Source organism: Pan paniscus, chromosome 11 (genome assembly GCF_029289425.2).
Source record: "Pan paniscus chromosome 11, NHGRI_mPanPan1-v2.0_pri, whole genome shotgun sequence".
Taxonomy (NCBI): Eukaryota; Metazoa; Chordata; class Mammalia; order Primates; family Hominidae; genus Pan; species Pan paniscus.
The window spans coordinates 7,514,724-7,570,470 of NC_073260.2; the positions used below are offsets into that span (position 1 = coordinate 7,514,724).

At 52.5% G+C, this 55,747-nt stretch overlaps 2 long non-coding RNA genes across 2 annotated transcripts; one reads left to right on the forward strand and one right to left on the reverse strand.

Moving 5' to 3' along the window:
- Positions 1–13,772: 13,772 nt before the first annotated feature.
- On the reverse strand, positions 13,773–30,430 carry LOC129398726 (uncharacterized). Its single transcript, XR_008626639.1, has 3 exons — positions 29,806–30,430; positions 20,523–20,779; positions 13,773–19,989 (listed from the first exon to the last, which is right to left on the reverse strand). It is a non-coding gene; the product is annotated as an uncharacterized LOC129398726 (long non-coding RNA).
- Positions 30,431–31,915: 1,485 nt separating this feature from the next.
- Positions 31,916–52,956, forward strand: LOC106635140 (uncharacterized). Its single transcript, XR_004664388.2, has 3 exons — positions 31,916–32,958; positions 33,142–33,264; positions 38,549–52,956. It is a non-coding gene; the product is annotated as an uncharacterized LOC106635140 (long non-coding RNA).
- Positions 52,957–55,747: the final 2,791 nt, after the last annotated feature.

Consider the following 55,747-nt stretch of genomic DNA (forward strand, 5'->3'; position numbering starts at 1 on the left):
GAGGCGGTGTCACATAAAACATTGTCCAACTTGGCCTGGTGGCCTGGCCCGCGGTGAGCTCAGTAAATGGGGAGGAAAAGGGTGGCTGTGGTGGTTGCCTGGGGTCCCATCTTACCCTGCTGGAGGCAGTCCTGGCCCTTCCTTTCCCCTTCCTCTCCTCCCCTTCCCGCCTCCTCTACCCTTAGCAGCCAGGGCGGGGCCTGTGCCTGGCTCAGCCAATCAAATGCTTCCTTCTGGTTTCGAATTTTGGGCAAATGGAGATCATTGAGAGTGCGCATTTAGCTTGACTCTGGGCTGTGGTTCCAGCTGCCCCACTGGCTGTGGCTTCCACCATTCCCTGCCTCCCCGTGGATTCCAATAGCTTCAGCTCTCCCTCCAGTTCCTCTGCTGTGTAAGACGCCAGAGCCAGTTTAGGCTGTTGCAGCCCAAGGTCCTGGCTGTCTGAAAGCAAAAGGGGCACATTGGGGGCCAGCGCCCCCAGCAGGACACTGGACACACGCCTGGGGGACACACATAGCTGCTTGAGGTAGTGAGGTCCCCATCAGGAGAAGCAAACAAGCACAGGCTGGAAGCCTCCTTGACAGGAATGATACCTTGACTTAGTGCAGATGCAACAAGCCTGTTAGAGAAAAATGAGCTGCTGCTGCTGCTGCTGCTGTTTTTGTTGTTGTTACAATTGGTCACAGCTATGACGATGATTCAGCCTAAACCGCAGCACCCGCCCAGCCCCACCTTTGGTTTCCAGGCTGAGACTGAGTGTCCCTCAGGTGGAAAGAGAAGGCTGAGTCTGTTCCTGGAAGAATCTTCGTCATTTCTGTGGGACAAGTCTCCCTGTGAGTTCAGGGTTGGCTCTATCCTGAACCCACCATAGGGGCCCAGCTTTCAAAATGTGTGGGTGGTTTTGTTTTCAAAGAGAGAGAAGGCGGTGGGCAGGAAGCACCATCCCAGATCTGCTGTCACCACCAGATAATCTGTTGTCATAAACCCCAGAACTTTCCATGAGGCTGCTCAAATGTGCTCGGCCTTCCCAGGCCGGTGTTACGGCCAGGCCGCCTCCTGCTTGCAGCTGGTGAGGATGGACAGGGCACGCTGTGGCCTCTGTGAGGTCGCAGGCCCAGGCGTGTGAAGGAAGAGAAGACACAGGGTCCCCATGACCTCCAGAGAGGCCTCCTCGCCCTGTCCTGGCCAAGCCTGCCCCGGAAGCACCCCTTGCGGGCAGTTAGAGCAGCGACGTCCCCGAGCGGCACCTGGTTTCCTCTCCAAGCTCAGCTGCAGCTGGGGTGGCGGCAGGACCTCGGCTGGGTCCTCACCAGCCCTGGGCCTCCCTGGCAAAGTGGGCTGTGGACGCTGGGCAGGCCAGACCCCAGACTCCTGGCTCCCTCACCCAGGCCTGGGAGTGGTTCTCAGTTTGCTCAGTGCCCCCCAGCCCCACCTGAGATCAGGTCCTTATGGCCTGGAGCCAGGGGATCTGCAGCTCCCCTCCCCTCTCCCTGCCCTCTCGAAGCCCATGGCAGAAGCACCCCCTGGGTCGGACCATGACAGGGTGCCCTCTGGATCGGACCAGGTTCCAGCTCCTCAGACAGCGGGAGACGCCTGCTCACCTCTCCCCAGCCCCCTCTCCCTCTCCACACCCTGTCCCCTCCCTGGGAAGGCTGCACCCCTCTGTTCCCAGCCACTCACTCCCTCGAGGCCCGCTCAGTCCTCCCTGCAGTGGCCTCCCTGCCTGGGGGCTTCACTGACGGCAGCAAACGTTGCTCAGGCTCGGTGGGTGGCGCTGTGTGTTCAGCCCAGGGCCTCCGGCGTGCTGGTGTCAGCCAGCGTGGGACCTGCTCAAGGTAAGCCCTCAGGCAGTGGTGCTGAACGACTGAATGAATGAATGAATTCTGGCCTAGAAGGTGGGACGGGCATGGAGCTGCACAGCAGTGCTCCCAGGAAGACGCTAAGATGGGAGGGGCTCTGGAAGGCTGAGCAGGGGCATCTGCTGAGAGCAGAACCAGAAGCTGAGGAGTGGGGAAGGGTCAGGCCGGGAGAGAGGGTGAGGTGGGCGGGGCTGAGGCCACCGGCGGATCCTTGGGGGAGCTTGGAAAAGGGGCCGTGGCTGCCCCCTCAGGACGAGCTGGGCCCCTTGGGGATGGGGGTCTGCCTGACGCCCCCCCGCCCCAGGTCCAGCCCCGGAAGCCTGTCATCTGCACGGTGAGCTCTGATGACTGGGTCTCACTTTCCAAAGAGGCTTCCTCACCACAAGGCTCTCCTGTCCTCCCTGAAGGGACCTCTGCAGCCAGGTGTTGGCAGTGTCACCCCACGCGTCACTCAGGGCAGCTCGTAAGCCAGCAGTCCACGAATAAAACAGCGACCACCAGGAACCCCATTTATGGTCCTGATAAGTCCAGAGCCAGGCGCTGACCCAGGGCCTGCCTTGCTCCTCCCATTCCATCTGCACAGCAGCCCTGCATGGGGGCGGGACTGCCATGAGCCCACTTCCCAGAGGAGGAAACGGAGATGTCCAGGGGCAAACTCGGGTCACACTGCTGAGAAGTGCAGGTCCCACGCCCTTCGAAGCAACACGGAGTGTTTAGAGAAGCTCAGGACAGTGATTGATCTAAGGTGAGGGTGGGGGATGGCAGAAGCAGAGGGGACACCCAGAGCTGAGAACAGAGCAGAGGGCTGTGTGTTTTGGGGGAGACAGCAGGAGCTGGGAACAGAGCAGAGACTTGTACATTCTGGGGGTGTCCAGGGCTTGCTTGGGAATCTTTCTCCCAGAAAAAGCTGACAGACACTCAAGATGTGCAGGCTGTTCCCGGGCTAACAGTCCGCAAGCCCAGGCACAGACTGGCAAGGTCACGATCAGCCCCAGCCCAGTCTCCCCTGGCCGGGCCAGGAAGGCAGGAGGGCGATAGAGACATGGAGCCCAGGCCCCCGCTCCCATCCCTTCCCCAGACCCCACATGTCACGAGCAGTCTGGCTCCTTGTACTCTCCAGAATCCCTTGCCTGTCTCCAGCCCTCTGTTGTAACTCCAGAGAGGGCTGCTGCCATGTTTCACCTGAGCACCCCTGCGCTGCCTCCCAGTGGCCACTCGAGTCCCACTGCCTCTTCCCGCCATCAGCCTGCAGCAGCCACAATGCAGACAGGGGCACCGCCCAGCCTGACCTGGTCTCCGTCCTGCCAATCCCTGCCCCTGCCCCTGCTCCTGGCTATGCCCTGACGGGTCCTAGGCTGGACCTCAAATGCTCAAAGATGCCAGGCTGCTCCAGCTCCTGCTTCTCCCCAACAGGGCTCAGATCATCCAGCCCATCCCACTTTCCCACTAACTGCACATGTGTCAGACTCAAATGCACCTTCCTCTGGGAAGCAGTCCATGATTAGACACCCGCCCCCCATGGCCATCAGAGCCCGTACCCCCCCATAGTAGAATTTCTACCTGTTCATCTGCACCCCCACCCCAGAACAGTGAGCACCAGGACAGGGCCTATGCCTGCCCAGCTCACTGCAGGCCCAGCTCCTCCCAAGTAAACTAACGAGGGCCTTTTTTTTGGTGGTGGAGACAGGGTCTTGCTCTGTCGCCCGGGCTGGAGTGCAGTGGTGCGATCATGGCTCACTGCAGCCTTGACCTCCCAGGCTCAAGTGATCCTCCCGCCCCAGCCTCCCGAGTAGCTGGGACTACAGGCATACATCACCATGCCCGGCTAATTTTTTAATTTTTTTGTAGAGATGGGGTCTCACTATGTTGCCCAGGCCAGAGGGTCCTTCCCTCTGCAGCCCAGGGACGTGAAATGAGAGAAAGGGGGTCTGTGGGTGCCAGCGCTCGCCTGCTGTGTCCTGGGTCCTCCAAAACATCCAGCCAGCTCCGGGCAGGTGCGGTGATCCTCAGGGCATGTGCAGGTGGCCCTGTGACACCGGCCGCCACTCTCGTTTCCCCAGAGTTACCTCCAAAGGGAACCTCACGCCTCATCTCAGAGCAGTTGGTGGTGCAGGCTGAGCTGATGTGGTCACGTTGTTTTTGCAGGCGAGGTCTGAATCCAGAGACTAGGCGTCAGGGTCTTCTACGGGGGCCAGAGCAGAGCCAGGTGCCCGAGTCTCAGCCACAGGGCCTCGCCGGGCTCCTCCCAGGAGGACGAGCACCACACTACCGAGGACGGGGTTAGGGCTTCCCACGTGTAGATCACTCTCGCTTCACTGAATCCTCACAGGAACCCAGGAGGGAAGACTGTGTTATTTTTTCCTTTCACTGATGGAGAAACTGACGCTTGGAGTGGATAAGAAACTTGCCCCAGATCACAAGCTAAGAAGTAGAGGAGGCGTAGGCCGGGCGCTGTGGCTCACGCCTATAGTCCCAGCGCTTTGGGAGGCTGAGGCACGCGGGTTGCTTTAGCCCAGGAGGCCGACTGCAGTAAGCCGTGATCGCGCCACTGCACTTCAGTCTGGGCGACAGAGCGACTCCCTGTCTCAAAAAAAAAAAAAAAAGTAGAGGAGGCGGATTCCACCCCAGGGTTGCGTGCTCCAGAGCTGCGTTGCTTCTTCCTTCAGGACACATCCTGTCAGGTGGGGTCAGGAGGGTACCAGGAAGGAAGAGACAAAAGGCCATAGGGAATTCAGAAGGGGGAGCGTGTGCCCTTGTCTGGACATCCAAGAGGGCTTCTTGGAGGTTGTGGCATTTGAAATGAGCCTGGAAACATAAGTAGGGTTTGACCAAGAGAAGTCAGAGTTGGGAAAATCCGTGGGAAACTATCAGGGGGGTCCCAGAAGCTGTGGACACCCGAGGGCCCCACGTGCCTGGCACACCCGGCACCTCCTTCAGCAGAGGAGGTGGAATTCCAACACCGTGCAGCTGGCCTGCGCCTTCCCAGAGGCTGGGTGTGCAGGGAGGAGAGAGGACAGGGAAGTCCCAAGTCCCCGGGCCGGAGTTGGGGAGATCGCGTGAGTCTGAATCTGGCTTGCACAAACCCCAGGCCCTCTCCCGGCTCCCAGCATCACTGGCAAAGTTGTGTGGCTGTGGAGGGAGGGTCTGGAGCCCCCATTAAAGGCCCAGGATCCCGCAGGCTCCACAGCCTGCAGAAGGCCTAAGGCTGAGCGTCTGGGGGAGGGGGAGAGAGGAGGGCCCCGGACAGCCTCCGAACTTTGCATCCGCTCCAAGTAAAGGGAAAACACAGCTGTTCAAGGCAGAAAGGCTCCGTTTACACTTGGAAAAGCTGAAGGTGGGGCTGCACAGCCCTGAGCCGCAATGACTTTCGCACATCCCCCGGCAGCCCGGGAGGCGCCCGCCCACGTGGAAGGACGGCTTTTCAAGCCTTTCTGGGGTTTCTTCCCCACTTTCCGAGGCCGGCCTGTGACGGATGACGGGTCCGCTTGGGCCTGACGCAGCCTTTCTTCTGCTAAACTTTCCAGCTAAAAATACCTTTACTTTTAAGGACTGCGTCTCCCTCTGGAGCCTGATTTTCTCTCCGAAGCTTCCTCTGACAAGTCTTCCGGCTCCGTGGATAGAAAGTTTTTAATTGATCCTGCTTTTGTGCAGGAGGAGCGAGGTGGGCGACACCTTTCATCTTCCCCGAGGCTGCTGGGCCTGCGATGGCTGAGTGGCAGTGGGCAGGACTGGAAATCCTTAGGTGATCAAAGGCTGCGAGGAAGGCAGTAGCTAGAACGTGCCCCGGGGGGTGTGGAGGGCCCAGCTCATGGCCTCGGAGAAAGGCAGCTCCACCTCCCAGGAGGGGAGCTGAGCTCTGAGCCACGACGCTCAGGGGTCCCAGGGCCTCCTGGGACCAGGCAGAGGGCCACAGCTCACTGCCCCTGTGTGATGAGAACTCAGCCACGTCAAAGAAGGAGAAGGGACAAAATACCCATGGTGGGAACTAACGTATTAGTGACCATCACACAGGAACTAAAGTATTAGTCAGAGTAGAGCCTCACAGGAGCCCCACGGGATTTCTCCTTTAGCCTGAAGCCACCTTCCTGGTCAGTGGTGACCGAGCCTCCTGAGAGGCACCGAATTATTGGTCCTGATTCCTCCCCACCCAGCAAGGTGGTCAGACTCTTCATATGGCAGCTCAGACCTCCAAGTGTGCTCCAAGAGACAGGAGGCAGAAGTGGGCCCAGAAATGGAGAGAGTCAGTTCCACCATATCCTATTGCTTGAAGCAGTAACAGGCCCACCCAGATTTAAAGGGAGGAGATATAGACCTCCTCATTTCAATGGGAGAAGTTCACAGAATTTGTGACCATCTTTACCACACTTATGAAAAGTACAATCAGCAGTCAGGAAGGGCTCCACACAGTGACTCAGAGACCCAGTCCAGGAGGGGCTCTGCTCCACACAGTGACTCAGACACCCATGCCACAAGAGGCTCAACCCCATACAGTGACCCAGAGACCCAGGCCATGAGGGGCTCAGCTCCACACAGTGACTCAGACACCCAGGCCATGAGGGGTTCTGCTTCACACAATGACTCAGAGACCCAGGCCATGAGGGGCTCTGCTCCACACAGTGACTCAGAGACCCAGGTCAGGATGGGCTCTGCTCCACACAGTGACTCAGACACCCATGCCACAAGAGGCTCGACTCCATACAGTGACCCAGAGACCCAGGCCAGGAGGGGTTCTGCTTCACACAATGACTCAGAGACCCAGGCCAAGAAGGGCCCTGCTCCATACAGTGATTCAGAGACCTAGGCCAGGAAGGGCTCAGCTCCACATAGTGACTCAGAGACCCAGGTGTATTTCACTTCCATGCACACTTCATGGCCAGAATTCAGCACATGGCTCCACCGAACTGCAAAGGATGCTAGGAAATGCCATCCAGCTGTGTGCCTGGAGGGAAGGGAGATAGGCTTGGACAGTTCATGGGTCTCCCTCCCAAGGTTGAGGCGAGGAGTACATGAAAAGGATGCTTGACACACCACTGGCAGCCCTGAATGGCCATCCTCCCCTCCTCTTAAGTACCTCTGAGCATGTGGGCAGCGGGCATGGCTGGTCTGCATCACTGGGTGGTTTGCTACTGGTACCTGCCAGTCCCGTAGCACCTGCAAAAGGAAACATCCCCCACGTATGGGTAGCCCCAGGTGCCCATGCCATGCATCCCATGGCTCCCCTGTTGTCCACAGCTGAGGGAACAAAAAGAGGCTGGTCACTGGCCCACAAAGGTACCTGGCATGAGAAGCTTTGCCTGGGGAGACTGGTCCAACCAGAGTCTACGCCAGCCAGAGATGAGCTGAAAAGAGGCAGAGAGCAATCACAGTGTGCAGTGTGGGTTGCGTGGGGCTGGGGCAAGCAAGAGCTCACAGCCTTCGGGTGCAGAGCTGGAAGCTGACACAGAAAGCTCTAGAGAACAGGGGCAGGAAGCGGGTGGGTGCAAGAGTTCTGATAAGGTGATGAAGGAGAAGCAGAGACCATGAGACTTAGCTGAGATGTGCTGGTGAAGATCTTTCTCTGGACTCTGAGAAGCCATCTTACACCACACAGGGGAAGACCAAGTCCTTTCCTCCTACCCTTCCAGGCTCTCAGCAGGGGCTCCATCAAAAAAAAAAAAAAAAACAGATTAACAAGAGAAAAACATACATATTGCTTTCATGTATGTTTTACAGGACCTAGTGCCCTCATAAGGAAATGAACACATAAAGCAGCAGGCAGAGTGGAATATTTATGAACTAAACTGGACAACATAGTAAATTAGGAAAATGTGACAAGACAAAGGGGCTTGGGCTAAGGTAGTTTATGGTGGAAAAGTAGGAAGATAAGGATCAGTTTAACCACGTGTGTTTGCACAGATCTTTCTCTGCCTCGACTCCCCATCTCTGGTGATAAGAATGTTACTTCCTGTCTGGTATAGACAGGACATCTTCTATGCAGGGGTTTTATCTCCTACTTTTAGGAAGAAAAAGCAGAAGTCAGAGTACTTTAGTCACTGCTGCTATTTCTTTTTTTCGGTTTTTTCTTTCTTTCTTTCTTTCTTTCTTTCTTTCTTTCTTTCTTTCTTTTTTTTTGAGATGTAGTCTCGCTCTGTCACCCAGGCTGGAGTGCAGTGGTGCGATCTCAGCTCACTGCAACCACTGTCTCCCGGGTTCAAGTGATTCTCCTGCCTCAGTCTGCTGCGTAGCTGGGATTACAGGTGCACACCACCACACCCAGCTAATTTTTGTATTTTTAGTAGAGAGGGGGTTTCACCGTATTGGCCAGGCTGGTCTCAAACTTCTGACCTCAAGCAATCTGCCCACCTCAGCCTCCCACCCCCTGGGATCACAGATGTGAGCCACTGCGCCCGATGCACCTGCTATTTCTTTAAGTGCCTTTAGCTCAAAATAACCCTTATGTCAAAGAGGCATATTTGAGGGTGGCATATTCTACCACCCTTTAGTCTCATCCTGAGCAGGAGACTCACAAGATATCCCGGGTCCTTATGAACCAAGAGCAACCAACAGAGTGCAGACACAGCTAGAGAGAATCATCACTCTCAGTCATGGGTCCACAGACTTTCTGCAGGGAGCCCACTGGTCAGGATTTGTGGCTTTGCAGGTCTCTGTCACAATCGCTCAACTCTGCCCTCATGGTGCAAAAGCAACCATAGACAATAGATACACAGTGAATGGGGCTATGTGCCAATAAAACTTTATAGACACTGAAATGTTAATTACATAAAATTTTCACATTTCAAGACATACCATTCTTCGTTTGATTGTTATCAAATGTAAAACCCATTGTTAGCTTGTGGGCTGTACAGAAAGCAGGCAGCGGGCTGGATCGGGCCCATAAGCTGTAGTTCGCCAACGCTAGTCTTAGTCCAGAAGGGCCAAGGGTGTCCTGTGGTTTTGGTCATTCAGCTCCTGAACCTACTTCCGGGCCTGCGGAGACCTCTCCTTCTGAGGCAGAGCCCGCCTTCTGCTGTCACAGCCAAACATGGCCAATGTGCACATGTATCCCAGACGGCCATTGGCAGCCGCTGCCCCCGCCTCCACCAAGGCACGTGCTGGGAACCAGGGACCGAGGGGAACCGTTCTGGGATGGGTGGTGACCCCGGACACCAAGGCGCGTGGCGGTGCCCGAGGGGTGGTGCTGCCTGGTGGCAGCGGAGGGGAGAAACCCCCACACAGCTCAGGCCGGGCAGCGATGGCAGTGGTGTCTTCACCAACCACTTCCGCTGGAGCCCATTCTTCCCTCCCAGCCTCACGGGCTCCGAGCTGGGTCCTCTGGCCTCCAGAGTTTCTGGGAGTCCCAGTGCCCTTGGAATGAATTCATTTTCTGCTTAAATCAGCTGGAAACTATTTCCGTGGCCTACAAATAAGAGCCCTGTCAGTTGTTGGAATTTCTCTTCGTGCTTTTCTCTAGTGAATTTCCAGGGCAGAAAAATGGGCTATAACGTTCTTCTTTTAATAAGTTGTTTTTAAAAAATTATTACATAAATAATACATGTTCACTATTTTAAAAAGCAAGAAATAAAGAATAATACAAAGAAGAAATAAAAATCTTTCATAATCACAGCACCCAGAGATAATAAGCACAATTACTATTTTGAGGCAAACCCTTTCAGAGACAGATACAGATTTTTTTTATTACAAGAAAATGGGATGATATTATATGCCATCTTCTGACTGGCTCTTTTACTTGCTGGCATATCATGAGCTTCTTTTAATGTCAATAAGCATATGTTTACATCTTTTTTTGGGGGGGTGGGACACAGTCTTACTCTGTCGCCCAGGCTGGAGTGCAGTGGCACAATCTTGGCTCACTGCAACCTCCACCTCCTGGGTTCAAGCAATTCTCCTGCCTCAGCCTCCAGAGTAACTGGGATTACAGGCATCCTCCACCACGCTCGGCTAATTTTTGTATTTTTAGTAGAGATGGGGTTTCACCGTGTTGGCCAGGCTGGTCTTAAACTCCTGACCTCAGGTGATCCGCCCGCCTCGGCCTCCCAAACTGTTGGGATTACAGGCGTGAGCCACTGCGCCTGGCCTACATCTTTTTAAATAAATGCCTACGCCATCAAATAATTTTTCTGCATCGATAAAGATGATCATATGATTTTTCTTTTTTTTAATTTTTTATATAGAGACAAGATCTCACTATGTTGCCCAAACTGGCCTTAAACTCCTGGCCTCAACTGATCCTCCCACTTCAGCCTCCCAAAGTTCTGGGGTTACAGGAGTGAACCACTGCACCTAGCCAATTTTTCTTTTTATTATGTTTTTTGTTTTTTATTTTTTTATTGAGACAAGGTCTCACTGTCACCCAGACTAGAGTGCAGTGGCATGAACACAGCTTACTGCAGCCTCAAACTCCTGGGCTCAAGTGATTCTCCTGCCTCAGCCTCCCAAGTAACTAGGACTATGGGTGTGCACCACCATGTCCAGCTAAGTTTTTTTTATTTTTAGTAAAGGCGGGGTCTCACTATGTTTCCCAGGCTGCTCTCCAACTCCTGGGTTCAAGCAATCCTCCCACCTCGGCCTCCCAAAGTGCTAGGATTATAGGCGTGAGCCTCTGAGCCTGGCCTGTGATTTTTTTTTCTTTCTTTTTTGAGACAAAGTCTCATTCTGTCACCCAGGCTGAAGTGCAGAGGTGCAATCTTGGGTCACTACAACCTCCGCCTCCCAGGTTCCAGTGATTCTCCTGCCTCAGCCTCCCAAGTAGCTGGGATTACAGGCATCTACCACCATGCCCAGCTAATTTTTTTGTATAGTAGAGATGGGGTTTCACCATGTTGGCCAGGCTGGTCTCAAACTCCTGACCTCTAGTGATCCTCCCGCCTCAGCCTCCCAAAGTGCTGGGATTACAGGCATGAGCCACTATGCCCGGCCATGTGATTGACTGTTAAGCCAACCTTGCATTTTGAAATAAATCCCACTTGGTTGTGATATTGTTTTATTTGACTTGCTAATATTTTTTAAAGATTTTTCACATCCATTTTCATGGGAAGAGTTGACCCATGATGTTTCTTTGTTGTAATGTCTTCATCAGAATTTAGCATTAAAGTTTTGCTAGACTCATAACATGAGTTAGACAGTGTTCCTGCTTTCTGTCTTCTCTGGGAGATTTGATGTAAGACTGGGATCCTTTCTTCCTTCAGTGTTTGGTGGAATTCACCAGGGAAGTCATCTAGGCCTTGAGTTTTCTTTGCCCGATCGTTCCTAATTTGGGGCTCAATTTCCTTAATGGATATGGTTTTTTTTTTCTTGTGACAGCTTTGGTAAGTTGTGTTTTTAAAATACTTTGCCTATTTCCTTTAATTCTCAAATGTATCCACATAAGCTGCTCTGCTCTCTTCGTCCATTCTGTTTAAACATTAGACCTCTGTATGATTACAAGAGGTTTCTGTATGATTAGAGGTTTACGCACTGTATGCCTGTATCATACAGTGCATAGTATGCCTATATCATACAGTGCATAGTATGCCTGTATCATACAGTGCATAGTATGCCTGTATCATACAGTGCATAGTATGCCTGTATCATACAGTATCTAGCCCTCACCAAAGTATATCAGCATGTCTTTTGTATGTGTCTGTCTTTGTCATCTCCTCTGCCCCCCACTGAACTGTGAACTCCCCACCCCCAGGCGTAGGAACCAGATGGAACTCACTGCCCAGACACGACACATCTAGGCACCATTGAACTGAGGCCAGAGTGAACGGTCACACTTCAGAATTTCAGGGGCAGCTCCCACTGGCTGCTGACTGCTTTAAATGGGCCTCAGATCACTTTGAAATGGAGCTTTCAAATGCCGTTTGCATGGAAACATCTAAGAGCTCCCCAGGTCCACCAAGCCAGAGAAAGTCATTGATAGATTAGTTTGAATGAGGATTAATCAATAATTTATGCTGATGTTTTTCCTCATGAGCAAAGAGGCCTTTTTTTGATATGATTTGACAGGGTCAGGCACACCTTGGTTTAATTAAACCTCATACAGAAAATTTAAAAAAAAAATGCCTACCAACCCCCGGGTGATTGGTTACCGAAGATGGACTCAACCTGCAATCGATGAGGAGGGACGGAGGAGCAGACCGGGCTGTTGAGTGAAACTCCAGATTCAGCAGATGCCTCTGCAAGGCTGCCCTGATGGGCACGGCGAATGTAAGTACACTTATTGGCATCTTCTCATAACATGGCCTTTAGGAGGCCAGCCATTCGCACGCGGTGATGGATGGTTTTGCTGGCGGGAACCAACGTCTGGAAGCCAACTTTGCCGAGGCCTCCCTTGGAGGAGCCGGAATGCTGAAACCGACATCCTCGGAGCAGACATCAAAAGCAGCGCATAAAAATTAATGATCAACCTCTTCCCAGCAAAACGGAGGCAATCTTGGAATCGAGTGGAGCATCGCCGTCTAGGCGAGCTTCTCAGAGGACTTTCCAAGTCTTCCACCCTCCAGGCTGTCAGTGGGATCTCCAGCCGGGGCAGCCTGGCCAAGCGCCCCCATCCCCAGATCCACCTCCTTACACCACTAGACCAGGAGTGCTCAGTCCCGGAGGCGCCTGGGCAGCCACACCCAGCAGACCCCTCCCCACTGCACTGCGGCCGCGGCCTCCATGTCAGTGGTTCACGCTGTCACATGAGATTGAGTCCGTCAGGTTGCAACTCCAGATCCCCATTCACCACCCTGCGGTGTGCAGAGGGGAGGAGGCATCTTAGTTCCCTTACAGCAGACAGAGGAGGTCGGGACCACGCAGCCGTCCCCCAGTTCCCAGGTGACTTGTGCAGGGCCTTGTGAACGTCCCCGAAGTGCCGTTTGTCCTCCCCCTGCCCCATATCATGCTGGCTGGACCCCTGCCCTAGAATGCCAGCTCCTGGGCTGAGTGTCCTGGGCAGACACTGAGCCAGAGCTGGAGCGTTGCTCCAAGCAGAGGAGCCTGGAAGAACCTGGCCCCGCTCCTGCTCCCCAGGCTGCCGTGCTGCCCCACCTGCCCTTCCACCCCCGCATTCTTCACTGTGCTTTTTGTTGTTTAATTTAATTTTTGACTGTGGTAAAACAGGCATAACATAAAATTCATCATTTTAGCCATGTCTAAGTGTGCAAGTCAGTGGCATTAAGCACATTTGCATTGTGCAGCCATCACCCATCCATCTCCAGAACTCCTTCATCTTCCCAACTGCAGCTCTGTCCCCATGAAACACTCACTCCCCTTCCCCCTCCCCCAGCCCCTGGCAGCCTCCATTGGACTTCCTGTCTCTATGGACTTGACTTTTCCAGGTACTTTGTAGAAGTGAATCTGCCAGTATTTGCCCTTTTGTGACTGGCTGATTTCACTGACTGTAATGGCCTCGAGGTTCCGCCGTGTTGTAGCCCGTGTCAGAATCACCTTCCTTTTTAAGGCTGAGTCATATTCTGTGGTATGGATGGAACACACCTCATCTACCATTCACCCAGCAGTGGGCACTTGGCTGCTTCCGCGTCTTAGCTATTATGAAGAATGCTGCTGTGAACATGGGTGTACAGATATCTTTTTGAATTTCTGTTTTCAGTTCTCTTGAGTGCACACCCAGAAATGGAATTGCTGGATCACGTGATCATTCCTTGTTTCATTTCTGAGGAACCTCCATGCTGGTTTCCACCATGCCTGCTTCATTTTGCATTCCCACCAACGGTGCACGAGGCTTTCCATTTCCTCAGATCCCCATCAGCACTTGTGATTTTCTGTTTTGTTTTCATAAGAGCCATCCTAATGGGTGTGAAGTGTTCACCTTTGCTTTTGATTAAGTGAGCCTCATTCCTTCCATAAATCCTTCTTTATCCTTCCCGAAATTAGCCAGAGTTACTTTTGGCTGCTGGCAGAAAAACCCTGACTTATCCCAGAGGGGAGACTTGCTCGTGTCAGAACCACAGAAGCTTAAGGAGTCCATCGGAGTGGGCACTTTCTTGTGCCCTCTCTTAGCACCCCGCTTGCAGCAGGACCGCAGCTATAGCCCCCTGTTGTGTGTAGGGAGGGATGGGGGAGGTGGGGGTGCTACGAACATGAGCAGAGGAGCCCCTGCTCTAAAGGAGCTCAAGGCTGATTGGAGAATCAGCTGTGTGCCAGGGAACTAATTCAGCCCACATCTGGTGAGCACCAGGTACTTGCCAGGCACTGGGGTTATATGGGAGCAAATTTAGACCTAGTTCCTCCCCTCATGAAGTTTACACCATAGTCAGGGAGACTGAGACGCTTTGGGTGACCCACCCATGAGACACGACCCTCCCTGAGTTCCTTGTTATCAGACCACTGCTCCCAAATAGAAGATAAAATTGGGAAATACCTGCCTCCTCAGACTTCTTTGCATGTGGGCATGGGCAGGTGGCCCAGCTCTATCCATTAGGACCCGAGGTCTGCTGGGGGGATCTGGGAAAGCTTTGCATCTCCAACAAGAAGAGTTGGGAGTAGCATTTTCTCCTCCTTCCTTGTAGACCTTATTATTGTGTGATGTGATACTTGGAGCTGTGGCAGCCATGTTGTCACCATGAGGTGAGGCCTTGCCATTATGCTGGTGAAGTTGAGCATAGTAAAATGCTAGCTCCTTGCTGCTGTCACTGAGCTGCTGAATCAAGTCTCTTTTCTTTTTTTATCTTTTTTTTTTTTTTTGAGACAGAGTCTTGCTCAGTTGCCCAGGCTGGAGCGCAGTGGCACTTACTGGGCTCACTGCAACCTCCACCTCCCAGGGTTCAAGTTATTCTCCTGCCTCAGCCTCCTGAGTAACTGGGACTACAGGTGCCTACCACTATATCCAGTTAATTTTTAAAATATTGTTAGTAGAGATGGGATTTCACCATGTTGGCCAGGCTGGTCTCACACTCCTGACCTCAGTGATCCTCTTGCCTCGGCCTCCCAAAGTGCTGAGATTACAGGGCCGCCGTGCCTGGCCCAAACCTCTTATTATGTGAGAAAAATAAGCTCCTATTATTAAAGCCACTTTTCCCTGGATATTCTATTACAGCCTAAGGCATTCTACCTGATACAAAGAAGATGACACAAAACGAAGAATTACATACAGAAATGAACGTTCCAGCTGGGCTGTATCCAGCGAGAGTAAGACATGCTGCATTAAACAGGTAGTCAAGGCCCTGTCAGGGAGATTGGGGCAGCCTCCCTGAGAAAGTGACCACCGAGCAGATGTCAGGACCAAAACCAGTAGATCTCAGACAGAGAGAAGAGCCTGTGCCAGAAGGAGTGTGGGGTCCATAGGAGCGCATTAGAGTCACTTAGAGAGAGTCTAACAGTTCACACCTGCTCCCACCTCACTCAAATGAGACCTGAATGTCCAAAGTTGGGGACCCAAATGTGCAGCAGGATTGAGACCCGTGGACTGGCATGACGGTGAGGCTGGCCTGGAGAGTGTGGGTGGGGAGAGATGAGGCTGGGGTGGGAGGGGCCAGCTAGAAGTAGATAATGCCCTACAGACCGGGGGAGCACAGAGGGGCCCAAGCACAGCTTGGCAGCCTGGCGCAGGAGGACGTGCACCTACCTGAGTCACGTGGCCGCTGATCTTTGCCCCGCCAGCCCCTCCCTGGAACCCGGAGAAAATCACCTCCCTGTCTGGGTTTCACTTTGCCCATCTGCTAAATGGGCACCACAACCTCCTCTCCAACTCAGAGCAGCTGAGGGGGAGGTGGGGACCCTGGTGCCATCAGAAGCCAGGCAGGAGCAGTTCTGGGGGGCGTTCTTTCGGGGGTCCCTGCCTCTGTCCTGGGTCGGGGTGTGGGCCCAGCCGTGCCCTGAGATGAGAAGGTCGCAGCGGCCATCAGGCCTGGGTGGCCCTGTCCCTATTGTGGCCCGTGCTGCTGCGTCTCCCGCTGTAGTGGGTTAGATGGTGGCCCCCAAAAGATAGGTCCACCCAGACCCTCAGAATTGTCCTTATTTGAAATGAAGGTCTTCAAAGATGTCATTAAGATGAGTATCTTCAGATGCAATCATCCTGGACTGGGCTGGGATGACAATGACAGGTGTCCTCATAAGAAGAGGAGAGGATACAGAGACACAGAGGAAGAGGCCACCTGAGGGCAGAGACAGGGACAGGATCAAAGAACAGCGAGGAGAGCCCACAGGCAGCAGACGCCGGGACAGAGGCCAGCAGAGTCTCCCTCTAAGCTCCAGAAGGAGCCATCGCCACGGGCGCCTTAACTCCAGCCCTCCGGCCGCAGAGCTGTGGGATGACCCTGTGTTCAGCAGCCCAGCTCGCACTCATCTGTCACAGCAGCTCCGGGACGCTGGTGCACAGCCAGCCCAAGCATCTCAACCACCTCCAGCTCCTCCCAGAAGGCAGCGGTGCCCAGGAGCCACAGGCCGCTCCCTGCGGCTCCCCGCGGCTCCCCTCTCAACCCTCGCTTCTGGGCCTGGAGGCCCGGACAGAGCAGAGCAGGACGACCCTTCTCAGGAGCAAGGTCGCCATCCCTTCATGGCCAGCTTGCCCAGCCCCAGAATGGTGGCCTGGCCGAGGAGGGGCCGTCTCATCAGTGCTGCAGGAAGCTTGTGCCGTTGTGGTGGCGGAGACTGTACCGCACCCAGGGTGACCTTCCCATGACAAAAGTGGCGCTGGCATCACTGATTCACGCCGAGCACCTTGGAACGCGCTCAAAACACACGGGCCAGGGCTTTTTGTTGTTACCCCCACCCCGCCTTTAAAGACATTTGTCAAATCTGCTTCTGGCAGAGAAACAGAGAGACGGGGCATTCGGAAGGGACGGGGAGCCGAGCGCCCACGGGGCTCCACCAACTCGCCGGCGCCGGGCTCTCCGCGGCGGCCCCACGCAGAAAGAGCTGTCTGCCGGCCGCGGGGCCTTTGATTCCTCCCTGACAGAGCGCTGACGGATTGATCTGGAGCCGTACATAATTCATGAGCCCCTGAGCCGCTGTGAATTCTGAGCAGGCCTTTCTACGACACAGACGACACAGACGAAGCTGGGCAGGAGAGAAGGGCTTGGGGCGCGGGCGTCATTTCCAGACCTGGGACAGGGAGATGGGGCCTACCCGTCCTCTCTTCCTCTGCCACTCCCCTGGCTGCCACCGTCCCCAGGAGATGCTTCTTCAGTAGGGTGCAGAGAAGAGTTCAAGGGAGGCTCCGGGGCTGTGGGGGTGGCCACGGGCACAGTCCATCATCTCAGAGACAGGGCTGCAGGGACCCTGCCCCATCTGCCCCCTAGAACCCCGAGCACACCCTTCCAGATGGCCAAGAGGAGGCTGCAGCCCCTAAGGGACGCCCTCAGGTCACAGTCCTGCACACACGACTAGCTGGGTGACCTTGCACAGGTCACTCAGCCGGCCTGAGCCACACTCTCTCCCTGCAAAAGCACAGGGATAATAAGCAGAACAGGTGAAGGCACTTCCCTTCCACCTGCAACCCAGCTTTCCGCTGCACTGTTGGAGGTGATGGTCACTTGGGATTCTCCTAGCAAGTCACACCCATCCCCCTCTTTTCCATGTCGCCCCCCAGCTCCATCTCCTGGGGTGCAGCCATAGGCAGAGGCTTGGGACCTGGTTCACACTCAGACCTTGAGGCACAGACCATGACCCACGCGAGACCAAGGAGCACAGAACAGAGTCACCATCGGGTAGAGAAAGGCTTGTCAAACTCAGTTTCTCAGAACCCCGGGAGGTGGTTCACAAGCCCAGCAAAACAGCAGAACGACCTGGAGTTTGCAAAGGACAGCATCTGGGCCTCCCCAGGAATTCAGATTCAGAGGTCCTGGTGGACCGGGAATCCATGCAGTTCTCCTGATGTGACCGAGGTGGCCGCTGCCTGGCCAGAAACAGGTACCTGGGAAGAGGCCCAGGCCCAATTCTATGATATTTTCCAACTGGAGTGTGGCTGGAGGTGTTTCTGCAAAACAATTAGGTTGTCTTTTTTTTCCCCAATGTTTCTGGTTGACGACATTGATTTTTTTTCTCATACTATGTATTGTTAATAAATTTTTTCCAAATTGCAAATTTAGTACATACATAAATGTTTTGTTATTCTCCGTGCTTTTCTGTATTTAAATTTTTTCAGGCCGGGCGCGGTGGCTCATGCCTGTAATCCCAGCACTTTGGGAGGCCGAGGTGGGTGGATCACTTGAGGTCAGGAGTTCAAGACCAGCCTGGCCAACATGGTGAAACCCCGTCTCTACTAAAAATACAAAAAATTAGCCGGTCATGGTGGCGTGCGTCTGTAATCCCAGCTACTCGGGAGGCTGAGGCAGGAGAATTGCTTCAACCCAAGAAGCAGAGGTTGCAGTGAGCCGAGATTGTGCCACCGTAGTCCAGCCTGAGCAACAGAGTTAGACTCCATCTCAAAAAAAAAAAAATTTTTTTTTTCAACATTAAAACATAATATATATTGCATGCCAAAAAAAAAAAACATGGAAAATAGAAAAGCAGAAAGAAAACTATCTCCCAGGCTGGGCACGGTGCTTCACACCTGTAATCCCAGCACTTTGAGAGGTTGAAGCAGGAGGATCATTTAAGGCCGGAAGTTCAAGACCAACCTGGCCAACATAGCAAGACCCCCATCTCTAAAACCAAATAAACAAAAAGAAAACTCTCCCCCACAATCCCTCCATCCACAGATGATGACCATGAGCACCTTGGTCTGTGTCTTCCCAGGACCATAGCGATGTGAACAGAGAGACATCCTATTTTTTCTTGCTATGTTTTAATTGTGGTAAAATATATATAACATAAAAGTTACCATTTAAACCATTTTTAGGTGTATATTGTTTGCAGCCATCACCACCGTCCATCTCCAGAACGCTTTCATCTTCTAAACTGAAACTCTGTCCTATCAAGCACTCACTCCTCATTCCCCCTCCCCATCCCCTAGCAACCTCCATTCTGCCTCTATGGATTTGACAACTCTAGGGACCACATAGAAGTGGAATTCTGCAGCATTTGTCTTTTGTGACTGCCTTATTTCACTCAGCATCATGTCCTCAAGCTTCATCCAGGTTGTAGCATGCGTCAGAATTTCCCTCTTTCTAAGGCTGAGATATAGAGATCCTATCTATGAAATAAAATCATGTTATGGGTACAGAGTCTCTGTACCAACTGCTTTTTCACACAACATAGATTGAAAACCTTCTCCCATCAGAAACCAAGATGTGATTTCCTTCCTTCCACCACTTCTTCCACCAGGTACATTCTCCTGAAAGCAGCTCTGGCCTGGGAAGCCCAGACCCTCTTTCCAGCTTGGGCACCTGGGAGGGGGCAAGTCCCACCTTAGGCCTCACTTGATCCCTGTCCAGTGAGGGGCTCGAGCTCACTCTGAAGCCCCAAAGTGCCCGCTCGTAGGCCATGTCTGGCCTACAGACACGATTCATGTGAGCTTCAGAAGTTTTCATTTTGAATCAACATAAAACATCTGGAGCTTTCCCACTGTGTCAAGGGTCCATAACACTACCCCTGCCTCCTGTTCAGTGATTCACTAGGACTCACAGGACTTAGCATACTCTTTGTATCACAACTATGACTTAGTACAGCAAAAGGACACAAAATAAAATCAGCAAAGGGAAAGGTGCATTGGACAAAGTCCCAGGCAAGAAGGTGCCAGTTTCCAAGGGTTCCTTCCCAGGGCACTCTCATGGGAGCAATTCCTCCTGCAACGTGTTGTAGCAGCACAGTCGAAGTGTCGTCTACCAGGGAAGCTCATTAGAGACTCAGTGCCTGGGGTTTTTATGGAGATCTGGTCACACAGCATTCTCTATCTAGCATGAAACAAAATTCCAGACCTCCAGAGGGCAAGCAGGTGTTCTGCATAAACCCCATTTTGTGTGCAAACAGTTCAGGCACAGCAAAGCACTATTATTAGTTAGAGAATGGTGGCAACTCTCTCAAGATCCAAGTTCCCAGATGCCAGTCAGAGGCTACTCTTGCAAGCAGGCCTTTTAAAGGAGAGCGGTCTCAAGCACGCTATCTTAGTTCTCTTCTGCACACACATCAAAATCCAGGATTTTAAAAGTCCAAGGCTTAAGACAAAAATACAAACCATTTTGCCACCTCTCTGGGGGACAATAGCATATCTTTAAGGCAGGTGAGTAGGTCTAGGAGTCTTCATTGTTGCATTCTTGCAAATTAGCTGTAGGTTTGAGAGTAGAAAGAAATCTAATGAAGACGTGCAACCTGCACTAAAAACTGCAAAATGCCATTGAGATAAATTAACAAAGATCTAAACAAATAGAGGTATATACCATGTTCATGGATTGGAAAACTACAATACTGTAAACATATCGCTTTCCCCTAATGAATATCTAAATTCAATGCAATTTCAATCAAAATCCCAGGAGGTTTCTTTCTCATGGAAATTGACGAGCTGAGCCTAAAATTCATATAGAAAAGCTTTGGGCCAAGAATAGCCAAGAAGATCTTGAGAACAAAGAACAAGGCTGAAAGACTCACACTACAAGACATCAGGAAAAAAAAAAAAGCCACAGTAATTAGGACAGTGTGGGATTGGCACAAGAATAGACAAACTGACCGATAGAACAGAGGGAATCCAGAAAGAGACCTCCCATCCCCACAGTGTACTCAACAGGGCAACCCAGCCATAAATGGGGAAAAGAGGGTCATCTCAAAAACATACCTCACAAGGCGAAGCATGGTGGCTCATACCTGTAATCCCAGCACTTTGGGAGGCTGAGGCAGGAAGATTGCTTGGAGCCAGGAATTTGAGGCCAGCCTGGGTAACACAGTGAGATACCATCTCTAAAAAGTTTAAAAATTATCCAGGCGCGGTGGTGGGTGCTTGTAGTCTCAGCTACTCTGGAGGCTGAGGCAGGAGGATTGCTTGAGCACAGGAGGTCAAGGCTGCAATGAGCTGTGATCATGCCACTGCACTCTCGCCTGGGCAACAGAGCAAGATCCTGTCTCTATGACAAAACAAAACAAACATATCTCACAAATAACAAAATATCCATTCCAGGTGGATTGTAGATCTAAATGTGAAATACAAACAATAAAGCATTTACAATAAAGCATTACACTTTTGTGATCTTGGACTTGGCAAAGATGTCTTAAATAGGACACAAAACTAACCATAAAAAAAATAAATTGGACTATAGTAAGAATGTTTATTCATCAGAAGAACCTACTAAGAGAGTGAAAAGGTCATCTGTACAGTGTAATTAATGCAATATAAGGATTCATACTTATAACGTGCCTACAAACCAGTAAGAAAAAGACAGACATCCCAGGAGATAAATGGGCCTGGATAGGCAGAGAGGCCAACAGGGTTCCCAAATGAACGAAAAATACCCCATATGACAAGAGGCTCAGCTTCATTAGCCAACAGGGAAATGCAAATACAAGCCACAGTGCAATGTCAATACACACCCACCAGAAAAGCTAAAACTAAAAAGATAGAAAATAATAATACAAGTTGGTGAGGATGTGGAGCAATGCACCTCTCTTACACTACTGGTGGGAGGAAAATGAGAACAACACTTTGGAAAAGAAAAGCCATGCACCAGAATGTTCATAGCAGCACTGTTTATAATTACCCAGAAGCCCAACAATAGTAGAATGGGCAGAGTGTAGTATTCTCACGCATTGGAATACTGTACGGCAAGGAAAAATAATCATCTACCTCAACACACAGCAACGTGGATGAGTCTCCCGAATGTATGCTGAGAAATAGAAGTCAGACACCAAAGGGTACACGTGTGTCATCCCACTTATACAAAGCACAGACACAGACACGAGGGGCCTTCAAAGGTGCTGGTTCCATGGGACCAGTTTGTGAAAATCCATCCATTCATGGGCACTCACTCATTCATATACTCTGGACACTTACAGGCAATTTACTGCATGTGTTATTAAAGGGAAATAGTTGTCTTTCTAAATCCTCACAACATTTCAGACATCACATGTGGTTTGATGTCTGGTGTGGTTGCCCCACACCAACCAGTTCTTTAGTTCTCGGCAGACGTCGACTGGGTGTCCTGCAATTTAACTGGATTCTGACACTAGCTGCCCAGAGTTAGCGCAGACCCCACAATCCTACAGACTGCACCCCACATCAGAGGCCAAGTTGGGGCCTCCTGTACTTTTGTACCACTGACTATAAATTGGGGGTTCCCACAACCCCCTTTCGTGTTCAATAATTTGCTAGAATGGTTCATAAAACTCAGGGCAACATTCACTTACATTTACCAGTTTTTATAAAGGACACGACTCAGGACCAGCCAGTTGGAAGAGCTGCATCTGGCAAGACATGGGCGAGGAGCACACAGCTTCCATGCCCGCTCTGGGCACGGCACCCTCCCAGCATTTCCGTGTGTTCACCAACCCAGGTCTCCAAACCCCGGTGTTGAGTGTTTTTATAGAGGTTCCATTCCACTGGCGTGAATGAGGATTGGAGATTAACTCAATCTCCAGCCCCTCTCCCTTCCTCAGAGATGAGGGGGCTGAATGTTCCAGCCCTCCAATTTCACGGTTGGTTCCTGTGGCCACCAGCCCCCACCCTGAAGCTATCTAGGGGCCCCCAGCCACCAGTCATCTCATTAGCATGTAAAAAGACACTCATCACTCCAGAGATGCCAAGGGTCTTAGAAGCTCTTGGATCAGGAACCAGGGACAAGACCAAATATTATTAAATATTATTAACAAAAGATGCTGCCATCACTTCATCACTCAGGAAATTACAAGGGTTTTAGAAGCTCTGTGCCAGGAGCCAAGAGCCAGGGCAGAGAACAAATACATATTTCCTATTATGTCAGTTATACGTAAATAAAAGTAAACACAAACATTTGGGGACAAAAAGATGGGGCGTGGCTCTGGCTTACCATACGCCACTCAGTTGACATTGTGACCTCTGACTTGGGTTATCTCCAAGACCCCTTCTCCTGGCCCCAAGAGGCCTCCAGTGGGACGTCTTCGTTCCCAGCTGTGATTTGGAATTGTGCCAACAAGCCAGTCGCCACTGTGCCGCCAGTAGATCCAGGTGCCATTGTTGTTTGCCACATTATAAAGATTCTGGTCCAGGCACGGTGGCTCACGCTTGTAATCCCAGCACTTTGGGAGGTGGAGGTGGGTGGATCACCAAGGTCAGGAGTTCAAGACCAGACTGGCCAAGATGGTGAAATCCCATCTCTAGTAAAAATACAAAAATTAGCCGGGCGTGGTGGTGCACGCCTGTAATCCCAGCGACTCAGGTGGCTGAGGCAGGAGAATCGCTGGAACCCGGGAGACAGAGGTTGCAGTGAGCCGAGATGGCGCCCCTGCACTCCACTCTAGCCTGGGTGACAGAGCGAGACTCCATCGCAAAAAATAAATAAATGAATAAGGGTTCTGACAGTTCAGAAATCTAAAACCTCCTGGGGAAAGCTGGCTCTCACCCTGGCTCAGGGTCCAGTTCCAAGACCAGCAGAGGGAAGCCACTGGGAAGCCCTGCCCAGCCCACGCCCCTCCAGGGAGAGAGGGCCTCTCCAGGCTCTCTGCTGACACAGGCTGGCACTGCAGGCTCTGCACAGCAAAGTCGGGCAGCCCAACCCATTGCTGATGGGACTTTAGAAGCCAGCTGCACAAATCTCAGCTCTGCCTCTTACTGGCTGTGTGACCCTGGCAAGTTATATAACCTCTCTGGGCCTCCACTCTCTTATCTGCAGCATAGGCCTAAGCCCCCACTGATGGGGTTGTCGTGGACATTAACTGGAATATTCACAAAGCATCACCTAGCACCGAGCCTCGCACAGCCCTCGGCACACGGCACCTAGCACTCTGACTGTCATTACCATCGCTCTCCTTTCTCACTCTTTAGTTCATTTCTGCTTCTAGATTTCACCACTGTGGATGAAGTCTGTGAACTCACCATTCCTCAAACCTGTATGATAATGTCCAATATCCAACAGAAGTAGCAAACTGACTTCTGAGATGAAGTCTTTATAACCCACGTGGTCAACACAACTAACTAGTACCCAGGCGCAATGTTGTGTTCACCATCTGTTCCCTTCTTTCTGCAACTCACATGCAGTATGCACTTACTATTGCAACAACCTGGGCTGCAACCACGGAGAGTAGATGAGAAGCGCTTCCTCAGGTTTCACAGGGGAAAATTTATTACTGCAGCTTCAAGCTACAGAATGAGCCCGAGCTTGCGGTTTGGGAGCCAGCGGCAGCTGGAGCTTGCGTTTCACTTGGCTGTTAGGAAAATGATACAGTAGATTCCAAATGCCCCCCAAACCCCCGCCTCTGGATTCAGACCCCAGGGGAATTCTTCCAGGTTAATACAGACCAGCTCCAAAAGACATTCTCCAGAAAGGTTTACTAAAAACCCCAGCTTCCTCCCTCCAGTGGCTCAGTCTAAGACCTAGAGTGCAGAGAGGCTTGAGCACCTGGGGCATCACCACTAATGCCCAGCAGACAATGTCGACTCAGGTTTCCAGAGGCTGTCACAGTCACCAGGTCTCTCTTTGAATCCCCCAGACCCACAGCTCTGGGGTAAATGGGTCTGTGAGGCCCCTGGAGGGAAATAAATGGACTTCTCAACTGCTGGGGCAGGAAAGCGTCAATCAGCTCCAGGCCAGCAGGGTATCATGCAGGATGGCAACGTGTAGCAGGCAGTCTGCCACTCCCCTGCCCACGCCCTTGGCAGGCATTGCTAATCCATCCCCGTGCTCATTCCCATCGATCCCCAGCATGGCTTCTGAATCCTCCTTAGCCCACGGCAGTGAGAATGACTGATGGGAGTGAGTCAGGGAAATATTTAGGGTAGAAGGAGGATCAGATTTAGAATCAGGAACCTGGGCTGTAGCTCCAGATCAGCCCCTGGTTCCTCGTGATATCTCCAGGTGATTGTTGAACTCACAACCCCCGTTTTCTGATCTGTAGAATGGGGATGAATGTAGGAGACAGACTGTTTATTAAATTGGGCTCAAGTGCTCTCCCCTCTCAGGGGCACAGGTAGCCTTTGACAAGCACCAGCTCCTGCTACAGCCGCGAGACCCCGGGCCATTTCTGAGCCTCTCAGCCTCCCATTCCATGACCAAACAGTGGGAACAGTAAGTGATCTCAAAGATGCGGTCAGAACGCAGGGAGGGCACGCACAGAATGCACTTAGCCTTGTCCCTGGCCTGCAAGAAGTGCTCGAAAAATGCTATGCAATGTTGTTGTTTTCTTTCTTTCTTTTTTTTTTTTTTTTTTTTTTTTGAGATGGAGTCTTGCTCTGTTGCTCAGGCTGGAGTGCAGTGGTGCGATCTCGGCTCACTGCAACCTCTGCCTCCCAGGTTCAAGCGATTCTCCTGCCTCAGCCTTCTGAGTAGCTGGGACTACATGCACGTGCCAACACGCCCAGCTAATTTTTGTATTTTCAGTAGAGATAGGGTTTCACCATGTTGGCCAGGCTGGTCTCGAACTCTTGACCTCAAGTGATTACCCGCCTCAGCCTCCCAAAGTTCTGGGATTACAGGCGTGAGCCACCATGGCTGACCCACATTGCCGTTTTCTAACTGTAGCCTACTGAAGAGCCATCTCATGTCATTGATGCTGCTGAATCAGCCAAAGAGAAAGATTCAAAGCTTCTTCCCACCCTCTGCCCACCCTTCCCTGTCCTCAGTACAGTTGACTCATGCAGAGGAAGGGCTGGTCCCTTGGTGGATGCTGACTGGGAGCTTGGGAAGCTACGTGGATGCTGCTAGGAACTTAGAACTGGATGGTTCTGAGTTCACGGTCCTGAGTGGGTCGCCGTGAAGGGCTTGCTGTTCCATGGATGTGAACTGAGCCCTTCCACTGTGTCTCCACAGGATCCCATGGCAACCGCCTGAGGGGCGACTGGGCCCCAGAGGGATAAAGGGTGCTCAGTGGGGGTGAGGGTAATCCAGGAAGGCTTCCTGGAGGAAGAGGGGTAAGCTCCACCTGGGATGGGATCACCTAATTACTTTTGGGTACTTGGTCACCTAATTACTTTTCCCACCAGGATGGCAGCAAACCCCATGGGAAAATGGTATCCAGGGAGGGGAGAGGAAGCCCGGAGCTTTCATGGGGAGAGCTTGTTCCCTGGCTATGATGGAGTGTGATGGGGACACAGCCACCCCCCTCCCTCACTCATGCCTTGGCCAGGGCAGGGGTCTCCCCCACCTTCCTGCCTGCCTCTTCCACATCACTGGGGCTTTCTTGCCTTTCTGCTTCCTGTGGGCAGGAGAGCTGGGGACAGAGATGCTTTCTTGCCCAGTTCTGTCTCAGAGTCCCACTCCAGCCTGGAGCTCTCAGCTGTCTTGGCGGAGCCCTGCTCCCCTTATTGGGGTCTGGCAGCAGGGGGGTCCCTCCTCCCAGGTATCAACCCAGGTGGCCCCACTGCCCCCAGTTCAGGAACCTGGGGAACCAGGCAACCCATTCAGTCTGTGCTTGGGGGGCCTGGACCGGCTTCCCAGCACCCTCCACCTAACAGCACTAAGAAGCTACCTCTGGGGAAGTGCCAGGAGCGCCCACACTGAGTGGCAGGGTGGCCAGGGTCACTTCCCCTGCGGGCAGGTCGGCCAGGGTCACTTCCCCTGTGGGCAGGTCCAGGAAACCCTACCCTCCCATGGCCTTGAGATGCTGCATGTCCAAAGGCCTCCCACTCACAGCCCTCTCCACTTCCAGCCCCATCCCTGATGCTGTGGCCTGGGCTTCTCTGTTCTCACTGGCCAGGCCCTCAAGAGCGCCAGGCAGCCCAGAGAGACAGCAGCTTCACTTATGAACAAACAGAGGTTCTGGGACACAGTGGTCTTGCTGGGGTCCCTCGGCCTCACGGGGCCTCCCTCCCCAAGCTGGAAGCCCACCCAGCCACCAACACAGCTAGCCAGTCCAAGGCCAAACATGAGGTGTGCTCTCAAAGAAATCAGGTTGTTAGCATTCTGGAAATGTCTGCACCTCCCCAAGCCTTGAGCTGCGTTCCCTCAGCTATGCTGCTGGGGAGGAGGGTTTGGGGCTGATGAATTGGCCAAACACACTGCCAACTGTCAGTGATGAAAAGAAAAACAACAGCAGGGCTGGGTGCGGTGTCTCACGCCTGTAATCCCAGCACTTTGGGAGGCCAAGGCGGGCAGATCACCTGAGGTCAGGAGCTCAAGACCAGCCTGGCTAACATGGTGAAACCCTGTCTCTACTAAAAATACAAAAACTAGCTGGGTGTGATGGCACACATCTGTAATCCTAACTATTCAGGAGGCTGAGGTAGGACAATGGCTCGAACCTGGGAGGCGGAGGTTGCGGTGAGCTGAGGTCGTGCCACTGCACTCCAGCCTGGGTGACAGAGTGAGAATCTGTCTCAAAAAAAAAAACGGCAGGACCTGTGACGCCCTGAACTCTTGCCATGGGTCAGCCCTGTGCTGCAGGAAGAGCCCACGTAATCCCCAGCACGCCCCTGGGAGGTGGGAATTACCACTGATGATTACCCACATGTTACAGACCAGGAAGCTCAGAGAGGTCAGGAGACCCAGCCAAGGTCACACCGCTAGGCAGTGGAGAAGCTGGGACTGAATGCCTCATCGCATGGTCTGACTACCTCCTCCTGCCACCTCATCCTTTGTCAGAGGCCAGTGACTCACGGGCAGAGCGGCCCCAGCCTCAAAATCTCAATGCCTGAAATATCACCATCATTGCCCGATTTCTTTGGCCGAAGGCTACTCTTTCATGAATACCGCCTCCCACTGGGGAGAACCCACTGTGTGCCTCAACTCTTCTGTGGGAAGGAGTTCGAAATCCTTTCCCAAAACTAGAGAGAGACTTCTGCTTCTACAATGGAGGGGACACAGCACTTCAGGGGAAAAGCAGCTGGTACGGGGAACAGAGAAGGGAACTAGCGTTATTAAGGACTTATTTTGTGCCAGGCAATTTTATAAACATCTTCTCGTTGCATCCAGCAGGAATTCTTATCTCCACTTTACAGATGAGGGTTGGGGAAACTGAGTCTCCAGTGCTGTGAGCCACTGGACACAGTGCAGCTGGTTAACGTGCAGCTGGGTGTCTTATCAGGGTCTGACGAGGGGAAAAGGGCAGTCTTGCGGAAGCTCAGGGCAGGTGCCGGCAGCCCAGGCACAGGGAGGGCTTGATGTCCTGTGGGGACTCCAGTCCTCCTTGTTCTTCCTGAAGGCTGTACTGGCTGTGGACAGAGAGTGGCCAGAGGGGAGCAGAGGCAGCTCCTCGCAGAGGTCACCAGGCTGGAGCGGAGCCGCTGCTGCCAACCGTGCCTGCAGCCCATGGCCTGAACGCCTTCCAGGTCTCTGCAGGGCCTCACCCGCCCTGCCAGCTCCGGGCAGCTGCTGCTTTGGGGCAGCCAGGGAAAATTCCTCACCTGACCCCTAGCCAGAGATGAGAGGTGTCCAGGCCTCAGAACCGCTGCCCTGCCTCCCCCACTACCGGCCACTAAGCACCCCCTGTGCCAGGATCTGTGCCAAGGGCTCTGTGTGCTGTGTCATCTCAGCGACTCCTCCCCCTGCCCTGTCCAAGGAATAGGTGACAACACCTGCTCGGAGAGCTAACTCAACTTTCTCAAGGTCCCCGCTAAGCTGGCCAGCAATGGCGCCAGAGTGAAAATGTGAATTCAGGCTGGGTCTGGAAACCCTCTCTAAACTGCTGAATTCCATGTCAGGGACTCTGGCCTCGTGAGAAGCAGTCGCCTTTTCCATGCCAGTGTCCTGAACTTTTCGGGGTCACTCTCAGGTGAGAACAGTTTCGTGGGAGCCTCTATGAGCCAAGCCTTGTGCTGGGCTCAGGGTAAAATGGTGACAAAGGGGGACGACATCCCTGTTCCAGTGCGTCCTACAGTCAGGTGGGGCAGACGAGGCATGAATCAAGCAATCTTAGAGAGACCGGGTGGCATTCAAGGCTCAAAGCTCGCCCTGAGGGAAAGGGGTGAGCATTGGTGACAACCCAGGATGAAGCAGCGTGGACCGGCCCCGGGGTCAGGGAGGGCTGGGGTTGACATCCGATCCCCAGGGTGTCCATAGAGAGAGGCCAGCAGCTGAGGTAAGGGAGGAGAGAGCACTGTGCAGAAAGGACTGTGAGTGCAAAGGCCCTCGGGGTTGGGGGCAGGGCACGGAGGGCTCCGGGAACCAGGTCAGAGTGGCTCCAGACAGGGAGGCATGAGATGAGGCTATAATGGAACGTGGTGAGGACGGCGGGCCTGATCCTAAAAACACTGGAATTTATTGGCAATTGGCCAGGCGCAGTGGCTCATGCCTGTAATCTCGGCACTTTGGAGGCCAAGGCGGGCGGATCACCTGAGGTCAGGAGTTCGAGACCATCCTGGCCAACATGGTGAAACCCTATCTCTACTAAAAATACAAAAACATTAGCTGGGCATGGTGGCAGGAGACTGTAATCCCCGCTACTTGGGAGTCTGAGGCAGGAGAATTGCTTGAACCTGAGAGCCAGAGGTTGCAGTGAGCTGAGATTGTGCCACTGCACTCCAGCCTGGGCAACAGAGCAGGACTCCATCTCAAAAAAAAAAAAAAAGAAAAAAGAAAAACAGAATTTATGGGCTATTGCATGTGGGGAGGCGTTGACATGATAAGCACATTCATTAATAGCTACATGTTCTGCCCAGTGCTTCCCCTGCACTAAATGGCCCCAAAATGCACGGTCCCATACCCACCTCCTTTTTTGTTTTGTTCTGTTTTGTTTTGTTTTAGAGATGAATATTCACTATGTTGCCCGCCTCAGCCTCCCAAAATGCTAGGATTACCAGTGTGAGCCACTACATCCAGCCCTCATTTATTTTGTTGACAGCTGTTGTCTCTTTGCTACCAAGGGTCCACCCCTAACAGGAGCAGGTGCCTGCTCAAGAGCTCGTCTGCTCTGCTGCGGGCTGGCTGCAGACACCTTCGTTTCTCCTCATAGCTGTAATAGTCCTGTCTGAGCAAAGTGCACAGGTTTTGCAGCAACTCTTCCCACCCCACCCCCAAGGGATTTTGCTTACTCTTTTGCTGCATCTGGCCTCTGGGTGGCACTTGCCCTGCTGAGCCTCACGCTGTCACCCCCCTCCGAGAAGCAGGTGATGGCCCAGGAAGCCTAATCCCAGCGACACACAGGCCACCCACCCTCCGTCCTGCCCACACCTCCGGCAGCTCCAGTTCATTCAGCCTCAGGGAATCCCGGGGCCTTGTCCCATGCAACCGGCCAGCTGTGGTGTGAGCGAGGGATTGAAAGCCCGTATGTGACCAGCTCTGGTGATGAGATCCCCCTGCCCCCGCCTGGCACATGTTCGTTCATTCCAGGTACGGCCAGCACTGAGTCCTCGAGGGCCTGGAGCACCGCGGGGGAGACATCCCGGTCAAGCTGAGCTCCCCCGACGCCTGGCCAAGCACTGAGACCCAGAGTGCGGTGGGCTCCAGCGATGAACAGCCTGGGGAACGACGTCTTTGCTCTGTGTAGCTGGGCTCCATCTCCTTGCAGCTTGCCACCTCCTGGTCCTAATTCAAGCCATCCCGGCTCCTTGGCTGCAGGATTCCAGACTCCTTCTCAGGCACGACCCAGAAGGGCAGCCAAGAGGCCTCTGTTCCACCGAGGGAAAACAGAGCTCTCACCAAACCAGTCAAGCAGATTCCCACTAAGCTAGTTTGGGTTTTTTAATTGGCTAGAGGCCTAGAATCCAACTGGCAGGGATGGAGCAGACAGATGGGATCCTATATGAAGCTCCTGACTCATTCAACTTAGAAAGGGAAGAAAACCTTATTAGTCAGTTTCAAAGGGCTGCGACTTCGCAGGAAGGCTTCTCTGGCCCAGCCAGCTGGGACTGCCTCGCCCCCCTGGCTCGCACCGCCTGGCTCTGCCTGGCCCTGCCAGAGGCTGCTATATCCTGGGCATTGCAGCAGGGTACCCTCCAACCCCATTCCTATACCCGAGAACTGCTGCTTCCTGAGTCCTGAGGTTTCCTGTGTGCCCACCAGCAGGCTGGACCAGGTCAAAGAGTCTCCCACGGCCATCCTCACGGGGCCACCCTTGGCCTGAGCTCAAAGTGACCTTGCCCAGGAGGCTACTGGTGTCATGGAGTTCCACCTCCCCAGGATTTCAGCATGTGGCTGGGGACATGGACATCTGCTCAGCCCAGTGGGTACAGTTTGTCTCTTGTTGACCAAAGGATGCTCACCAGACCTCATCTCCTTCCCAACCCCTCTGTGGGTCCCCCACTGCCATCCACGGGCCCATGGCTCCCCTCACTGTAGCCAGGTGGAGAATCTCCCTTCAGATTTGCTGGAGGGGTTGCCTAGGCTTGACTTCATCCATCATTGTCATCCTCTAAAAGCCCCGGCCAAGGAATCTCAGCCCACAGGGCTGAGCCAGGCACCCTGTCAAGGGGCGCTGCGCAGGGCCCCAGAGCAGCTTGAGTCCAAAATCCATCAACTCACCCAACATCTCTTGCACACCTGCCATGTCCCTGACACTGTGCAGGCACCAGCAGTGGTGCTGGGATGGATGAGGCGTCTTCCCTGTGGTGATAGAGCTTATAATATCCTTTATATTTGTTTTCAAATAACATGCTTTCAGGAGGCCAATAAGCAAACCATAATATGGCAGCATGAAAACATCAAACGTTAGTCTTCCTTTTCCCTTTTCTTTGTGCCTACTATGTGCTGTGCACATAGATTATCTCAATTAAAGCGTTTAGCAATCCTTCTAGGATAGTTATTGTCATCCTATTTCAGAGAGGAGGAAAATCAGGCTCAGAGAGGTGGTGAGCTTGCAGAAGGTGACAAAGCTGCTAAGTGACTGAACCAGATTCAAACGTGACCCTAAAGCTTGTGTTCAAGGTGTGCCCCCGCTCCAGGCCCCAGCCACAGGCTCTGCACAGGGTGGGGTTCTGAGGACACAGAATGAATGAGCCCCACGCAGGAGCTCCCACCTGCAGCAACCTCACCGTCCCAGCAGGTGTGGCTGGGAGATTCAGCTGGACCCGGCGCTCTGGGGTCATCCACCTGACCTCTCGCAGAGCAGTGGCATTGCTGGGTTTTGCTTTAGGAAAAAACTAGACCTTTTACAGCCACCAAGCAAATAGAACTGTGGCTCCCTTTCAGTGTTTAGAGCTAGTTTTATGTACTCTTGACAGTTTCAAAATAGTTTTCCCCTGGAAATGGGGAGGGAGGGGGAGATATGCACTCTAACCCCTGGTGTTTGTGCTGGGCCACAGATACAGATACAGCAGGTTCCCCGCCCTCAGCGACTCAAAGGGGAGACAATCATTCAACAAAAAAATCCCAAGTCCTGCAGCAAGTGGCCTAGGGAGGAGCTATGAGAGCCCAAGAGAGGACCTGGACCTCCTGACACACCCAGCAGCTGGCTGCTTCTCCCTGTGGGAAACCAGAGTGAATGTGCTTGGAAAGCAAGAGTCTCCCAGAGAAGCTGGGTGCGGTGGCTCACGCCTGTAATGCCAGCGGTTTGGGAGGCTGAGGCGGGAGGATCACTTGAGCCCCCGAGTTTGAGACCAGCCTGGGAAACTTGGCAAGAGCCAGTCTCTACAAAAAACTTAAAAATTAGATGGTGTGGTGGCACACGCCTGCAGTCCCAGCTACGCGGGAGGCTGAGGCAGGAGGATCACCTAAGCCCAGAAGATTGAGGCTGCAGTGAGCCGTGTTCACTCCATTTCACTCCAGCCTGGGCAATAAAGCAAGACCCTGTCTCTTTAAAAAAAAAAGAAAGAAAGTCTCCGAGAAGGAGAGGAAAGCTCGGCTTAAAGGCGCTTCAAGTCCAAGGTGTGCGGAGGAGCTGGGAGGGTCGGGAGAAGATGGTGCAGGGTTGGGGAGGTAAGGCTGCACAACTCTCTTCTCACTTAGAAAGCATTGCATTCAACCTCCCCATTCAGAAGAAAGGAAGATGGTCCACTGATCCCCGTGGAAGGTCCAGGGCCCAGCCAGGCTAGAGGGCCCTAGGGGTCCCCTATTGGCCCAGGGCTGACAGCCAGACCAGGCCAGGCCAGCCCCTCCTCTCGCCGAGTTCCCATTTCCTGTTGAGCTGTTGGAGCCATTCAGGTCAGCGCAGGCTGGAGGCCAAGCAGAGGGGTCACCGCTAACTATATGCTAATGACAGCAGGGACCAATCAATCTTCCCTTAATCAGGCAATCAATGTGCACTGCAGGTGTGTCAAATCCTGGCCTGCAACTGAGGGAGGGGGAGTAGAGGGGGGAGCCAGGGGCGTGGAGGAGAAGAAGGGAGGAGAGGAGCAGAGAAAGGGAAGAGAGCGTGCCCAGGTCCCCACCCCCGCCCCCACCCCCAGCTAGTCACGGCCAAGCTCCCAGCCCCACCCTCCCCTCCATCCCAGAGGGAGCCGGCTGCAAATTGAAATCACTGCTCCGGGAAAGAACCAAGAGGAAAAGAGAAGGAAGAAAAAAAACCAGCGTCTTTTTAATCAACGCTCAGAGCTGCAGCCGCTAATGAATTCAAGGTACTCGGGAACCCCAGGGCAAGGCTGGGTGGAAGGAAGCCAGAAGCCTCCTCCCCCACCGGCTCTCTCCTCCAGGCTCCCTCTTAGAGCAGGGAGGTGGGGGAGGCGGGGAGGGGACCTATGGAAACCTTCAGACTGGAGGGACCTCCAGGTGGGCTGGCTCAACCCCTCCCTTTAGAGGTGAGCTCCAGGGCCCTGCAGGGGAAGGGTCGCCAAAGGTCACAGCCAGGAGAGGGGCTTTTACTCTGGGCACCTCTCCCCCTCAGGCTCCTCTGCTCTCTCTCGGCCTAGGGGCTGTGCTTAAAAAGGTATAAGCTTGTGGAATGAATGGCTTGCATAAAGAAAAAAGACCAAAAAATTTTATTTAAAACAGGTATAAGCAGGTCCCATCATCCCAGTCTCCTCTCTGAACAGCCCTCTTCTCTGCACCAGCTGGAGTTATTTTTTGCACACCTACTGTGTGCCAGGCTTCAGATACAATAGCACACTGAATTGTCCCAGCTGCCCTCACAGGACCCAGTTGCTGTCATCATCCTCATTTTGCAGATGAGAAAGCCGAGGCTCCAGCAGGGTTACAGAATATGCCAACAGTTTAGCCAAGTTAGGGTGGGGGGCAGGGGCACACGGACTCTGGACCTCCAAATCCTCTTCCCAAGAGCCCCACAGTGGTCCTGGCCAGAGGCTAGGTCTCCTCACAGTGCTGGGAGGTGCCCTGGCTCCTCAGCCCCTCCTCACCACCCCACTGCCTTTCCCCCTTCATGCATTCGCTTTGGCTTCAGATCTTATTTAACTGAGGAGTTCCTTCGCTCTCCAAGTGAGAAGCTACCAGGTCATGGCAGTTGTGACTTAGTCCGTGTTTGTTCCCTGGAAGCAAGTTCCTGGTGTCTCTGGGCTCAGCAGGAGATGTGTGGCATGACACCCATGACACCAGCCCCTCGCTTCCTCGCAGGCCTGTCCTAGGCCTCACTTAACCCTCTCAACAGATGGGAACACGGAGACCCAGAGGGGTTCATTGACCTGCCCAAGGTCACCTAGCAAACCAGTGGCACCATGAGCGCTTGAGCTCGCGTGACTCTGCTCCAGTCGGTGGTGGCATAGCCCCTGCGTGCCGCCGTGTCCTGCAAATCTGAGAATCCCTTCCTCTTCCACCTGTTCTTTTTGACACCTCTGGAGCTGCCAGATCGGGAGGCAAAATTGAAAGTGGGTCTGAGAAGGAACAGGATAAATAATGCTGCTTCGGGAATGCATGGCCTGGGAAACACATTCCCAGAACAGCTCATTTCAAACCTTCTGCTGTTGAGAGCTTCGTGCAGCGGAAACTGCAGGCAAATGCTGAGGTTCAAGGCCACACCCACCAAGGGGAAAGCATGTGTCTGGCTTGCATCTCCATCATGCCTGCCTGGCTCCCTCTGTCATGATCTGCCCATTCTCTCCCACCGCAGGTACACACATGTGCACATGCATGCATGCACACACACACAACACTGCAGCCTTGCCAAGCCCCAGGAACCCAGGCTGGGGCTGACCTCAGCCCTAAACCTCCAGGTTTCAGAAGCAACCGCACTGAGCGTGGCTCAAGTCAAAGGAGGTGGGCTTGTAAAGGCGAAACAGCTCCTGGCATAAGGGCAGGAAAGACCCCAAGTGTATCTAGGGCCTTGAGAGATTGACTAGGAAGCACTCGCTGTATGTTGATCGAGATGGCAGCCACTAGCCACTTTGAATTGAAACTAAGTCCAGCCAGGCGCAGTGGCTCACGTCTGTAATCCCAACACTTTGGGAGGCTGAGGCGGGTGGATCTCTTGAGGTCAGGAGTTCAAGGCCAGCCTGACCAACATGATGAAACTCTGTCTCTACTAAAAATACAAAAATTTGTCAGGCAGGTGCCTGTAATCCCAGCTAGTGAGGAGGCTGAGGCAGGAGAATCGATTGAACCTGGGAGGCAGAGGTTGCAGTGAGCTGAAATCACGCCACTGCACTCCAGCCTAGGCAACAAAGGGAGACTCCGTCTCAAAAAACAAAACTAAGTCCAATTTAAATTTATTTCAAGTAAATAAAGTTTACTGTCCAGTTCCTCTGTGGTACTAGTTACATTTCAAGTACTCAGTAGCCACGTGTCATAAACCAAGACCGAGCCTAAGAGATCTCACCCCCACCTGGCCGCCGGTGCAAATGTAGAACGTTCCACTGGGCAGAGAAAGTTCCACTGGGTAGCCTGTATCCTGGAGACCAGGATGTTCCTCTCCATGGGGCGACTTCCCTCATCTAACAGCTGGATTCTTCTCTTTGCTCCTCTAGCATGTGGCCCAGCATGGCCCCTGGCTCCAGGGCTGCCTTGCACCCTCTGAGCTCCCCCTCCCCCTCAATTCCTCTTGGTCAAAATCTCAAGAGAGAAACCAGTGCAGGTGAGCACCAGGTGCAGGTGGCTGTGCCAGGTGTCAGGGCCATGCCTGGGAAGCCAGGGCTGCAGGCAGGGGGGTTTCCTGGGGAGGGACATGGCTCCAGGGCCCAGAACATGGAGAATAAGAGTAAGAGAGAAATGGCACTGTGCATGTAAATGGCACTCTAGAGTGGGGGCATCCCTTGCTGCTGAAGATCTTGCTATTACCAGCAACTCTAGGATATAGGCACTCTTGATCACATTTCACAGATAAGAAAACTGAAGCTTGGGGAGGGAGAGTTAAGTAACTTATCTAGGATTGCACAGCCATTAATCAACAAACTCTCAAGCTCAAGTTTCCTAAAATGGTTGGTCTGAGAGCAAGGCTGCCTCACCAGGACCACCAGACTGGCACCAGCCTGGGCTTCCCAGGGGCTTCCTGTTCCTGGCTCTGGTCTTCTTATTGCTTTATCCTCCTATGAGGAGAGAAGGACCCCTACCACTCTGTCAAAGTGACCTCACCCAGATGGCAGTCACCCTGGTGGCAGATAGGCCACCAGGTCCGAGCGACTATGGGATGTCCAACTGGTTCTTGCATGAGCCCTAGCCTGGAGACAAGTCAGCTTTCTAGGTGTGCAGGGCACAGAGAGGATGAAGATGAATAGGAAGCCATGTTTCTGCTCATCCCAGAGTCAGAGCTCCTTGGGCAGTGTGTATCCAGGGTAGACTGACTGCTAAAACAATCAGCTCCCAAATCTCAGTGCCTCAGCACAGTAAAAGCTTCCTTCTTGCTGTGTCACTGTCCAGCGCAGGCTCTTGGGAAGGAGCCCGTACTCCACACAGTCATCCAGGGCCCCAGGCTCCTTACCATCCTGGGTGGTGGCTCCACCATCCCCCAGGGCAGGAGTCAACAAGCTTTCTCCCTAAAGGACCAGATGGGAAATATCTTAGGCTTCTCAGGCCACTCAGTGACAACTAATGATTTCTACCGTTGTGGTGCAAAAGCAGCCATAAACAACCTAGAAATGAATGGGCATGACTGTGTTCCAATAAAGCTTTATTTACAAATACAGGCAGAGAGTTGGATTTGGCCTGTAAGCCTCAGTTTTCTGACCCCTGTCCTAGAGCCTTGGAGTTCCTCTCTGGACCCTGTGCATCTGATGAGAAGACCGGGAAAGAGAGAGCTATGGGAGATTATGCAGGAGGTTTGGTGGGGGAACAGGCCTGAAAGTGGCATAGATCCCTTCCACCCACATCCCACTGGCCAGAACTCAGTGATGTGGCCTCATCTCACTGCCAAGGAAGATGGGAAATGTAGTTCTTTGTGTGCACAAGGATCTGAGTGGTCACCTGCTCCCTCCTCCTACCTCTGGTCCATACGACAATCACTCCCAGATAGGAAGCTTCCCTCCTCATTCTTTGGAAGTTTTGACAGTGAGAATGCTCTCCCAGTATGCTCCTGGAGCTATTCCTCTCACCCAAATATCGAGTTCTGGGAGGGCTAAGAAGCCCCATAGTGGACAAAGAATGGCTCCATCCAAGGCCTTCTAGGGGAAACCATTAGCCTCCAGCAGGTAGGTTGGAACAATTGCTGGAATCAGCCACCTTGATCTCAAGAACAACTCACCGTGTGGTCAGCTCATTCATTCAGCAGTTATCATACTGGGGATATAACAGTGAAAAAGACCTACCTGAACCTTGCCCTCATTCACCCAAAGACCTCTGTTCTTTTTAAGTTAGCTCCCGATGTAGCCCTTGCTATGAACTAGGAGCTGAGCCAAGGACTTTATGCCATTCTCCTTTATCCCCCAACAGCCCCAGGAGGAAAGTCCATGGTAGACTTTAAAAATGGAACTGATGCTTCATCCCTCCTTGTATTCACATCTTTGCTGTGTGAATTTGTAGTTTCCTTGCACTCTCACTCTGGAATCCTCCAAGAGGCTTCCGTTGTCCAATGGGATGTTAGAAACTAATACAAGCAAAGGCTCAAAAATCATGTATGTAATGGGGCTGGCTCTCATTCTTGCACCTCTGTCATCGCCAGGATAATACACCCAGGCTAACCTGATGGAAGATGAAAGAGACATGGAGCAGAACCAAGTCACCCGAGTCATCCCAGCCAACAGCTGGCTGACTCTCAAACGTGGGAGTGAGCCGAGCCAATGCCTACAAAGCTATAAGACCCGTGATCCTTCTCCCCTAGCTGACTGCAGATGCATGAGAAGCAAATGCTTACTGTTGCAGGCCACTAGAATTTGGGGTTGTTTGTTATGCAGCATTATTGTAGCAACAGATAACTAATATGCTCTTGTTCTCTCCCTTTTAAAGATGGAAAAGCTGAGCCTGAGAGATGTTAATTAATTTGCTCAAGGTCTTACAGTTGGCAAACGGTAGAGCCTGGATATGCCCCTGTATCTCTCTAGCCACTGTACTCTCCACTAGAGCACAAGTTTCATGAGGGCTGCTGTCCCCCTGGGTTAGTGTGTTGGAAATTTAATCCCCAATGCAACAGTGTTGAGAGGTGGGGCCTTTAAGAGGTGATTAGGTCATAGGGGCTCTTCCACTCTTTGTCTTGCATGTGCCCTCCTGCCCTTCCGCCTATGGGATGACATGACACAGCAAGAAGGCCTTCACCAGATGCAGCCCCTTGACCTTGGATTGCCCAGTCTCCAGACTGTAAAAAAGAAACCTCTGCTTTTTATGAACTACCCAGTCTCCAGTATTCTGGTATATCAGCAAAAAATGGAATAAGACAAGGGCCAAAGTTTTTGTCTAAAGACTTGACAACTGCTTAACTCCACTCAACTATGATGGTGTCTGGCATTCAGTAGGTGTCAATATTTGTTGAGTGGGTGAAAGGATCTTGCTTTTGAGTTGCAGTGACTGAGAGGTCCTTCTTTCTCACAGGAAGCACATGGGGATGTTGACTCTTCCCTCACAGCAGGGAGAAGAGGAAGCCACTACACCAGAGATCAAAATTCTCTCCAGCAACAGGAGCCTGGAATCAAGGCAGACACTGGGGGCGCATTACCACTCAATCGTGCCCTTTGTTCTCTAGCAGACCCAGGGGAAACTGCGGCAGAATCAAAGCACAAGGAGAGAAAGTTTCTTTTAAAATCACTGGGCTTTTTTGACACAATGACAGCCCCTCTGGGAAAGATGTAGGGAAGAGGATGCAGGGTGGAGCTCAGGAGGGTGGGGGGGGGCGGGGGTGTCTCAGAGCAGAGGGGCTGCTACTTGGTACAGGCCAACATGAGACCAGTTGAAACCAAGAAGCTGCCCAGAGGGACCTCTCTGGGGACTGGAGGTGGAAAGAACTTGACCAGACCTTTCATAAATCTTTCTTCCCATCCCTGTTCATCCCAATCTTGCAATTCCAAGAGCTCCCCAGAAAGCCCCTGCTCTGCCCAGCATTAGCGTTGAGTGCTGTTCAGAGGAGTGAACATTGTCTCACTGGCTGGAGTTTTATACACACACACACATGCACGCACACACACAGATCCAGGGGAAAATTGATTTTCACTTATTTTCCCCACCATGCACCCATGTTCCAGCAACCTTGTGATTATATCATGCTTCTACCCTTGTTCCTTGTCAGCATTGATATATTTCCAATTGAGAAGGAATGCAGAAATGTATAGGCATGCATGTGCACCCCTCACCCCCTTACACACGCACACATGTACACACATACACACACACACACACACACATACACAGAAACCCATCCTGTGGGTCAGTTTGGCTTCCTGGGCAATCTGATGTTATCCAACCACCTGACAAAGCAAAGCAGCCAATAGGTAAGAGGTGTCTAAGATTCACTGTCTCCTGAAAATTCCAGAGCCCCAGCCCCACATGTTTCTCATGTCTCTGCAGGAGTCTGAGCGGTGTTCAGGACACTCCAGGGTCTTTCTAAAAGCATAGAAGCTGGTGCCATCTATTGGCTGGGCCCCCAGGATGGGGCTGAGCCACAGAGCCCTTTTCTAATTCTCTCTCTAAAAGCTTCTATCACGGACTGACTGTGCCAGTGTGTGTTTTATTTATGACTGTCTAATCCAGTACTCATCATAACGCAGGGTGCACAGCAGGCAGTGGGTGTCAATAAGTGTTTGTAGAAATTAATGTAATTTGTAAGTAATGAGAATGTTCTTAGAGGCAGAAAAATAATGCAGTGCTCTCTGCTCTGTACTGATTTAAAAAAAAAAACCTTCCTATCCCCAATTCTTCTAGCGCTGGTTCTTCAGGCGTACAGCCTTAACATAAGTAAACAGCAGAGTGGGACTGGTTTCAGAATGTGTGTTGCCGTTATGGGTCACTGCTATGAATCAGATGGACTGCTGGTTAAGAACTAGACCCTGAGGTCAGGCAGACCTTTGCTTGAACCCTAGCTCTCATGCATGTATAGCTTTAGGCAAGTTACCTCGTCCCTCTGAGCCTCCTATTATAATGGTGGTAATCATAGGATCTGCTTTCACAGAGTTACCATGGGTTTTCAGTGAGATAAAGCACAGGAAGTGCAGCACAGCCCCAACACAGCCTTAGTGCTCATTCGTGGTGGCTGATGCCACTGCTGCTGATGTTGATATTCATGCAGAATTCAGGCTTGGCTCTGCTGGAAGGAGGTAAAAGAAGCAAGAACTGGGTCCCCTGAGAGCTCACAACTGAGTGGGGAGAAAGAGAGCACTTATGGAGAATATCTTGAAAAGCAGCGCTTGCTAAACTTGGCTCCAAGTTCAGTAGGCGGTCAGAGGAGCAAGAAGGCAGAGTGGGCTGAAGTGGTCAAGGGAGGCTTCCTGGAAGAGGAGAATCTGGAGACAGGCTCTAAAGGATGGGTCAGATGAGATGATGGAAAGTAGGAAGGGCAAAAGGCCTGGAGCTGGAAGGAGCAGTGGGCAGTGACCTGCAGAGAGGTTCCAGACAAGAGGAATGAGGGTGGGTGCACATCACAAATTTGGAGACACAAGATTGATTTGACTTTTGCCATAATGATGGCATTGGGGCCAAGTGCAATGGATCATACCTGTAACCTCAGCATCTTGAGAGGCCAAGGCAGGAGGACTGCTTGAGCCCAGGGGTTCATGACTAGCCAGGAAAACATAAGGAGACCCCATCTCTACAAAAAAAAATTAGCTGGGCATGATGGTACATGCCTGTGCCCCAGCTACACAGGAGGCTGAGGCAGAGGGATCACATGAGCCTAGGAAGTTGAGGCTACAGTGAGCCGTGATCGTGCCACTGCACTCCAGCCTGAGTGAGAGCAAGAGTCTGTCAAAAAAAAAAAAAATAGAATGAATTAACAAATTGTGGTAGTTATGTATAGGTCATGTAATGGAATACTACACAGCAATGAAAAAAGGATGGCATTCGGAGCATGTTGGTGGGAGAGATGCCGATGTTTCCCTCATGAGGGAATTAGTGTTTGGTGACTGCAATAATGTGAAAACAAAAGTGCTTCCTCCAGTCTGGCAGTGATTGTCTGACCAATAACCTTTTGTGCAGGCCTCACCTCTCACTCTCTGCCCCCCTTTCCACTGCTTCTTTCCTTTCTGGACTCAGAATTCCTGAAGGAGGGGGACAGGCTTCCGCTGAGCACAGGCACAGAAAGGACAGCTGCCCTCACCAGTGATTGTGCTTCAGCACCACGGACAGCACCCCAGACCCTCGCCACACCCTTAGGCCCAAAGTGCCAGTGACTTCCAGGGCCCCATAAAAGCACCTGCTAACCCACCCCCAGGAACTGGCTGCTGCTCTCCCACCATGCCCACTCTCCAACCTCCTATGACTTTTTTTGTATCTTTTACTTCTCAAAGCTGAATTCTGTGTTCTAAGACATCAGCTGATACACTTGTCTCATTCATTCCAGTTTGTTGAGGATCCCGTCTGTGCCAGGCACCATGTTTATCCACTCATGGAAATGGGCTATAGAGGACCTCTCTGGTTGCCACTAAAATCCATTGTGTCCAAGGTCTCCTGGACCCCCTGGGTGCCTTTGCCAGAGAAGTGACTCCGAAGAAGTGAAGGTAGGCACCTGGGGAGCCAGTCAGTGGGCAGCTGCACTCTCCCAGTGCCCCCGACTCACTCGTTATTGCTAAAATAGCTGCTGTTGAGGGCACAGGGATGTTGCAGCAGCCACAGAAGCAGGCTGCGATGTAATGATTGCACTGAAACTACACACCCCCCTTCAAGGCGGTGCTGTGGCTATCAACACTTGACAAGTCGGCCCAGAGGGATGAGGCCACATTCCTCAAGCCACACAGCTGAGAAGACACAGAGCAGGACTGCCTGTGTTTCTGACTCCAGACCCCTCACTCCTTTTTCCCCTCCCTCTCTCTAGGCTCAACCACAGAGGGTCCTATTAAATTGAATTGCCATTTTCATGGGTCAGCAAATGGCTGAATATCAGAAGTGTCATGCGCCTCCACCTAGTATTTTCTCCACTGAGAGCATCTCTTCCCTTGCCAGGAATGTGCTACTTCCCACGGCTTCCAGGCCACTGGGTCTGGGCAGGGGTGACCTTCTCCACCCTGGGCAGGCTGGGAAAAGCTTCTCCTCCAGGGGAACTGCCTGCCCAGAGGTGGCCCCACTGAAGCAGCCCAGACTGTGACCCTTGCAGCAGCTAATGAACACAGGTCACAAAGAGAAAAGCAGCTTTGTGAAATAATCCTTGCTCTGGGAGGCTGCCTGGCGAGAGCTGGCAGCTTCATCAGAATGTTTATGGAGGGGAATTAATCAGGAAACTCGGTGGAGTCGCCTGTGGTGGGGAGGACTGAGGAAGGTGGCGGAGCTTGGGAGGGAGGGTGTTCCATCTCAGTAATCAATGCTGGAAATTATTCTGTGAATATCAATGGCCTAAACATGGCGTCAAGGCTGGAGGGCACCAGGAAACAAGAAAGGGCAGACTGATTGAGTCCTGCATGGCCCAATAACTGCCCAGCCTCTGCAGCTGCAAAGAAGGAAGGCTGTTGCCCTTCATTCACTCACACACTCATTGATTCTTCCTTTCAATCAGGAGCCAGGGAGGCCCTCCAATAGGCAGGAACCTTGCTGGTTGCTGGGACCAGTGCAGTAGTCACAAGACAGACATGACCCTGCCTTCCTGGACTAGATTGCAAAGACATTTAGAATCAAACTCAGGGATTTTGAGCCTTTTTATAACTTTCCGAGTTCCTCTACCCTCTCTGACCTCTGTGCATAATCATTATTGTTTATTGAGCCTTACTGAGAGCCAGGCATGGTGCCATTCTCTCAGTAAATCCTGACAATCCATGTTTGGAGTAGACATCATTATTCTGAAGTTACAAATGTGGAATAAGGCTCAGAGAGGTCAAGGAACTTGCCCAAGGTCCCTGAGTTAGCCAGTGGCCATATGGATCTCAGACCCAGGTCAGTCTGAGTGCAGAGCCTACTCTCTTAGCCACTCTGACATACTGTTTCTCAAAGGGAGTGCAACTTGTATATGCTTTGACCCGACTCTCCAATTGCCCTGGCTTCCCCATCCTCCCCACTTCCAGCTCACAGCCCTAATGCCTGTTCCTCTTGATTCTCCTTAATCCCTCACGCCTCTTATTCGCTTTGCGGCTGGAGGATAATTAGGCAAAATGAAACTACTTAAGGAAAACTGGAGTTCTTTGCAGACACTGAGAGGAAACCTCTGAAGGCTAAGCTTGTGGGAGTGACTCCAGCTGACGGCACCTCGTCCTTGGCATCTCAGGGCTCCTACCCATGCCTTCCCTATCCTGTCCTGAGAATTGGCCCTAAGTTTCAGATCCATGCTACGGGCAGGGAACACAGTGCAAGGGGACAGGAAGAGTGCTGAGGATGTGATGTGGTCACACCGTGTCCTTCAGAGAGGCCCTTGGTCTCCTCTGAGTCTTTTTCTTTTTTTGAGAGAGAGTCTCACCCTGTCACCCAGGCTGTAGTACAGTGGTGTGATCTTTGCTCACTGCAACCTCCACCTCCTGGATTCAAGCAATTCTCCTGCCTGAGCCTCCCAAGTAGCTGGGACTACAAACACATGCCACCACGCCTGGTTAATTTTTGTATTTTTAGTAGAGGCGTGGTTTCGTCATGTTGACCAGGCTGATCTCCTGACCTCAGGTAATCTGCTCATCTCAGCTTCCCAAAGTGCTGAGATTACAGGTGTGAACTACCCACCGTGCCTGGCCTCCTCTGGGTCTTGTTCTCCCCAGTTGTTAACACAGGCACTAAGCTGGCTGACCTGTAAGCCCGTTCCAGTTCTGGCTGTCGGTGGGGGGCCTCCTGGCTACTCTTCACTGTGGGACCAAAAGCTATGGCCTCGGTGGGGTGGCCCTGGGTGTGTCCTTTCCCCCTTGCTCCCACCAGGCTTCCCAAGGGCCCAACAGTCCCATCAGTCACTCGGCAGTAGTTGCAAGGCACCTGCCCTGGCTGAACATCATGGATGCAGCAGGGCCATGACCCAATCCAGTTGGGTCAGGCCTGTTGGAGGTGGGGTCTGGTGGGAGGCGACTGGATCATGAGAGCAGTTTCTAATGGTTTAGCACTATCCCCTGGGTGCTGTTCTCATGATATGGAGTTCTCAAGACACTGGGGTTTTTTTATGAAAAAAAAAAAAAAGATTTAATTGGCTTACAGTTCTGCAGGCTATACAGGAAGCATAGCAGCATGTGCTTCTGGGGAGGCCTCAGGAAGCTTCCAATCATAGAGGAAGGTGAAGGGGGAGCAGGCGTCTCACATGGCAGAGTGGGAGCGAGAGAGAAAGGGAGGGTGCCACATTTTTAAACAAGAGATCTGGTTGTTTAAAAGTGTGTTGTGCCAGCCACGGTGGCTCACACCTGTAATCCCAGCACTTTGGGAAGCCGAGGCAGGCAGATCACTTGAGGTCAGGAGTTCGAGACCAGCCTGGCCAACATAGTAAAACAAAAATTAGCCGGGCATGGTGGCATGTGCCTGTAATCCCAGCTATTGGGGAAGCTGAGGCAGGAAAATCACTTGAACCCAGGAGGCGGAGGTTGCAGTGAGCCAAGATCGCACCACTGCACTCCAGCCTGGGCAACAGAGTGAGACTCCATCTAAAAAAAAAAAAAAAAGCGTGTTGCACCTCCCCTTCTCTCTCTTCCTCCTGCTCAGGCCATCTAAAATGTGCCTACTTTCCCTTCACCTTCTGCCTTGATTGTAAGTTTCCTGAGGTCTCCCCAGCCACGCTTCCTGTACAGCCTGTGGAACTGTGAGCCAATTAAACCTCTTTTCTTTATAAATTACAGTCTCAAGTATTTCTTAATAGCAGTGCAAGAATAGCCTAGGACAGTGTCTTTATTTGGAATAAGGGTCTTTGCAGATGTCATTAAGGTAAGGCTCTGAAGATGAGATCATCCTGGATTGGAGTGGACCCTAAACCCGATGATAGTGTCCTTTTAAGAGACTAAAAAGAAAACAGATGCATGGAGAAAAGGGTTGTGTGAAGACAGGTAGAGATTGAAGCCATGCAGCCAAAAGCCAAGCAAGACTAGGGATTGCCCGAAGCCAGGAGAGGCACGAAATAGATTCTCTCTGAGCCTCCAGAGGGACCCAACCCTCCCAACACCTTGATTTTGAACTCTGGGCCTCCAGAACTGTGAGAGGATAAATTTCCATTGTTTTAAGCAACCGCTTTGTGGTCATTTGTTACAGCAGCCACGGGAAACTAACACAATGTCCAAGGCCCTGTCCTGGTCTGGGGCATCAGGGACAGCACCCTAGAGGAAGCGGCATTTGATCAGAGGCCTGAAAGCTAAAGGAGGTATAGGAGTTAGCAGCAGAGAGCATTCCAGGCTGAGGAAATAGCAGGTGCAAGGGCCCCAAGGCAGGAAAGAGGATCTGAAGGAAGGAAAGACCCAGAGGACTGGCACGTTGGGGAGGGAGGAGGTAATGCCAGATGCTTCTTGAGAGGTGGGCAGAGGAAGACCCCCTTCCCCAGAGGAGTCTGTACTTTCTGCTGAAAGAATAGGGTGCTGCTTCCAGCCTGGAATCAGAGAGGTCAGCCCCGTGGGACCTGAGTCTGGCTGGTCTCTGCCCTTCCCATGCCTGCGGCTCTGGAATAATACTAGCTGATGGACGGATGGGCTTCGTTGTGCTGTGTTCGAGGAGTGCAGTTCACCCTAAGTGTATCTGTGGTGCGCTCACTGCCTCCCAGGACTGTGTCTCACCCCTCCCTGTCTCTGTGTCCATCCTGAGTCCTTTGTCCCATGTCAGACAACCCCTTGCAGTGTTCCTGTCTCCTCAACCCCCAATTCCTGTACCCCAAGCTTGTCGTGTTAACAGGAGACTTCCCTTCCCTTTGTCATCCTCAGACTGAATTAAAATAGCATTGCCACAGAGCCGTGTCCGAGGTATCCGAGGAATTCCGATCCCCGGTGACTTCATTAGCTCCAGCGCCTTGAGTCATTCGAACCACGGTGCTTTCTTGTCCCGTCCCCTCCTCCCTGCAGAGGGGGTCTTATTAGCTGGGAAATATGAACCACTTAGTAGTTGCATTAACTCGGCGCTTCCAACACGTTTCATCTCTGCCTTTCTTCCCGCCCTGCCCTCTCCCGTGTCTCTGCCTCTCTACTCATTAGCCGGAGGTGCCTCCGCTCTGGCTTTCTCCCTGGCACTCCATCGCTCTACCCCTTCCCTTCCTCGTCTCTCACATCTGTTTCAGAATCAAAGGATGTGAGCACCTTCAACCAGGACCTCCTCCTTTAGGGAATGCTTAATGCCCACGGGCTCGGCCTCCCCCACATGGCATCAGGACCCTGCCCACCTCACCTACACCAGGTGCCCAGAGGTGTCCAGGAGCTTCTGAAGTGGGCATCATGCATGCCCCTACAGCGGTTTCAGCCCCAGCCACCGCATGGCCCCTCACCCTGCTCCCCTTTGCTGTCCTGGCCTCTACCCACAGTCCGGACCTGGGGTACTTCCCTCCGACCCTGGAAGAATGGCAGTGTCCCCACCAATGGGGCCGCTGTCAGGAGCTGCCAGACCCCCGTCCCCCACATTCCCTGGGGATGCCTCCATGGTCATCTGGGCCCAACAGGAGCATGGCTGGAGTGTGGCCTGCTCCAGAGGCAACCAGCTGACCCCCAGCCACCCCACCTCTCCCCGCCCTCCCTCTGGGGGTCAGCAGCCATCCATGGCCACCTCACACACTCTCATGTGTTCTGGTGTCTCCTGCTCCTACCTCGTAAAAACCTCTCTTTATGCTGGGCGTGATGGCTCACACCTGTAATCCCAGCATTTTGGGAGGCCGAGGCAGGCAGATCACTTGAGGCTGGGAGTTCAAGACCAACCTGGGCAACATGTGAGACCTTAAATAAAAAATATTTTAAAATAGGCTGACCCTGATGGCCACACCTGTAATCCCAGCACTTTGTGAATCCAAAGTGGGCAGGTCACCAGATGTCAGGAATTCGTGATCACCCTGGCCAACATGTACTAAAATACAAAATTTATCTGGGCATGTTGGTGCATGCCTGTAATCCCAGCTACTTGAGAGGCTGAGGCAGGAAAATTGCTTGAACACGGTTGGCGGAGGTTACAGTGAGCCAAGATCACACCACTGCACTCCAGCCTTGGTGACAGAGTAAGACTCCATCTCAAAAAAAAATTTTTTTTAGTAAAAAATAAAAGAAATTACCCAGGTGTGGTGGTGCATGCCTATAATCCCAGCTACTTGGGAGGCTGAGGCAGGAGGATCACTTGAGCCTGGGAGGCAGAAGCTGCAGTAAGCCATGATCACACCACTGCACTCCAGCCTGCGTGACGGAACAAGACCCTTTCTCAAAAAACAAAAACAAAAACAAAAAACCCTCTCTCTCCTCCCAGTTCTCCCGAGAAGGCTGCAGTGGGCATGGCTAGGGTGTCACAGACCCTGCCGTGTGGGGAAGGGGCTACTGTCACAGCAACCGGCGTAGCCTGGAAGGGCGCCAGTGCTCATGCAGAGAGAGAGGGAAAACAGACCAAGACCCAGGTGGGGTCCCGGAGGCTGAAGGGGGCGTCAGGCCACTGTTGGTCTCAGGGGAGCCTTCCCTGTCACTCCCATGTCTGGGCTCGTGCCTCCAACTGGGTTGAATGTAACCAACTTTCACTGGGCGTTCCTTGTGCCAGGCCCTGTGCCAGGCTCTGGGCATTTGGGGGCGAAATGTCGAGAGAGAGATCATAAGTAAACAGTACAAGGGAGGGAGGGGCCGGAGCCCAGTCCTGCAGCCCGACAGCCTCTGTTCTCCAAACACCAAGTGGGCCTCTGTGCTTGGAGCCTGGGGAGAACACCGGGGCACCCTCTCCTTTCCCTCAAGGGGTTCGAGGGTGGCACAGCAGGCACAGACTCCAGGTGTCTGCCATGGTGACGGTCAGCATGCTGGAAGGTGGGGCTGGGTTGGAGGGGCCTGGGTCAGATTCTTGCCTCTGCGGCTTACAAGCTGCATGACCTTGGGCAGACTGTTTCACTCTCAGGACCTCAGTTTTGGCATTTCTAAAATGGGATGATAGCGTGCGCCCCACCGTGTTGCAGTGAGGATAGAATGCAGCCACTCGCCCAGGGCCATGGCTCAGTGCCCGGCACGCAGTAAGCACGCAGCAAGCTCTTGGTGACAGTTACCATCACAGTGGCATTCGTGGGAAGTGGGGATAGGGGCTTGTATGGGGCAGGAAGGAGGGGAAACTGGCCCTGAGTGGAGTACCATGAAGGAGCTGGCATTTGGACTGGGCTCAGGAGGACCCAGAAGCTTGCATTAAGGAAAAAGCATTTGTGTCCCAGGCCTCTGGACCTGCTGGTCAGTGCTATGAACCTGAGCACCGTGGCCTGTGCCCTCCACCGCCGTGCACACTCATTGAGTTCCTGGTGGGTGCTGGGAGCCAGGGCTGCCAAGATGCACAAGTCCAAGGGGGGCCATTCACACAGAAGCTGAGGTGGAAGGAGCTCCCGGGGCTGTGTGACGCAGCAGCCCTGCCTCGGCCTGCACTGGCTGGGCACTGAGGACACGGCAACCAGCAGACCAGCCCCTGCACTCATGGAGAGCCAGGGCCGTGTGCTGACAGGATGGAAGACCCATGGCCAGCAAGCCCTACAGCCACAGTGCAGAACCTCCCAGGCCTGGGTCCTTTCCAGGTGTCGAGTGCTCCGGGGCCCCGCAGGCTCCTGCCTCTCCCTGCAGAAATCGCTGCTGGTCCTGCATTGTGGTTGGAAGGTCCCAGCGGGTCAGGGAAGTAATGAGCAAGCTTGCCCTCCCCACCGCTTAGCCCATGGCTCTGCCAGGCCAATTAAGCTGCCTGCTAATCACCTGCGCAGGGGAGAGCCCAGCCGGGGCTGGCTGAAGTAAAATGATCTCCGTGCTCCATTGTAGAGAGGGGAGCTGTCGCCCCAAATCCAGCTCACATACTTGTGCCTTCTGGGTCAGGTTTGCTTTGCAGAAACATGGTTCTGCAGCAGAACCTCATGAGGGGCTGCAAACTGCTGCAGAGTGCAAGTATCCATTCATTCATTCTTTCATTCATTCATTCATCCAGCAAATGCTGGTTGAGAGGCCCAGGGTGTCAGGTTCTGCACACGGACAAGGGGGACACAGGCCTTGCGTGGGTCTCACTTCAGTTGGGGAGCTCTGTGAAGGAGCTGGCACAGGGGCTGGGATTTGGAGGGGTCAGGGAGTAAATTGGAGAGGATGCTGGAAGGTGATTCTCCAGGGAGAGAAGAATGCCAGTGGATGGATCCAGAGGGAAGCATGGGGCAGAGGGCACAGCGGCCCTCCTGGCTTCGTGTATTCAGGCGCTAGGCCCACTGTAACACGTTACCTCAAACTGTGTGGCTTAACTCAACCTCCATTTCTTCACTGTTCAGAAGGCCAGAAGTCCTAGGCCAAGGCAGGCGGATCACTTGAGGCCAGGAGTTCAAGACCAGCCTTGCCAACATGGCGAAAACCTGTCTCTACTAAAAATACAAAAATCAGCCGGGCATGGTGGCACATGCCTGTAATCCCAGCTACTTGGGAGGCTAACGCGGGAGGATTGCTTGAGCCCCGGAGGTTGCAGTGAGCCAAGATCATGTCAGTGCACTCCAGCCTGGGTGACAGAGTGAGATTCTCTCTCAAAAAAAAAAAAAAAAAAAAAGCCGCAAGTCTAAAATCAAGGCGTTGGCAAGCAGGTTCCTCCTGGAGGCACTGAGGGAGGATCCGTTCCAGCCTCTGCTCTCCGGTGGCTGGGGTGTGTCTCAACTCATGATTGCACCCCTCCCATCTCTGGTTCTGTCTCCCCGCTGCTGTCTTCCCTTAGTGTCTCTGTTTCTTCTTTTTTGTCATCAGGACACCAGCCGTTGGATTCAGGGACCGCTCTAATCAAGTAGAGCTTCATTTTAATTTAACCAATGACACCAGCAAAGACTGTACTTCCAAATAAGGTCATAGCCACAAGGGTGAGGACTTCACTTGGGGTTAGGACTTGAACTTTTCTTTGGGGAGCCACCGCTCAAGCCATGGCACTTTGGTATTCTTGAGTGTGGTCTCAGCCTGAGTCTGGCTGAGACTTGACGCTGATCCTAACTCTCTTGCCTCCTTGGGGAGCCCAGGACGGTGCAGTGTTGTGGGGTCCCAGAGCAGGAAGGTAGCATCATGCAGCAGGAGGCACCAGAGAAACTGTTGGGCCGTTTCTTACACAGTTCAGCCATAGAGCTCCACATCAGTCCCTCCTGTCTAAATGCGGTCACCGGTCATGGGCCTCCCTGACTCTCCCAGTAGGAACCAAGGGAAATACTGACTGCCAAAGGAGCCAAAACCCCAGGCCACATTGGGGTCCCCCACAGAGCCCGGACCCAGAGAAGGCATCTGGGGTGCTCCAGAGGAAACCCCCACAGGCCAGAGTCCCTGACCTGGCTGGGCACAACTGACCCCACCTCCAGACTGCCCAGCACTCCCACCTTCCCCAAAGCCTCTTTATTTTTTTCCCCCACCTGCCTGTGGTTTTCTCACCCCCAGGCCTGGAGTGCCCTCTCTCTGGCCCCTCTCTGTTTCGTGGATAACTCCAATTCATGCTCCAGGACTCCATTCAGCACCAGTGGAATAGCTACAATCCCAAAGACCAACATCACCAAACGTTGGTGAGGATGTGGAGCAACCGGAACTTGCATGCATCCTGCAGGAGCGTAAGATTACACACCTTCAGTGGAGAACTGCTGGGCAGTTTCTTACATGGTTAAGCATCCACCTACCCTATAGCCCAGCAACTCCACTCCTAGGTATTTAGTCAAGGGAAATGCACACACATGCTCACAAAAAGACTTACTTAGGAATGATCATAGCAGCTTTGTTTATATTGACTAGAAACTAGGAATAACTCCAAATGTCCATCTACAGACAAATGGTTAAGCCAAGTGTGGTGCATCCTTATTATGGGATATAGAAAGGGACAAGCTCCTGGTTCACACCACAACATGGATGACTCTTGAGATGTGCTCAGTGAGTATGCATGGTTCATTCAAATGAAATCCCAGGCCGGGTACAGTGGCTCCCACCTGTAACCCCAGCACTTTCTGAGGCCAATTGAGGATCACTTGAGGCCAGGAGTTCAAGACCAGCCTGGGCAATGTAGTGGGGCCCCATCTCCACCTCCAAAATTTTTTTTTAAATAGCTAAGTGTGGTAGTGTGTGCCTGTAGTCCCAGCTACTCAAGAGGCTGAAGTGAGAGGATAGCTTGAGCTTGGGAGTTCGAGGTTTCAGTGAGCCAAGGTTACATACCACTACACTCCAGCCTGGGTGGCAGAGCAAGACCCTGTCAAAAAAAAAGGAAGGAAGGAAGGAAGGAAGGAGAGAGAGAGAGAGAGGGAGGGAGGGAGGGAGGGAAGGAAGGAAGGAAGGGGAGAGAGAGAGAGAAAAAGAAAGAAAGAGAAAGAAGGGAGGGAGGGAAGGAAGGAAGGGGAGAGAGAGAGAGAAAAAGAAAGAAAGAGACAGAAAGAAGGGAGGGAGGGAAGGAAGGGGAGAGAGAGAGAAAAAGGAAGAAAGAAAAGAAAGAAAGAAAAAAAGAAAGAGGAAAGAAAGGAAAGTAAGAAAGAAAGAAGAAAGAAAGAAGGAAAGAAAAAAAAGAAAGAAAGAGAAAGAAAAGAAAGAAATTCCTAGGGCAGACAAAAGTGATCTATGGTATTAAAAATCAGAACAGCAGAGGAGGGTATTGACTAGACAGTGACGGAAATGGTCTATGTCTTGTTCTGGGAGGCAGTTACAGGGGTATATACAACTTGCTGAAAAGAACACCTGTGACCCGGGCATTTTACTGTGCCTGAATCATACCTCCATTGTACATGTGTGTATCTGTATGTATGCACATGTGTGTATGGTATGAAAAGACCCCCCCAACCCTGGCCTCACTCCTCCAGAGAGTCCTTCCCACACCCACCCCAAGCTGAGTCGGGGGCTCCTCCTTCACGCTCCCCCAGTGAGCATCTCTTCCTGCACCTGCTGGCTCGAACCCACCTGTCCAGCTGCTCAGCATCCCCAGCAGGACACCCTTTGTGGCTATAGGTGGCTGCTGTGCCTTTTCATCTGCATGTCCCTGAGCCCAGCCTCCCTCCTGAGGCTGAGATGTTTACTGAATGGACAAATGAGGAAATGATTGCCACGTCTTTATATTTACAGCTGTAGCTGCAGCCCAGATACCTGTTTGTATCTATAAACTCCATTTCGACCTCCTATTTATGCCTGTCTCTATTAAATCTACAGAGATTCATAAACGCAATGTCTAACATGCCCGTCACTCGCTGTCAGCTGTGCTGAGCTCCCGGAGGTGCTCGTGGAAGGTGTAAGCACTGGTCAGCCCACAGGTCCTCGGGGCTCCCGTGAAGTGACAGGTCAGCAGTCTCCACCAGGCTTCCCGCCAGGCTTGCCCCTTCCTCTTTCTCATGTTTCTTCTCCCCTCCCCCCTCCGACTCAGGTGTGTGTGTCCCCCTCCGACTCAGGCGTTATGTAGAGTTCAGGCTCAGAAATGAGACAGTTGTGTTCGATTTCTGACGCTGCTTTGTGACCTTGAGCAAGTCACTTACCCTCTCCAGACCTCAGTTTCTTTATCTGTGAAATGGGTCATACTCATGCCTGCTTTGTTGAGGAGTCAGTGGGGCCAGGGGAGGTTTTGTGTGTAAAGCACTGAGCCTGGTGCTTCAGAAGAATGGACCCATCAGACAGACCCTGCATGGCCCCAGAGGTTTCACAAGTTAAGTGGGTCCCCCAGCACAGAGTTAGTTCATCCATCCCCACCCCACCCCCTGCGCCCGGGCAGCCTCCAGGGTACTTCTCAGCTGCAAAGAGTATTTTCAGCTCAGACCATACAGCCCTAGGCTAATTTGAAAATGAGGCTCCTAGCGGGATCCCAAATACCAGGGATGAGCTGCAGGGAGGGGCAGACATTAGCTTCGGAAAGCAGATTAGAGAAGGAAGCCCCCCAACAGCAGGAAAGAGCAGAAATCAGGGCTTTGAAAAGAAAATGGCCAAATGCAGAGTGTGAAACCATTCTGGGCCGAGGGGGAGAACGCACCCTGAATGTGGTGAGGGTCACCTCTCTTTCCCAACGAGGACTACAACGCCAAGGCCGTTACTTTAGCAGGGCCCTCAGTCCACGGCCTGGCCCCGGGAACACAGATCATGTCACCTGGCACTGAGGAGGGGCAGAGAGGTGGCATCGCCAGCCCACAAACCCAGGACCCACAGTTGTCTCCCAGGCTCCACCCTTTCCTGGCTGTGTGACCTCGAGTAAGGCACTAAACATCTCTGAGGTTCATTTCCTCCTCAGGAAATGGTAAGTACAAGGCCTCCCTCCCACCCAACACCGCGAGGATGCTGTCTCCGTGTCTGCCCGATCCCGGGTCCCTCCCCAAGGTCTGGCACAAGCAGGAGGCTTGCTACAGACTTGGTAAAGAGTGAAAGACAGTCCCAGCCAGACCATCCTCTTCACTGACAAGGAGGGTGGGGAAACTGAGGCACAGAAGAGTTGCTTAGGGTGACTTTGGTCATAAGAGGAGCACAGAGATGTAATGTCAGATTTTAGCCAGACGTTTGGGGCAAGGTCCCTGTGGGGGCCTTGTTTTCACTCCCTTTTGACCCTCCAAAGCCCCCATACGTGCAGGTCTCCTTACCTAAGAATGACACCGGAAATGCTGGCATCAGAAATGAGAAACTGTAGGAAAATACAAAGAAGGAAGAAAAATCACCTGAATCCCACCATCCCAAGGCACCTGCTGGTGATATTCCAGAGCACGCCTTCCTGCCGTCCTTCCAGGCACCTGTTCATGAATGGCCTTGTGGGTACAGTTTTACCTGCACGAGATCACTCTCCGCATTGGGTTTTGGCCCAGTGTTGTTCACATGACAATGTGACTATGTGTTGTGGATGTTTTGTTTTTTGTTTTTCATCAATAAAAATGCACCTGCAGCCGGGCACAGTGGCTCACACCTGTAATCCCAGCACTTTGGAAGGCCAAGGTGGGTGGACTTGAGCCCAGGAGTTTGAGACCAGCCTGAGCAACATGATGAAACCCCATCTCCACAAAAAATTAGCTAGGCATGGTGATGTGTGCCTGTAGTCCCAGCTATTCAGGAGGCTGAGGTGGGAGGAACACCTGGGCCAGGAGGTTGAGGCTGCAGTGAGCCAAGATTGTGCCATTGCACTCCAGCCTGGGTGACAGACCTTGTCTCTAAATAAATACATTTTTTAAAATGTACCTCCAACATCATTTTTACTGGCTATGTAAGAATCCATTGTATGGATGGATTCTGACAGAATCAATCAATCTCCAGTTGGGGTAGAGAGCTAATGATTGGTGTTTTTTTTCACTGGAAACAAGTGACCGGACAGGCAGACATCCAACTTCTCTGAACCATCCCTGGTGACAGGGGCTTGCTGTTCACAGGAGAGTCACATTCCAACTGCAGGCAGCTCCAGGGTTAGGAAATCCTTCCTGAGGTCGAGCCTGAATCTGCCTCCCAAGGCCTTCCTCACACTGGTGTCAATTCAATTCTGCACTTAGGGTGACACACACTCTCTATCCCTCAGCCTCGGTCTCCTGGTCTCCACCCCAAAACCAAACCTCACACCCATCTTATTTTTTTTTTTTTTTGAGACAGAGTCTCACTCTGTCACGCAGGCTGGAGTGCAGTGACACAATCACAGCTCATTTCAGCCTCGGCTTCCTGGGCTCAGGCAATTCTCCCACCTTAGTCTCCCAAGTAGCTTGGACTACAGGTGCACATGCCACCCCACCTGGCTAATTTTTTGTATTTTTATTGTTGTTGTAAAGAGACAGGGTTTCACCATGTTGCCCAGGCTGGTCTTGAACTCCTGGGCTCAAGTGATCCTCCCACTATGGCCTCCCAAAGTGCTGGTATTACAGGCATGAGCCCCTGCACCCAGCCCGCACACCCATCTTTTTGATCTCTTGGTTGGAGAGAGAGGTGCCTTCCCCACTGGCACGGGCAAGCCTCCCAGGGCCACAGCGGGCTATGAGATTTGCAGATTTAGAAAGAATGAGCTTTGGCTTTAGAGCCAGACATTCCTAGGTTCAAAGTCCGGCTTCACCATTTCCTGGCTATGCGACCTGGGGAAGGCACTTGACCTCGCTGAGCCTCAGTTTCCTCATCTGTAAAATAGGTTTAATCACCAACCTCATGTCACAAAAATGTCAGGGGGGCTTATTTGTAAACCACTTAGTTTAGGACAAGCTGATGATAAAGACTTAAATGGTAGAAAATGATACTCCAGACAGCAGGGAGATGCTCTCCATGAGGATCCAGGGGACAGGCCCAGTGGGGATCTGGGAGCCTCATGGAGACGAGACATCCCAGCCCTGCCCCCTCTGCCCCCTGTCAAAGGCCTGTGACAAGCTCATCCCTCATGGAGGGGAGGGCTCCAGGACCAGGAGAGGCGGCTCGGCGAGGAGGGAGGGCTAAAGACTTAGAGAGCGATCAATACATTATTTAACAGCAAGAATGCAAATGAGGAAAAATTAATGAAGGCGCTGTCTCAACCCCTGCCTCCCCATCCCCCACTGTTCTTGACTTCAGATTGCTGACAAATTCTCTAGAAAATATCAAAACAGCCTCCGGCTGGAACCTGCCACAGTGATGCACCATTATCTATTATTGA